We start from the raw sequence: 63,783 nt of genomic DNA, 5'->3' as shown, positions 1-63,783 counted from the left end.
AGTTTTCCATCGTCCGACAAAGTCGAATCTCATCCGTGCCATGCCGTACCCAACTCCCATAAATCGAAGTCGGATAATAGATCACTTGACATTATTACATCATACAAACCTAATTGCTTACAAATTGCAAAAAATGACACAGCAATGTATTTAGGAGACATTTACACGACCAATTAATGGTGAGATAAATTAGTGTTCCAGATTTTATATGAGACAATTAAGTGTTGGGTCTATTTATGCATGCACTTATGCACTCATTTGCATGTTTAGTATCTAGACATGAAATAGCCTATGCAAAATAGGACCACATCTCTTTTTGCAAGCGGATGTGAGTGAATAACGCGATACGCCAGTACCTTAACGTTAAGATTTTTTTTTGTTCGTGGTGCAATAATGGGCATCATTAATGAAGGTGAGTAGGTACCTAATGTTCTTAAAGCCCGCAGAGGGTCTATCGAATAAAACGAAATTTTGTTATCATTTTCTCTCGTTCGCTTGAATGTAAAATAGTGAGAGAAAGGCAGTTAAGAACCTGAGTACGTCCTTAAACTACGCCCAAAAGAGAGGTATGGGTATTGTGAACGTAATCTCGCTTTGTGTGGTAGGGCATAGCACAGCGTCATTACAGATCTAGAGCAGAGCCCAACTGGGGAAGTACTTCCACCTTACAGAAAACCGCAGTCAAATAACACTACACCCTAACTCATAGTGTTGTGTTCCTGTCGGCGAGTAAAGTTGCCAGAGCTCTTGACGAGGGTGCGGAGTGTTAGGGACGGCAACGCGCATGTAACTCCCCTGGTCTTGCAGGCGTATGTACATAGGCTACGGAGACTGCTTACCATCAGGCGGGCCGTATGCTTGTTTGCCACCGACGTAGTTTAAAAAAAAAGAAATTTAGATTTTCGCGGTGGTCCCTCAAAAATCTGTGTTACCTCGGGGCCGAATTCGTGTCATGTTATCATCATATTCCCAGCGTTTATCCCGGCTGTTTGCCAAACCATTCCCAAGCCTAGAGACAACGCTAGGCTACTAAGCGACCCTAATCCCAAGAATAGGCGTAGGCACTAGCACTAGTTGTTCCGAAGAGATTTCCTGATCTCTAATCCAAGGCTCCCAAGGGGAATCAACTATATAGGTACCTATACGAGTAACCTAGCATATTTTCGACTATACCTATACAAGATAAAAAGTTATAATGGACATTTAGCACTTCACTGGTATTGTCATAAAAAGATTTAAGATGTCTCCAGCTGACAAAATCAACGTCGAATTGTGCCCCAGAGTATCCGTCATCCGTTAAAAAGTAGAGCAAGATCGCCTAGTTTTTGTAGTTAAGTCTGTATATTTATGTATTCTCTTATCAGCCATTTATGTGCACAACTTATTATGTTGTGGGTTGCAAGTGCATTATTTGTCCTCGTTTTACAATGTAATTTTTATGAATCTGGTCCATGCACTTACATTTTTATAGGCAAAGAGTTAGGCACTATAGTAGATACCCCTATAATGGAACAGGAGCCGGTAATGGGACATAAAACCATAAATTTTGTAAAATAAGTTACTATATTCTGTTTTTAGGGTTCCGTAGCCAAATGGCAAAAAACGGAACCCTTATAGATTCGTCATGTCCGTCTGTCTGTCCGATTATGTCACAGCCACTTTTTTCCGAAACTATAAGAGCTATACTGTTCAAACTTGGTAAGTAGATGTATTCTTTGAACCGCATTAAGATTTTTACACAAAAATAGAAAAAAAAAACAATACATTTTGGGGGTTTCCCATACTTAGAACTGAAACTCAAAAAATCTTTTTTCATCAAACCCATACGTGTGGGGTATCTTATGGATAGGTCTTTAAAAATGATATTGAGGTTTCTAATATCATTTTTTTTCTAAACTGAATAGTTTGCGCGAGAGACACTTCCAAAGTGAAAAAATGTGTGTCCCCCCCCCCCCCCCACCTTTTACTTCGAAGAAGTTACAGGGGGGGCTGTAACTTCTAAAATAACCGAATGAAAAATCTAAAAAATAAATATATGCTATATATTACCATGCAAACTTCCACCGAAAATTGGTTTGAATGAGATCTAGTAAGTAGTTTGAAAAGGTGAGTACGGTGATGGAACGGAACGAGAGGGTTTGATGAAAAATTTTTTTTTTTAAATTTTATGACATTAAAAAAAACTACTTACTAGATCTCGTTCAAATTAACCAATTTTCGGTGAAAGTTTCCATGACAATGTATATCATATTTTTTTTTAGTTTTTTCATTCTGTTATTTTAGAAGTTACGGGGGGGGGGGGGGGACACACACATTTTACCACTTTGGAAGTTTCTCTCGCGCAAACTATTCATTTTAGAAAAAAATTATATTAGAAACCTCAATATCATTTTTGAAGACCTATCCATAGATATCCCACACGTATGGGTTTGATGAAAAAAGATTTTTTGAGTTTCAGTTCTAAGTATAGGGAACCCCCAAAATTTATTGTTTTTTTTTCTATTTTTGTGTGAACATCTTAATGCGGTTCATAGAATACATCCACTTACCAAGTTTGAACAGTATAGCTCTTATAGTTTCGGAAAAAAGTGGCTGTGACATAATCGGACAGACAGACGGACATGACGAATCTATAAGGGTTCCGTTTTTTGCCATTTGGCTACGGAACCCTAAAAATAATCAATAAGAATTCTCAACAACTCCGCTAAGAGAGGTGAGTACGTATTTTAAATTATAATAATATATTTACTTCGTGTAAATTAGAATGAGTTTTGTTATTGCATTGCAATGCTGGCCGCATTTTTGAGGCAGCAATGCAGTCGGCAGTCATGTCGCGCTGCAATACTGCTGCAGTAATGCTGGTGCAGTCTGAATACGAACGGTACTTTAAGGTCTTGTTTTAATTTGTTGATTATGTGGAAACGAATTGCAGTATCTTTTGTACAATACGCCTGAAACATAAAAGGCGCATAGGACATTCAACTTTTAACGCGCTAAGGAGTAGAATTTTTACATGTATCAGGGAAATGTCACAAATGCTACAAATTTGCTCTTAAATGTCCCATGACTGGTGCCGTTACCCTATGTGTAATTAACTGTGTATCTAATAATATCTATCTTACCAAGAAATATAATTGTATAACAGGATACTGCCACCACACCAGCTTGTAAAGGCTCGCTGTTCAAAATCTGATGAGCAAGTTGCATTTTATCGACAAGAGTGGCAAATCAATTTGATGCTTTTGAGTTTTAAATGATGTTTTGAATGATAAATATTTGATAGAGTCCAACCAAGATAAGTTGGCAGCGATTTTGACAGCCTAGACAATGCAACTGTTATTTTAAACGTCAAACTTCTATGAAATCAGGCTGGGCTAACGAAATCGCTGCCAACTTAGCTTGGTCTGACTCTAATAACGTTCATTTGGATTTCATATGATTTTGTTTGATGTTTTACAGTTAGTATTTTCTTCGCTTTGGTGTGATGAAGTGTTGTGTTTTACTCGGTGGCAAAAATTGTTCAATCCTCGTGCTTTGAAACCCTCACGCCCGTGGTTTAATTTTGGAATTTCGGGTATCAATAGAATAAAAACTTTGCCCCCTGGTAAAACAAATAACTATTGTGTCCACGTTATTCAAGCGTACAAAGTACTCGTAAATTAGTCGTCCGTAACTCGAGGAGCATGTTGAAAATTCATTTCGAATAGGAAATATGTTACATTCTTCTGACACCGGATCTTTTCACAAAAGATCCGGTGTCCATGTCACGAACCCCCATGTCGAACCAACACGTCGAATTAGCCACCTGAATCATGCATTGTATTTTGATTGGCTATTTTGTCTGTCGTCGAACCACGTGTGTAATTGGCACTTTAATCGCACCCGCCTTGTTCTCTGGCGTTATTATTGCATTATTGTTTGAAGCCAGACATATATTATATTACCTAACTACAAGTTGTAGCTGTGCTAGCGGCTCCATGGAATTTGGTGAGTGTCATTCATATATTTTGGACCCACGGTTCAAAATTTAGTTGGTGAAAATTAAATGCGGTCCACATTTTTTTGAACTTCGCAGCGAACAACACATTAATAAAAAAATAGTACTCAAGACGCCTTATTTGTTTTGATAGACCTATCCAACGACACCCCACCCACTTTGATATGTCACACGTCACACTATAAGTTTGTTGACCGGTCTGGCTGGCCTAGTGGGTAGTGACCCTGCCTATGAAGCCGATGGTCCTGGGTTCGAATCCCGGTAAGGGAATTTATTTGTGTGATGAGCACAGTTTTTTTTTCCTAAGTCATGGGTGTTTTCTATGTATTTAAGTATTTGTATATTATATATCGTTGTCTGAGTAGCCACAACACAAGCCATTTTGAGTTTACTGTGGGGCTTTGTCAATTTGTGTAGAAATGTCGTATAATATTTATTCATTTATAGGTTTGCAACACTTTTAATTTCCCTCCACCCTCAAAAAGGTCGCATGTTTTAAGAAACGTAAACAGTAAACGTAAGTATAAATTGGGTGTATTTCATTCGCTAACAAACTGTTTCCCAGTTTGCCGAAGTTTTGTAATAGTTGTGAGTGGTTTTATGTTTATTAGCAATAAAAAAAGAATTAAGTATTCATTTATTAGGTAGGTACCAAATTTCAAGTCCATAAGTCCAGTATTTTTGGAGCAAATTGGCTGCGATAGACGAACGGGCAGACAAACACACGTTTGATCCTATAAATAGTCCTCCTAGTTCGGTAGTCAACTAGGAACCCTTGTAGTTTACCTTGTACCTTGTACTTGTATTATGAAAAAAACCATGCAAGTAAAGCTTAGTTAATACTTTCAATCAAAACTATAGGCTGGTTGAGCCGTTTTTGAGTTTTGCAGCCTATTGTAATAGGCGGGTAACTACGGAACCCTAACACTGAGCATGGCCCGACATGCTTTTGGCTGGTTTTATATCCTTTGGAAGTACGAAGCCCTACAAATTATCCCCACTTTACGTGTAGGTACACTATATCCGTCTATTAAGGTAAATGTCTGTGCTAATATATGTGACCTAAACCCGTCACCCCATTAGACAACACGTATGCCAACTCAGTAAAATGACACGCAGCTGTTGTGTACCTGGTCATATATTCTCATTGCTTACTTGCTCTACATTCTACATTGAGCAGCTATAAGCACTTAATGAGGCTTTCGTTCACTAGACCTTACGCGGTTATCAAATTGTAATTAATATGATTTTGTATATATGTTTTGACAGGTTTTTTCCATGCCCTGGCGTTTGGCCTCCGCTGTGAGCCGGACATGTGTTTGAAAATAAATAATAAAAAATTGATGGGGATCCGCACGCTGCTGCGGTGTGTGAGCGTATCCAGATGAAAACCAGAACCACCTTATTGATGCACCGTGCGACGCGTATATAAAGTATTTATGGTATGATTGTACGCCGAATGCGGCGTGTGGAGAACAAATGGATGGTTACTATAGATGTACCTACTGTTATCAGAAGAAGTACGAGTAGCTAAGCAGGCGAGCTGTTCAAAATTACTAACGCACGCTCTTTCGAGACAGTAATTAAGTTGTGTTCAGTTCATTTGAACACCTCACCCGCTTAGCAGCTTCAGCAGAAGCTGCAAAGCGGGCAGGAGCCTGTACTGTTTTTCATCCGTTCTCGACGCGCCGTATTCGATGCACTGTGTAGTAGTTATACAAGTACATATCTAATACTTATTTCGGGAGCAATCTTGAGAACGTCACATTTCACTAATACCATGCCCTGCGTGGTTGTCACTTTTGGTTCCACTTTCCCCTCCACATACCTGTAGTTACCTAAGCGTTATCCGATTTCCAATGATATAGGGATATCAAGGCCAACTTATGCTGGTTTTTTCTTAACGAGCTCTCGTTGAGCAATGGATATAACTGCCCTGCATGCCCGACGGGCACCTACTTCTGTCTTAACGACTGTGTTAACTACTGACCTTTATTTACCTGTACCTATCCAACATCAGTAACCTGGATTAATTAAGGACGCCAAGTTAAATTAATTAACAAGTGCCCATGTAATTTTATAGCTACTGTACCTACGTGCATGTGTGACGCGTCTTCTGTCCAAAGCCTTAGATCAAATGACTGGTATGACAATATACTATTTGCGGTCAACGGACATGTGGAACGAATTAACGAACCAAAGCGTTTTCTAACCATTTAATTACGCACATTACATCCGCCATGGCTTCCCCGCGGAATCCGTCAAGTGCATCGCAAAGTGCAGTTGGCCTTGCACTCATCCATACGCGTACCTTCTTTCATAAATAGGAAGTGGTATTTCTGACAAGGTTTACCTATGATAAGGATTAGTAGAAATGAGTCAACAAATCAATCGACTAATTATTATTTTCATAATTACAACGATAAATGGAGAAAGATGGTATTCAGCGACGGTATCCGAAAACCGCTCAAACCCAGTCCCAGAAACAGGAAACACATTTAGAAGTAACTACATCCAAGATGCTGAACACCGATATATCCCGTTATCGGTTTATAACAGGACGATAAATGAATGGAAAGGTATTACGAAAATCGGAAACGCTACTGATGGAACTTCGCCTGACTATGCCTATAGAGAAGGCGAAGTTTTGCCCCAAAATTACCAAGATCTGACGATTGACGAACCAAAAAATAAACTGTTACAAACCTACCAATACAACAACACTATACAAAACATAAACTTGTTTAGACTTGCTCAACAAAAGAGAAAAGTGATAAGGAAAAGATGTCCAGCATTGCGGCCAAGACAGAAAAAACAATTGAACAATGAGAAGACGAAGAAGTTTCTAGAAGTGTTTGAAGTGGTGGAGTTCGATCACGTCGCTTGTACGTCGAGCAGTGGGTTGGAGGGAACGTGCCTACATGAGTATGATTGTTTTAACGCTGGAGGATCGGCGATGGGCAGTTGTGCTGATGGCTATGGGTTATGTTGCGTGAGTGAGTATCCATCATCTGACTGGCTTACCGAGTTCGGGATACACTTGAGGACCGTAGGACAGGCACCGAGCTTTATTCTACTCGATTACAGGCACAAGCGAGTCGAAAGCCCAGGTGAACCAGTACGTAGTACGTACTTGTTGAACAGTGCGATTATGCATTTCTAACTTACTTGATAAGGACTCAAAGAAACTGTTTAGCCTGAGCGTTCTCCTCGCCTTCGATTAGAGTTTAGTAACGAGCAAATATATGGTCAGATTTAATTCGTTACCCATACAAGAAATATTCTAGATAATACTCTCCATTTTCAGTTCAGTTCTCTTGCGACGATGCTACCGCCGCGCCTACGGGGTGGTTTGTAAACCCAGGGTTTCCCGATCCAAGTTCTGAGAGATTATCGTGTGCTGGAACAGTCAATAAAACATCAGAAGACATTAAACAGATTCGGTTGGATTTCTTGAATTTTGAGGTAATGAAATGACAATCGTCTGTCTTAATGACAATCTGTAAAAACCGCAGTTAGAAATGAATACAAACTATTTTGTGAATATTCCAGCTGTTACCGCCAACAGCGGGATCATGTGAGCAGGACCAGTTCGTAGTATCCGGACAGAATCTGAACAGCGTGATGCCAATACTGTGCGGCGTTAACACTGGCCTTCACGGTACGTCCAAAGAGCGGGCAAATCCGTTTTCAGACAAGGGGTACCGTCAGCCGGGGTGAATAGGGACAAACACCGGGAATGACCTACACAAATTGTATTATGATAAACTTACTATTATTTTCAATCACATAATATACCTATTACTAGGGGCATACGTAGGTGGACCTTTTTGTTAAAAGCGTCACAAAAAGCGCCAGTATTTATTTCTCATCTGCATTAGCTTTTTATTATGAATGACTAATTATGAGATCATGACCTACATAAGTATTTTATTTTTATTTTAGTATGTTCTAGTTTTTAAAATGACCCCAAAACATCGCATCGTCCAAGCATCACATTTTTGATAAAAATCACGTTTTCAGTTTACGTCGAGGTTGGAGACGTGAGTGGGCCAATCACTTTGTCCATTCAAACGGCGTCAGCGGAAAGCCGATTGTTTGCCATTAAGGTACGAAAAAAGTTACATAACTACAAATTGTTTCGATAGGAAAAGGTAAGCATATAGGCACCTACATATACAAGTATCGAAGCCTGATGGAGTTCATTTTTACGTTTAGACGACCGGTCTGGCCTAGTAGCCGGGTAGGTAGTAGTAGGGTAGCCTTTGTCCAACATTAGACGTATTTGTGTTGATATTTGATACTCGTATGATACATGATGGTGAGTATTAAATGAAGTAATAGTTTAATGTGTGATCACAGTGTCTAATACCGCCAACAACGAAAAATCGAAGCACGTTAACTGCCTTTCTATCGCTCTTGCCTATTCGAGCGAATTTAGTTTTTCGATAGGGCGTCTGAATACTTTGAATATGTCTCGTGAATAGATACTTCCTGTCCTGCATAGTTAAATTGTGGACTGAACTGTCGGCCACAGAATTTCCGGACCGATACGACCGAGCGTACTCTCATAATTGCAATTCCTTGAATTCCTTATTGCAACGGTATAAGGCCTATCATTGTTCAGATAATTATGCAGACAAAATCTACTTGTCCATTTATTGCGACGTTATTTGCCACAGGTTTCGCAGCTATCCGCTAGCGAGGACTTGGCGGCACCTGCTGGATGTCTTCAGTACTTCAAAGGACCGATCGGATACTTGGAATCATTTAACTACCGTGACACATCTGACACATCAATAGCTAAAGTTCCATCTTATTTGGTATGGACTTTACTTGTTACCATAGCTTAATTACAAGACAATCAAAGTACACTCGATGATCATCAAAGTCAGTATTCCGAATATAGAGAAGGCTGGTACGTGATAAGCGATCGCTGTCAAGTATATTAGTTATTAGGCACTTGCGCCTTGGAAGGCCATTGAACGTAGATAGTCAAACACGTCTTGCGGTTAGCCTTCGGATGGTTTATAATCCCTTGACATTAAGTACCTTAATCTGGAAGGTCACACAGTAGCCACTTTCTAAGAAAAGTGTGCTTACTTCCAACACTTGGGAATAAAGAGTAGAGTGGTGCAGTGCAGCATATGGCCCCGTCGTACTTCAATCATATCTAGTTCTAGGTCTAGTCTTCAGTTATAACTGAAGCCAAACTGTATCATTCATGATAGATAGTCAAATAATAGCATTGTGTTTAATTGCAGAACAATCTTAATTATGCAATGTGCATAGAACGGGAGCCTGGGTCTTGCAGCATCACGTACACAAATGCGGGAATTATGCGGATCACCAATTACGATTCAGGTAGGTAATAGGCACCTGAAGTTTCTTATCTTCTAATTTAGTTTGGATCAGTCATAACTTTTATTAAGTCAGGATCAAATCTGGGACTAAGGAGGATAGAGAATCCATGCAAGAATCGTGGAAAGTAGCTCTAGAATCTTCGGTGCCATAACGAGTTTAACTGATGCAGAATTGCTGCTGCTGATGGGTGATATTGCAATCATGGCTAACGTATGCTGCAAGCGGCAAGTGACCTTATAAATATAATATAAAGGTTTTTTCACATTTTACTCGTACATATCTAACACATACATACTTACATACTTTTGGTCATACCATCTTGGGTAGATATTCGATTTGTAATTAGCCCCGACGACGGGCTGAATCTTTTGTCTATTGTTAAGTAAAACCGCACGGCACGTGCTACAACCTGCATAACAAAGGCGCGTTATTGGAGAGCGCATCTACACTGTTTTTTTAGCGTTGGACTAGCCCGCGCTTAATAGCTGTCAATTAGAATTATACGACTCTTTTTGTGCAGGTAGTGGCACGTGCAGTTTTACTTAACAATAGACATACATATTGTTTACAGACGGCTTACCAGTTATCCCTCCGGGTCAAGCTGGGGTGGAGATATTCAACTGCCCGAGCGACTGGTTGCTAATGTCAGCGGCGAGGCTCTGCGGGGACCGACTGAACGACGGTTCAGTTCTACAGGACTTTGCTGTCGATGCGCCTATTACGGGTGAGCTAATATTTACGAATGGCCTACCAGTAATAATTATGGGTCAAGCTGGTGTTGAAGTATTCAACTGCCCCATCAGCGACTGGTAGCTAAGTCAGCGGCGGGGCTCTGCGGAGACCGGCTGAACGACGCTTCGGTTCTATAGGACTTTGCTCGTGATGTACCAATTACAGATCTATAGTTATTTTTATTAACGTTCGTCCAGATCTGCACTGCTCGTGGGCCATTCGCGAACCGTTCCCTCATTGTACGGACAATGCCAAAAGTGAATACTACTGGGAGTTTTTTTGTTGCTCCAATGGACCCAATGTTAAAAAGTGAGAAGAAAGTGTAGGTAAAACTGCTAGCAGCTAGGAATAACGCCGAATCGAGCGTGGATTTAGCGATCCTTTCGCGAATAGCATGTTAGCAGCGCACTTATCAGATTTGAAGGTGCAACTTTATACAAACTGGTCTTCAAACATTGTTTATAGTAAATACGTACTTGTAGTGTAAAATTTCCCTAACGTAACGCAATACGCTCAAATTCGGTTCATATCAAAATAGTTCTGATTCTGCGACGAAGCCATGTTGTGTTTGTTTGGCTAATATGGCAGTTATGTCAACAGCGGTCTCTGACAAGTCAAATAGCCTCCCGCCCACACTGTTAACTGTCCATCGGTGGAACTTATTACAAAAGGCATAAGGTCCATAATGCCTTGATCACACGTACCGAGTAAACGGGCGAGACAGTAAAATGTTTCTCGGCCGAGACAGTGATGTAAGCGAGTAACTGTTCACACATTTTTTGAAATTAGGACAGTCAGTTATATGACGCGCGCGGCGATGTGCCCATGTGACGACCGAGTGGCGAGTCAGTGCGCGTTCAGACCTGCCGAGCGAGCGAGCGAGACAGTGCGGGGAAGCGGGAGGGTGGGCACTCGGCCTAGCAGATAGAACGTCCACCGAGCTACTGACTCGCCGCTTCGATAACACTCGGCGCTATGTTTATACGAACCGAGTACTCGGCCGAGAGCACTGTCTCGCCCATTTACTCGGTACGTGTGATCAAGGCATTATGGACCTTATGCCTTTTGTAATAAGTTCCACCGATGGACAGTTAACAGTGTGGGCGATGGTACCAGTAAATCATTTATATAGGGAGACTGTAGGTAATAAGGGTTACAATTTTATGTTCCAGATAATGGTGCTGGCCCCATCGTTGTGTGGTTCAGGTCAGATGAAGGATATGTGGCTCGCGGTTTTAAATTGCAATATCAACAGAATTCATGTAGCTCTTAGAACACTTTCATAATTAATATGGTGTTGTGTAAAGCACCCATCACCAAGAATCCAAATTAGCAATAAATTTTTGCTTGTGTTCACTGTTGTTGCCTTCGTCCGAATCAAGTTGAATTTATTTATAGGTAATTGAAGGGTTGGTAAAGCTGGTATCCACACAAATGCCACAGGGCCGCTATTGGCTTAACACTCAAATAGCAAGCATGGGCGATCACTTTGATGTTCTAGACTAGATTATAGATTGACCTTTCGGCAGCAGGATCACAAGATCGCAATTGTCGTTCTGTTATAAGTAGATTAACATTACTAAATGTGCATTTGAGGTGATTTCTCAATCAGGTTGTAGCCACTGACTTCATAGCTGTATCTTGTGCAACTGTAGCAGAATGTCGGCCTTTACTGAGGTGAAATGGCGAATATATTCATCTTTTCGCACTGAACCGCACTAGCGAGATCCCGGAATTGCTCCGACTCTTGCTCGCCCGATAACGGCCCTGCGGTAGACGTGCCAGTAGCCGTATTAAGTAAACTCAATATTAAAAAATGCTTATGAAAGTGAAAATTGTTTTATTAAGTATCTCTTCTTAAAAATATTCAATAAAATGTGTACTTAAAAGTTTATTATGACATGACTAATTTTAATATCTAATAACCTCAGTACTTTTGTCAATGCATATCAAATTAATTAATTCAGCCGAGGCGGCGTGCGCGTTTTCCTCGCCCGAGTGCGCCGCCTCTGCCGAGGCACGTCTACACTGGCTGGTTTGTGCGTGAGGAAATTGCCTCGCGCATATGCTCGCTCTGTGTGGATCTGGCTAGTGAATAACAATTTTCCTTTAATGGCCAATTCCTAAAGAACCACTTTCCCTTTCTTCCCCTCATACCCCAAACCCGTCTCCTAACAATACCTAATGTTTAGCCACTCAAAAGTTTGATATGCATCAATAAATTTTATCAAAAATATAAATAAATAGTATTTTGCCATCTAAAAATGCAGCAGATAAGGAATGTCAGGAATACATCTGACTATTGAAAGCATTTCGACTCCACTACATGTACAACTATAAGGGAATCCGCTAGCTGGCGCGGGATCACGGAGCAGGCGCGCGCACATGGATGCGATTGTAAAATCCGTCACACGCGTCCACGCCACTAAGCGTTGGTCATACTATTTTTCGTTAACCTGCTCCGTGCAACCGCACCAGCTAGCGGATGCCCTTATAATGTCTATGTTGTGACTTATCTTATTTATTCTTTGGAGTCTCCTTTTTCTCTTTCAAGCCATCCCAGACTATTTTGTGGAAGGACAACAACACGCCAACCATGATGGTCCGTAGAATCCCCATGCAGGATATTTGCACCAGTATTTGGCTCAAGCCGTCTATGGATCCGCAGAGTAGAAGAGACATTAAATTACCACTGAACCCAAACACTGAATACTTTCTTCCAGTCTGAAAAGAAAAACATGATTTAATAAATATGATAAATTATTTGAAAGGTATCTATTTTCATAATGTACCTAATTCTGTCTTTTGTATTACAGCTTGGAATAAATTGGTCATGCAGAAGTATAGAAGTCTAATTTATATTTTTTCACTTTTCCATGTATTACTTTCAAGTCACCAATATGGGGTATTATTTATTATTATTGGGGTTTGTGGGCCTTTGAGTGCCACGTCGACCAGGTAGTGATCTATTGTGACAGCCCTTTAAAGTTCATTACTGATGCCTGTTGAATCCAGGAAATTCCAGATTCTTTGGGCCGGGTTGCAATACGTGCCGCCCTAAGTGGGTACTTCTTTTTGACATTAGTGGTCCACAGAAACAGAGAATGTGCATTGCAGTCTCCTCTGACTCCTTGCAGAACCTGCATGTCGCATCTTGTTTCTTCCCAATTTGAAACATGTCTTTGTACAACTTACAGTGTCCAGTCAATATTCTGGTCACCGCGCAGGTTTTGTGTCTTTTGAGCTCTAAAAGCTCCTTAGCAAATTTGTTGTTGAACCCTTTGATCAAAGCTTTCCAGTATTCTTGTCCTTTGACGAACTTCCACCAATCGATTGCTCTTGTTTTTTCTAAGTTGCTGAGCTGAGAATATGCATCCCGTTTTGTGATTCCACAGAACGGTTCTGGGTCGACCAGGGTGTGTCTGCGCCCTTTCTAGCAAGTTCGTCCGCTTTTTCGTTTCCGTTAATGTCGGAGTGCCCTGGTACCCATCTAAGTATAACTTTGTTGGAGTTAGCCAGTGCATTTAGGTTTGTTTTACAGTTCTGGACTAGTTTTGAGTTTGACTCAAGGGATTCTAGTGCCAGCAGAGTAGCCTAGCTATCTGAGTTGATGTAGATATGTTGGTGTCTTAGGTTTCTATCCAGGTTAATCTCCGCACATTTGTTGAAAGCGTAGACTTCTGCCTGGAAGATTGAGGCCTGTGTGCCCATGCTGACGCTAGCTCTGAACTTGATCTCTCACCATAGATCCCACATCCTACATCACTGCCTTTCTTGGAACGATCAGTGTACCAAATATGGCTTCTCTCTTCGACGTACATTTGGTTGTTGGTCCATTTGTCTCTAGGAGGAATTTCTACTGTGTATAGTTTAGTAAAATGACATTCAGTGTGCGTGTCATCCGTGGGCATGCTAAGGGTTCTATTTGCAAAAACCCAGGCCTTTAGTTTGGTTAATGCTTGAGAGCGCCATTTTGGCGTGTTTAGCGTGCATATTCTGTAGACGCACTGTTCGGCCTCCTTTTGCATTTGAGTGAGTTTTTCGAGCTTTCGTTTCCTTGTGAATGGTACTATCACAGTCTTGCTCGGATTAATGGAAAAGTCATTTTCTCTACACCATTTGAATACTGTGTTTAGAGCTCCTTGCATTAGGTTGGATATCGTGTGGAGGCAAGGGCCTTTGATAATGACTACAAGATCCTCGGCATATCCTTGTGTGTCATAGTCTTGGCCTGACATAGTCGCAAGAAGTTGGTCCACTGCTAGGGTCCATAATAGAGGGGAAAGAACGCCTCCTTGTGGGCACCCTTTTGTGGTATAAAATTCATGCTCTATAGTATTGAGGGTCAGAGTGGCCTCTCTGTTCGAGGTCGAGTAGGGCAGTGTCCGTAGATTTTCCCTTTTGGTAAGCATGTTGGTTTACACTTCATGGTCTTTCCACCAGGTATTTGGCTCTAATGTGGTGATCGACTATTCTTTCCATCGTTTTTGGAGTATTACTGCAATGTTCTGTCGCCAGAGTGCAGCACTAGCACCATCGTAAACTATAGAGTAACTTATACATACTAGGCCTTAAACTGTTTTTTTACAAGTTTTCACAGATAAGAGTTTAGCGTGATATTCCCTATTAGCAACAATATATTATCTTAATAATCATCTTTGTTCCTTTAAGCTATGTAAAAAAAAAACAGGATCATACCAAAGCATCATGGACCATTTTCTTTCCAACCGTCTCCGCTGACTGCAGCCCACCACTTCCAGATATAAGCATAGTTTCCTTAGGTTTTGTTAAGTTTTCATTCTTCAAGCCAGGGGTGTCTGTATCAGGCGGAAAAGCCAGCGTCAGGCGCACCCCAGTGCCTAGCAGTTCCATGAATAGAGTTTCAGCTAAACCTCGAACTGCCCACTTTCCACCGCTGTAGGCACTGTACCCATAAATACCTGAAATTTAAATATACAAGCAAGTCAGCACACATTTATAACTAATATGGACTATAACGTCAGGAAAATTACTCTAGGGAAAACAATCAAACATGTGAAAGGCGTGAATCTACACAGGAATGGGTAAAATGGTGTGCTCTTGTATTGGAGCCAAAGACTTATTTTGGGGCAATGCGCCAACTAGTACGTATAGACATATTTAGGCTCATCACACAAATACCTACGACCAGTTTGGCCTAGTGGGTAGTGACCCCGCCTACGAAGCCAATTGTCCCGGGTTCAAATCCTGGTAACGGCATTTATTCGTGTGATGAGCATGGATATTTGTTCCTGAGTCATGGGTGTTTTCTATGTATTTAAGTATTTATAAATATTTATATATATCATAGTCTAAGTACCCTCAACACAAGCCTTATTGACCTTAATGTGGGACTTAGTCAATTTGTGTAATAATGTCCTATAATATTTATTTATTTACCTATCACAAAGATATACCAATAATTGTTCAGTATAAATTTTTCATTGTTGTTCTTTTTGATGAACATAATTCATTGATATACAAGTGATTAGGCCTTAGAAGCATTCAACACCACTAGATATGAGTAGGACCACTGACTAACATTACAGTAAGTTTGAATTTAATACTAGTAAATAGATATTAGCTGGTCTCCATAAGAACGAGATAGACAATATTCTCACTACCGAACCTAAAATGTTCCATGACTGCCAAGTAATAAATAATTTAAACTTTAACAGCAACCACAGGATGGTAAGGGCTAAACTTCATTTTACAACTTCCAAGAAAGACAGACCCTTCATATTGAAACCAACTTCCACACTTATAGAAAATAGCCAAAACTTAAAAGAAAATCTTGAAAATTTTACAAGACTCACAGGACATCTAGATAACCAAAATAAATTATTATATAATTATAGGCGAACAGCTATTTAGCTGATGAGCCTATGTCACACAGTGTCCTGTATTATACAGTTCAAAGTTTCTAAAGACGTATCACTTCACTAAGTAACATCAGTCTAACTTATTGTTTAAAAGTCACTTGTCCAATCTGTTTTTAAAAATATGACAAGTTTGAGGAACTCATACACACAAAGGAAAGCAGTAAACCTAAAATTTAAATGACTGATTAAATTAAATGACTAATTAAATTAAATTTACAAAGGATGCACACGAACGAAATGAAAATGGGCTAGTGGGCTCGACGAGAGGAAAACAACGCTGTAAAGAAGGCCCTAGCTATCCCGGATAAAAAGAAAGGTAGAGGGCGACCGTACGCCACGTGGTGGACTACCGTACGCCACGTGGTTGACAATCGATGCTAATGATCTAGAACGAGCTCAACTGGTCAAGCAGACAACCCAAGACCGTGTCTTGGCACAGTAAAACGAGGAGGGCCGACCTCGAACAAAGGGATAAGCAAAGGGAAGAAGAAGAAATTATATTAATTAAAATGCAATGATATGCTACAAAGTGAGACAATCCCCAATCAATGGACTACTTCGACAATCACTATTACACAAAAAAGGTGACAAAAACAACATTAACGACTACCACACTATTAGAGAACAGCAGAATGTATAACAGAATATAATAAAACAACCTGGGCGGTAAATAGTTTTGATAACTTTAAATCGCCGGGAATAGACGGAATTTACCCAGCCCTACTAAAATGGGGTGGACATACATTAATCAAACATCTATCCAATCTACTGTGCAGCTGTATAGCCTTTAGATATATACCACATAAATGGAGGGAAGTGAAAGTGATTTTCCTCCCAAAGCCAGGCAAAACCGATTACTCGGATCCCAAGTCTTTCAGACCAATCAGCCTTACATCCTTCATGCTAAAAACACTAGAAAGACTATGTGACAGAGAACTGAAGGACACGGCCCTAAAAAACATAGAAATCCATCCAAACCAACACGCCTACAGTCAAGGGAAATCAACTGACTCAGCTCTCCATGCTGTAGTAAGCAACATAGAGAATGCGCTAGAAAGGAAGAACTCATGCCTAGGCACCTTCATCGACATAGAAGGAGCCTTTGACAAGACAAACTTTAGCAGCATTCAACAAGCATTACAAAGACATAGAACCAATCCACTCGTAACCGAATGGATAATGAATATGTTAAGACAGAGAATAATAAGACTATCCGAAAACCAAACTCATCAAGCACTAGTCATGAGAGGATGCCCCCAGGGAGGAGTACTCTCACCACTGCTTTGGAACCTGGTGGTGAACGAATTGATAACAAAATTAAACAACAAACACTTTATGACTATAGGGTACGCAGATGACTTAGTAATACTAATCAGCGGCCTAGTAATAAACACACTATGTGATCTCACACAGACAGCACTGAAAATAGTAGAGAAATGGTGCAAGGAGAATGACCTATCGGTAAACCCAAAAAAGACCGACACAATTCTCTTCACACACAAACGAAAACTGGGTACATACGAACTGCCAACCCTTTTTGGCACAAGATTGACACTTTCAAAGGATGTAAAATACCTAGGCATAATCCTGGATGATAGAATGAACTGGAACAAACACCTGGACAATAAATTAAACAAAGCAACAGTAGCCTTTTGGCAATGCCGGAGGATGGTGGGCAAGAGATGGGGACTTGCTCCTCACATCATACTGTGGCTATACAAAATGGTAATAATGCCAATGATCAGCTATGGCTCGGTCGTATGGTGGCCCCGCACCCAGCTAACCACGGTAATAGACAAACTAAGCAAAACACAAAGACTAGCATGTGTGGCTGCGACGGGCTGTATGAGAACTACTCCGACTGCGGCGCTAGAAATAATGCTAGGACTCCTACCATTACATATATATATACAAAAAGAAGCGGCTGCCACGGCTCTTCGGTTGAAAAAGCTAAACCTATGGACATCCCTCAGCTCATCGCACAAGAAGATCTATGAAAATATGATCTCAAAACTACCCATGCTGGAGGCGCCCATCGACAAAACACCAAAAACTATGATCTTCTGGAAAGAATACGCCATATCATTAACAGAAGATCCAAAAGAAGGACTAGACCAAACAAACCTAAGAATATTCACAGATGGCTCAAAAACATTTGAAGGGACAGGATGTGGTGTCTTCTCGGAGGACCTAAACATACACATCTCAAAACCCCTAGGGGAACATAACACGGTATTCCAAGCTGAATGTGTGGGAATAATAGAAGCTTGCAATGCCATAACAAGACGACAGGTGAAACACGAAAATATACTAATACTATCAGACAGTAAATCAGTACTACAAGCCAGCGACAAACTTAATTCAGAGCTCATACTCGAATGTCATCGAAGCCTCACGGAAGTGAGCAAAGAAGGCAACAAAGTAACAATTCAATGGATAAAGGGGCATAGTGGATCAAGAGGAAACGATGCAGCGGACGAACTGGCCAGGAAAGGCTCAGAAACGCCGGCATATGGACCCGAGCCCATCATACCCCTACCAATATCCTATATACACAACCAGCTAGACCTACATCACAGACAACTGCACAATAAATACTGGAATGAAATGGACACATGCAGGCAGACTAAGGATTTTCTACCGGAACTGAACCACAAACTCACCAAAATACTACTTAAAACACCTCGACACCAACTACGTAAAATAGTAGGATTAATTACAGGACATAACACACTTAACAAACACCTACACAATATGGGTAAAACGGACAGCCCCATGTGCAGAGCGTGCATGGAAGAAGAAGAAACAACAAAACATATTCTCCTAGACTGCAAACAGGTAGAAGTATACAGGAACAAATACCTAGGGACTCCGTGCACACTAGGAGAGGCAATTAGCAACCTGAAAACTTTGCTAGGCTTCGTGGAGGAGCTGGGGTGGTTAGAGTAGCGCTACCTCGTTTCACGCAAAATAGGCACAATGGTTGTCGATTTGCGGAAAATGCCCAGAAGCACTAACTAACTAACTACCACACTATTAGCCTGATGTCAAATATATACAAAATCTTTGCCAAAATTATCCTCAATAGAAGATCCTAAACGAAAGTCAACCAAGGGAACAAGCAGGATTCAGGAGTGGATATTCAACCCTGGACCATATATATATGTAAGTTAAACAACTCTTTGAAAAAGCAAAGGAATTCAATATCACCCTTTACTGCTGTTTTGTGGATTATAGCAAAGCCTTTGACTCACTTGAACATGACAAAATCTGGCAAGCTCTAATAAACCAAGGAGTTGAAATAAAGTACACCAGAATCCTAAAAAATGTCTATGAAATCAGCAAGGCCAAAATTAAGTTTGATAGAGAGGGTGAAGAAATTAAAATAGGAAGAGGAGTCTGTCAAGGCGATCCAGTGTCACCAAAACTCTCCACGGCTGTCTTATAAGAGGTATTCCATAAATTAAATTGGGTTGAATGCGGATTATCAATCAATGGCAAAAACCTCTCACATTTAAGATTTGCAGATGATCTAATAATAATCTCACCATCCAAAGACAGAAAGACACAGAAAACCGAAAAGTAGGGTTGTGTATGAACACTCTGAAGACCAAAGCTATGCCCAATAGAAAACAAGAACCCATGTACGTCAACAACAACATGATCGAATATGTAAATTAATACTTATACCTAGGTCAAATTATATCCTCACACGACTCAACTACGAAAGAACTAGACAGACGTATTGGAAACAGGTGGAAGCAATATTGCAACCTAAAAGAAGTTATGAAAAATAAGGAAATGAGTATGGCAGGCCAACAAGAAGATGGGATGACGAGATTAAGAGAACAGCAGGAGGTTGCTGGACTACAATAGCAAAGGATATGGATAAATGGAAAGAGTTAGGGGAGGCCCTTGCCTACAAAAGGCATACAGATGGAATATATATATATGTGTTGACAACAAAATGAAATGTATATACAAAATACTTGTCTGAAATAAAGGCTATTATATAAAATAGCAATTGACACTTACCAAGTAATGCAGCCTCTGATGCTACAAATACGACAATCCCTTCGCGCCTCTGCTTCATTCCAGGTAAAACATACCTTGTAGGGTATGCCGTGCCAAAGTAGTTCAAATCAATCATTTGTTTAACATCTTCAACCTTCATTTTATCGAATTCTCCACAAATGCACATTCCGGCAGAATTTATAAGCATAAAAATAGGACCCACAGAAGTTTCTAAATCAGATAAACATTTTGATATCGCGTTGTAATCTGATGTTACATCTAAGGCCGCGTATTGTATCATTTGGTCTTTGTCCGTACATTTCGCGACTATCTCAGTAACTGCAGAGGTCAGTTTGCTAACATCTCGACCAATAATTGTGACGTGGGCTCCCAACCTGGCTGCTTCTGCTGCTGCAGCTTTGCCAATGCCACTGGATCCTCCGGTCACAACTACATGTTTACCTTTCAAATCGGTGTAAACAGTTTGCTTCTCTGAAGAATAATATACGGCAAAGGCTAAACCAATTATAACAGCTAATATTAAGAGACCTATTATAATATACATGATCTAAATACTTTTTGTAATGTTAAGTTAAATTAAACTCAATGTAGAATGGTATAATTCTGGAATAGGTTAGATTTGCGTTGGGCGGCTTTTTATTGTCAAATTTGACAGTTATTGTTTTTTTTTTTTATTTGTTGGTATGGGATGGACCAAGGACCAAGTATAGACTCAATGCCAAAGTTACCCACAGCCAAAATTCTATATTTGAAATTCTCTTCAGTTCCTTCATACCCGACTTTTGCTTTTAGATACGTAATATTTCATTATTTTGAGCAGTCAATCAAAGAGTTAAGTAAGTATAGTATTTGGTAAGTGTTGTTAATAGTTGTAATAACCGACGACATCCTCAAATATTCTGTGTCAAACAAAATGTAACGTAGTCTATGGTCGATCCTCTAGGTACATGCTAGGTACGGACTATGGTAAGTATGGTAGTATGTAGTATAGTATAGAACGTAGTGATTATATGCTCTTTGGTATAGTATGGGAAATGTCAAACATTACTTTAGTCTTTCGTCATTCAGTGCTTAAGTTTTAGTTTTATTGTATTGAAATCTAATAAATGTTGACTTTTCAACATTGCTGTAATGTGATTATACGTTTATAAACAGCACAACCGAACATAAATCAAATCAATTTGATGAATAAGTTATTTTAATGAATAAATTATAAACAGTGCAAGCAGTGCTATCTAGAGTTAGTGCGAAGTTTTTGTTTTATATTAGAAAAAATGAATTTAGAGATTAATAGGTTAAATACTTTTTCTAACTGGCCTATGGGAGCCCCGGTAGATCCGATACGAATAGCGAAGGGAGGCTTTTTTTATACTGGGCAAGGTACAGAGGTGGAGTGTTTTAGTTGTGGTGGAAAAATTTCGCAATGGAATTACGGTGATCAAGTGATGATGCGACATCGGCGGATGGACCCCAACTGTCCATTCGTGGTGAACCCGCAGATGGCGGGGAACGAGCCACTCGTTTTGGATCGCGCGTTCACCGCCGAATTAGCTGCAGTTCCTGCTTCTCCTCCAGTCCCTGATGAGCTTGTGACAAGCTCGCAAGACGCTGGACCTACTGAAGAGGACGAACTGTATAAAAGTGATGCTCTTAGGCTGCTATCTTTTATCAATTGGCAGGTATGATGACTGTTTTGGTTATGGTTTGTTATTTATAAACAATACTAAATTTGTTTATTTTTATTGTGAAGGTAAACAGTAACCTGGAAAATGTTTTTGAGTTGCTTTATTAGTTACCATTGTAATGTTGGAAATTTCAAGCATGCAATATGAACTTTTAGCTACTTACTATAAATAACTGTGTGATGACATTGGCATGGCATTCCATGTCAGCTTTAAAACAATAGAGTGGTCTCCCGCTATCAATCCCACGTGATTAGCCATTCAATACTGAGAATTCATGAGCAGACTTCCTGTTACACATAACTTTGTTTTACTTCATTTTATATTGCTGATAGAATGGTACATAAGTGTTGGTCACTACTAAACAATAGAATTTGCTGGTATCAACTTGAATAACAAAGATATAGTTATAAATAATTTGCTTGTGATGAAATTTAATTAGTGATCAGGAACCGATTTTTCTAATTTAGTCATTGATGGCAAGAGTCTTAGACGCTTAGGCTTAAAATAGGCGTGATAATATGACGTCGAGTTGCAGAAATCAAGCCCTCGAATACCTATACATATAACTATGGGACCAACTCCGAAATTACGAAAATTGACTCTCATTAGGCAGGGCCACACAGAGCGAGCATATGTGTAAGGCAATTTCCTCGCGCACAAAACGGCCAGTGTAGATGTGCCTCGACAGAGGCGGCGCGCGCGTTTTCGTCACCTGAGCATGTGGAGCTGCTAATTTTTTTATGTGATTTTGGGGTTGTTCCCGTAGTTAAACATGATCAACATTGATGACTGAATCAGAAAATTTGGCTCCTGATCATCAATTACATTTCAGAGTGTATTATTGAATGCCACTGCTGTGACCTAGGTGGGCACTTACTTAACCAAGTTCAATAGTTGACACACAGTGCCAAACAAACATGCATAATGTCTATATTGCCAATTGCTTTTTTTGTATCAGTTTGCAGTTACTAAGTAGATGTTTCATAAATACCATTACCATATAAGATAAATATTACCAATACTTGCATAAGAAATTCCACTCCTCTTTGAAAGGAGGATCTCTGTCATAAAAACTAGCCTTATTAGGTGGGCTCACACAGAGAGATCATATGCGCAAGGTAATTCCCAGGACTCAAACTATTTCCATAACTTTCATCTAAATTGGTTAAGCGGTTTAAGCATGAAGCGATATAGATTACAGACAGAAAGAGTTATTTTAGTTTGTGTTATATTAGTAAAGATATATTTAGTGACATTTATCTAGTTCCATTCCTTATCATGAAAGAATGTTAATTGCAATCTTGTATGATCTTTTAATTATCTTTGAATGACAATTGATGCAAACGCTGTTATCTACATTTCCTTGCTGTATGTGTAATATTAAAACCTTGACTTCTTACAAACTGTCTTGGGAGCAATTAATTATTTATATGAAAAACACTAAGTAATTTTTAGGGTTCTAGCCAAATGGCAAAAAACGGAACCCTTATAGATTTATAGATTCGTTATTTGATTTTTGTTTGTCACATTTCAAGGTCAATATTGTTTATTGAATCATGGCCAATCAGCTTACTAGCACAGGAATTTGTAGGGCTGATGACCTCGCTTGTAAAAAATTACCATTCTAATAAATAGGTTTCCTTGATAAACTCCATGACTCACAATCAGTCTATAATACACCATGTTTTTTTTCTTTAATTTCAGGGTATGGTTTCTTTAATTTATGGGTACATTTAAGTACAATATGTTTTTTGTACTGTTAAATGTACCCATAAATTAAAGAAACCATATTTCTTTAATTTATGGGTACATTTAAGTACAATATGTTTTTTTTTTTCATAATAAGTAATTAAATGCTGCATATAGTGTTCTTGTAATACGGGCATTATGTTTAACTCAACCAAACAATTGAAAACAATGACATATCAATATCATTTCTAACACAGATTGTCCAAAACATTGCCTGCATTTAGTAGCAAATGCATAAACTCATACTTAATACTAATCAATATATTAACGGGGCCTAAGGCAAGTGTACACCCTCCCTCGTAGGGCCTTATTGGATAAAAATTATTGATTATCTCCAAAATGGAGTCAACTAGAATACCAGTTGTTAGGAAAGTAACTTAATTTAAGCTTGAATTGCTCCTTTAAATTAAAGGAGTTTAAAAAAGCAGGTTTGTAAAAAAAAAGCAGCACCTATTAAATGTGTGGGTATATTCATTATTTAAAAACCTAGAATGACCCAGGCTAGGCAACATTTTAAAATGTTGACCAGCTATTCTCAGACGTATCTTATGGATTTGAGACCTATACATTAAAAACTTTATTACTCCTCTAACACAGCTCACACATGATCCTGACCTCTGAATTCTGAAAAAATAACCATTGTGTATCCATCTGGCAAATTATTACTTTGTACATCTTACTTTTGGGACAAGAGAGTGTTTGACGTCTGTGTAAGTCTTGATAATGGTTGTGAGTATGGTTTCGTTCCCAGCTACTTGGGACAGGAATTCCCTAAAATTTGAGACATTCACTACCTGGCATAAATTTTAAAAATTCATCCCATCATTAGAATTCTTCTTTTTCATTAAAATCCAGGAACGGAAAAAATCTGGGGATTACAGAGAAGAGATTTGATGCTTGGTGCCCATGCAGGATCTTACCTACCACCATCCATTGTGGTAATGAGCAAAGTTAGATTTGATACTTTGAATCCAGTGCAATTTTGCATAAGATTTACTTGATTAAACATCCTTATGTTAAATTATTAAATAAAAGTCTATTAAAATGTTATGATTCTTCCAGGACGACTCGATATCCAGAGAAGCACTGGTCAGTGCAGGGTTCTACCACGCTGGGGAGGGGCGGTTGCGCTGCGCTTGGTGTGGGGGAGAGTTAGCCCCTTTCAGAAACCTTGGCTCTTTAGGAGCACCTGTAGATATACATCGGAGGTAAGTGGTTTCTAAGATAAATCAATATACAGAGCTGATCAGTGCAGGTTGTGCTGTGAGGTAGAGTGCGCTGGTGTGAGGTAGAGTTCGGTCCGTTTATAAATCTTGGCTCTTTGAGAGCACCTGTACCTGTCTTTGAGAGATACATTGGAGGTAAGTGGTTCTATCTTAAAGCAGTGTACAAAAGTAATGCTGGTTTTTGACCGATAGTGTATTATAATTTAGCATAATATGTAAGCATAGCACCATGTAAGAAAATTAGCTTGAAACTATGCCAAGTAGCGAAGGAAATATGAATGGAATTCCCTGTTGGCGATAAGGGGAATTATACAAGTTTATTAGGAATTGGAGTTCATAAGAGGTATGACGCATGCGTGCAAATTGAAATCACTGGCCTTTATTGCCTTTGTGGGTGCTAAATGAACGTTTACTTATGTAGCTTACTCAGTAGAGCGTCCAAAAATATTTACGATCAAAAAATGATTGGCGCGCAATAATTTCATTTATTTTCAAGTGTAACTTTATGTGGAGAGGATAACTAACTTAATGTTATTATAAGGAATTACATTTTTGGTATTAGTGACAACTACACTTACATAATAAACTGTTTTAGGTGACCCTTTTTAGTGTTCCTTATTAAAATAGCAAATAAAAAAAACAATAACGTAATTAGGTTATATATACCTACCTACATCAATTTTGTTAAAACCAATTTTTTACCTTTAACTTTAAAGTTAAAATTTCCTTGACCCGGTTGTGACGGGAAGTACCACATGAAATGACTCAACATCACCGTATCGACGGGCGCCACTGTTTTCTAGTGCATCTCAATGCACCATTGAAAAATATAAGGAAATAGTTAATCGTGCCAGCGGAATTCTATATCGAGACGCGAACCGTCGAAACATATCAAACATACAACACATCTGTATCAAGGTTTACGCATGCATGGTCACTTGCCTATCTACCTATGTCATTCATCGTATTTTACTTTTTACAGGTACTTCCCGCGGTGCGATTACGCCCTTCGGTTAGATAATGCGTATCGCGCGTCCAACATATCGCCGCCATTCTCGCCACCACACACCCCCCAGGTGGAGTCTCCACGGAACTCTGTGATGTCGTAAGTGTTTTTGATAATGTGAAAAAAAATCTAATGCAAATAATTTGGACATGTTGGAACCTAACCTTTCATTGATTTTGTCTATTTTTTTTTTATACCACGACGGTGGCAAACAAGCATACGGCCCGCCTGATGGTAAGCAGTCACCGCAGCCTATGGACGCCTGCAACTCCAGAGGTGTTACATGCGCGTTGCCGACCCTTTAAAAACCTGTAGACCCTCGGGAAAACCTCGGAAGGGAGCTCATTCCACAGCCGGAGCGTCCGCGGGAGGAAATTCCTCTTGAACCGCACAGTACGCGACCATTTAGGTTCTAAGGTGTGAGGGTGAACTCCCTGCCGACGGCGAGCGGTGCGGTGATAGAAAGTGGCCGTTGGCATCATGTCAAACAATTCCTCAGAGCACAGCCCATTGTACAAGCGGTAGAACACACACAAGGAGGCAAAGTCTCTCCTTAGACTTAAAGGTCTATGCGGGTTTTAATACCTTTTCCAATTAAGTTGTAAATATTCTAGCCCGCCGCTTACGAGTTAATTTTGAGACCTGTCATTTCAACACAACACGTCTAAATCTCTAAAGTAACAAACGTGCTAAGCACCCAAAGTCTAAGTATAAAACCGCGTAAATATTCTAAATCATATGGAAAACTTGCATATAAATAATGGGCCACTGCAAAAAAACCATACTCCATAAGAGTGTCTCATTAAATTTTCATGACGTCACATCATCATCTTGTAATACAGTGGAGGCGCACTTCACAACTCGCGTCCCCTAGCGCAGTGGACAGAAAAAGAGTCACATTCCAAATCTCTTCAAGTGGTATATGTCGTTTTTGAGTTGTTGGAATTTTGATTTTATTTCAATTAGGTAATCAAATTTGAAATTTATATGACATGATCGGTCGGGAGTCCACGGCCTGCCACCCCAAGGGTTAAGTGTGCGTTACCTATAGGTAAAGCAAGAACGCTAAGCACGAAGAATTTCGTACATTGACCCACCAATCCCACCACTAGGTACCTCTATCGCACGCGCGTATATATACCGCTTTCCAGCCCAAATGCCGGCGGTCAATGCAACTGTGCAAGCGGGACAACAATATAATTAAGAAAATTAAATTACAGATAGGAAATGGCGAGTCAATGTACGAAATTCTTCGTGCTTAGAGTCGTCGCTTTGGCCTAAATCTACAAGTTTTCAAAACACTTATCGTTTCATTTACTAACCGCGACTAAAATCATAATATTGTATTACAGCGAAGGCGCTCTCCACAACTCGCGTCTCCTAGCGCGAAACGGGCAGAACTGCACCCAACTGGGCGTAGTGGGCGTGTCGGGGCGGGGCGTGCAGCACCCCGCGCTGGCCAGCCTGGCCGCGCGCCGCGCCACGTTCGCGGAGTGGCCGCGCGGCCGCCCGCAGGCGCCCGACACGCTGGCCGAGGCCGGCTTCTTCTACACCGGCCAGGACGACCAAGTAACACGTGCACATTTTTAAATTGTTGTTCGTGAATCTTCAGTTAATGTTCTAATGGAAATCGAAGTCGGAACATCACAGTGTCCGGCGACAAACATTGCAGATTGGTCTTTGGAGATAGACAATTAGCTAATCACTCTTCTTCTTCTGCCGTGCCTTATCCCTTTATTTGGGGTCGGCCCTCTTCGTTTTACGGCGCCAAGACAGTCGGTCTTGGGTTGTCTGCTTGACCAGTTGAGCTCGTTCTAGATCATTAGCAAAGGTTGTCCACCACGTGGCGTACGGTCGCCCTCTACCTTTCTTTTTATCCGGGATAGCTAGGGCCTTCTTTACAGCGTTGTTTTCGTCTCGTCGCATTACATGACCGTACCATCCCATACGACTTTCCACCATCTTATCCACGATGGGAGCAACTTTAAAAGAACCTCGGATATATTCGTTTCGCGCTTTGTCCAATATCGTTACTCCGGCTGCCCACCTTTTCATTTTAACTTTTGACGGTCCAGCACTCAGTACCGTACATCGTGGCTGCAGGGATCGGAAACCGGTATTTTTTTGTATGGGAACGAAAACGGTATTTTTTCGTTCTTTGTTTATTATTTCATTCCTAATCGGGCAATCTAATAATATGAAGTCGTTATCTAAAAACACAACTGAGTCCTACATTTTGAGTATAAAATAAACCGAAATATATGGTTATTTCGATGTTTTTGCAAAAAACCGGTTCCGATCCCTGCATGGCTGATCTTTCTGCCGTTTTGTAGACTTTACCCTTCCGCCGAATCGGCTTTTTGGCATCACATAATACACCTGTAAGAGTTCTCCATTTTAGCCAGGCTGCATTGGTTATATGGGTAGCGTCCGCATCGATGTTGGCATTATGCCGAAACGTATGACACGGAAGATTTTGATCCCATAGTAAGCTTTGTTCACTATAATATAACCTATATATTCACCCCTCAGAATATGGTCAAATATAACAAATTAAAGCAAGAAATATTACTTTGCTAATCCGCGAAAAAATAACGTGCTAGTCAATCAGTGCTAACCCGTTATACTTAAATGCATATTTTTACATGCAATTAATGTTCCCACCCTCCCACCGCAAAGATAAATACGCAAATAAATATAACAACCCACTACCAAAAGTACAAAACTCGACATGTGCTTCGTCTCTCTACGAGGCATCCTCAGGAGATGTTGACGGTCTGACACCCGACAACCCAACACACATCACCATCATCAACATCATTCATGTTGACGGACAACATTACACGTTATTTTCTCGCGGATTAGCAAAGTAATATTTCTTGCTTTAATTAGCATGGATTTCCGCAAACTAACGCCTGATTCTTTTAAATATAACAAAAACAACCTGTATATAGATCAATATTTGTGAACACATTTTTGTTTGCATATCGATCCAATCCAATACGATAAACATGATACATTTTCTCAATAAAAACATTTCAAGGAAGTTTAATGACACATATGTAGCTGGCCTTATAATTTCCTTATAAAAGTAATCAGATGGGACTACATATTTACAATTCGATATTGAATGTTCGATGATCAACCATTGAAAGGAACATGTTTATCAATAATGGACATTGGCACGCATATAATTTACGAACATGATCTTGTATTTATGGCTTTTTGTAATTAATCGCTTGATTAATTGAATATTTATTTATAAACAAAGGTAATTCATCAGTTTCATCACCATACAAAGATATCGCAAGATTTATACTGAACTGTCTAAATTCTTATTAAATCCGCGCTAGCTTTTATAAAATAATCTACTTATACTCTTAGGGAAATCCCTTCAAATAAATAATGTGTTTGAACAGCTATGGTGGAGCCATAAGCCACGTAGCACTGGATTTTATCGACAAATCGCCAACCACCTATTTTTAAACTGCACCCCTTTGAAGTTTTATCGCAGCAAACACGATTTTTTTTACAAAAAATGCGTTTTTATAATCTTATAATGTTACATAACATTTAAACACATTTAAAACCGGGTCTATCGCAGAGAATTGTGTAACTACCCGACGAAAATCAATCGATCTCTGTTTTGACATTTTGCTGGGGCATCAGTTATCCGCCACCACGACCAGTGAAACCTGTGTCGAAGCGTCAGAAATAAAGGTACCTCGCGTTAGACTCGGTTTTAAAATTGTATGATGTTGCCGCCAGGTTTGCTGTTTCTACTGCGACGGCGGGCTAGGCAAGTGGGAGGCAAGCGACGAGCCGTGGGCGGAGCACGCCCGCTGGTTCCCGGGCTGCGGCTTCGTGCAGCTCGTCAAGGGCGCGGACTTCGTGGCCCAACACCGCGCCAGCCAGCTGCCACCGCGGTCGGTAGGTATATGGCTGCGATGCTCGTCAAATTGTTTACCTTATATTATATAATAGTACATTACTATAGAGGCCGGGAAACGTAGGGTTGCAGGCCAAGTAGATATAGGATAGATATACGCGGCCGTCAACCCCGTTTCTATGTAGAATCGTAAAAATGTAGTTAATTTGTTTTGTGGAGTCCTACTCGGCTCGCCACTCTACCAGCGGTGCCCTGCGCGCGTAATAAGTCAGCGCGCCTGCGCGATAAGCGGTCGCCGTTGCTTAGCAACGAATATGCACAACAACGGTGATTTGTTGTGCATATACGTTGCTAAGCAACGGTAGCGTACCTATATTTGTTGGTGGTTGAATGCCAAGATGTTGTGTCACAATTTGACGTTAAAAAACAAAAGAAGGTTGCTTTACAATCCTAGGTGTGTAAGGCAGTATGAAATTCCTTTACATATCATCTTCACTCATCGCACCTGATATATAGTATTTCCGGACCTAATTTGACGTAAGTCATGTCATCATTTCATAGCAAGTTTGAGAAAATATATTTTACTATGTCAATTCACTTATACTCTGTTCTTTCTGTACTCGGTATGAGATCCAATATATTGAAGGAAGGTTCCGCGCGGCGCAATGTTTACCACCATCCCGCTTCCTCAAAATTCAAAAATGGATCCGGCATCAAGGGCTCTTTTACAAGTAAATAAATAAAACATTGCCTTCTAATATAAAAAAAAATACATCGCAACATTTATATGATTGTATTGTCCGAGAGATCTTAAGTTCACACATTTGACAGTTGTCTATTGAAGTTTGTAGTGATGAGGCTAAGATGAATCGTTTGTCAATAATAAACGAATTAGTCGAATCGATTTTACAGCCGATTCTTGCATGTTTGTATTATTCATTATCGTTTTTTTCGCATCGTAATTCATTTTATTGTCATTTTGTTTTAAATGTATCGTTTGTATACTTAATCGATTTTTATTAAATTACGGAAATGTCATATTAATCGAAATGCCAGACTCGACCACAAGACTGTTTTTAAATAAAAATAGACATAATAGGTACCTAACTGTTTGCGTGATAAATTATTATCGTAAATTATTCAATACCTAAGATTAAAAAAAAAATATGTTTCAGAAAAGCGAATAATTGTTAAATAAATAAAATAAAAATGTTTTTAAGTACTTACAAACCCTACTATTGTTTCAATGGGTCATGCGCGTTTACGTTGCCATGTGTCAAATGTGTGAACCTAGATCTCTCGGACAATACAACACCCAGTACCTGGGTAAACATTTTTTTTATGTAACATTATAAAAATAAATCAACAACAACAATACCTACAACAACGATACAGTGAAGTCATAATACCTTAAATTTGAGATGTAAAGGTCCTCAACTCAAATAGACGGATACTTCTATATATCCTGGAAAAAAGAATCAGTTGTTCCATAGAAAACATGATTCACCAAGATGTATGAGACGGTAGATTTATATTCGCAATTTCGGGGTTAGCCCCATAGTGAAAGTTGTTCAGTATGACCCGCATATCCACCTCTCAGCGTATGGTCAAACAACAATTTCAGCCTGTATATAAAATAACGTCACTTTATGGCTAAGTATCCATCATGCAATAGGTATGTTATGATGAAGGATCTGGTACATGTATCGTAACAGAGTGTGGAAGTGCAATTATAAACGTCAATTCGTATGAAATATTGACAGTTGGTGCAGAGTAAACTAAGACAGATTCTATTTGTTTCTTGCAGACGTCCGACGACAGATCAGTTAATACTAGGCAACGAAATCCATCAGTCAATTTTCCAGTTAATGAGAGTCAGGTAAATATTGCTTAATCCCGAGCAATGTTATTAAAGTAACCAACTTATTTTCACTTTTTTCCACAAAAGACCCTCCTCAGACCCTCGATCCTACTCGTAGCACTCATTATTTCAATTCAATTTAAAGCATTTACAACGGAACAGAATTGCATTTAATTTTTTTCATTCAGATTATAAAACCAATGAAGTTCAACAATGTGTAAAATAGTATCAATTCAAATTAAAGTGACAATTTTTCTTGTTATTTTCATGTCTAAGGCCCATGAACGTTTTAGGGCCACATGCACCATCCCACTAACCCGGGGTTAACCGTTAACCCAGTGTTAAATTGTACTGGTAAACATGGTAACTCCAGGTTTAACCGGTTAACCCCGGTATAGGTAAAAAACTTAAGTAAGTCACCTGTTGTATGTACTTGTGACGTGTTCGAATAGACAAAACATGTTTAAAAGGCACACACAAACAAAACAAATGTCTATTCGAACACGTCGCAACTACATACAACAGGTGACTTACTTAAGTTTTTTACCCATAGTGCAAGAGGCCATCAGAAGGTTAATGCCAAAGGCCCTCTAAACCTTGACCCGTGGGGTGCCTTAAGTCAGCAACAATTCGTATAAACAAAATAACCTCAATGTATCAGGTGGAGGAACAGATGGACTCGCAACAGGCGCTGGTCGCGCTGGGAGCGGGCTTGGACGCGGCGCGGGTGCGGCGCGCCATCCGACGGCGGCTGCAGGCCACGGGTGTGCCTCAATAGTATATTATTGCAGAGGCCGGGAAAGGGCAATTCGTGGATGAGTTTCGATTTTGACGGACGACGCGAAGCGGAGTCCGATAAAGAAGACGAATCCACGAATTGCTGTTCCTGCCGGGGCAAAATTAGTGCTTTTCTCCAAACATGCGAAGAAATCGGCTACAATAATCATAATTTAAACATGAACCAGCACTCAAATCGAACTTTCACATCAAAAACGTCAAAAACTATTTCCCTCTTTAATTATTTTTTAAAAGTGAAAGGCACTACTATTCTGCCATTCAGTACCATTCAATATTCGCTCATTCAATATAATTGTGCAATATAAGCTGTATTTGCACGCATGAGATCCTTAGAAAAATATAAAAGTTATATAGTCTTTGATTTTATTAAGCAGTATTCGCACGATCATACACGTCGGTCTTACACGACTATCCTATTGCTTGAAATGATACTGACCTGGTCGTGTAGACGTAGCCCACAGCTATATTATTTGGCTGTATGCGTTTTCCTTAGTACCAAATGTAAAAAAAAAAACAATACAGTAATAACTCCCGTCCGCTAAAACACGACAATAATGGTTTGAATTTATTCAATTTGTGATTGACCATAATGAAGAACTTCCCGTACTATTTTTGCTACAATAAGGTGAACATTTCCGAGTATATTGGAGAAAATAATTATACCGTGACGTATGCCACGAGACTAGGAGGCCTAACTTGCCAGGGCTAGCATGCCGCATAGGCGAGAAAATATTCTGTAATCTATTTGTAAACGTGTAGAAAACAGAAGAGACTCCTCCTCTTCTGTTTTCTACTTGAATATCTATAGAAAATGGCGTTATTCCTCGTAGATAAATAAGTTCGATCACCAATTACCCGATTTTCTATGAGGACAAAAAATGTTTGATAACCGGAACCGTAGTTACGAAGGAAAAAAACGAATAACCAAATAATTTACCCGGTATTCTATGAAAAAAAAAAATCTTGCTTGACGACCGGGCGATGGAGAATATTTTTTCCTAGTTATAAAACTTGATTATCAATCAGGAACTCGCATTCAGCTCGCGCACACAATATCGCCTCGTGTGTAATGACCAACGTAGCACTGTTGTATCACAATATACTATTACCGAGAATTTGTAGTAACAGTGAGAAATAAATTGCATTCACCATAAATAGTCTCCATTACAGGTTTGTTTGAAGATTTTGCTTGATTCAAGCGCTGTACAAGGCGGTACTATTTCGTTAACCTTTTTGAGAAATATCTGCTTAGGGCCCAGGGAATCCAGGATATGAGGAGATCACTGAAACACGTCCGTTCGGTATTGCATTTAATCGATCGACTAGAAAGGTGCGAAATCTACCCTCTATTGTGGTAGCATAAGTCTACCCACATACATTACACCTCCACCCTTAATTACTAATACATGTTTTGCTTATACCTACTTACTAGTAATGCGAGTGACAACAAAACTAGGATACATAACACATAATAATTTAATCAAACTCGAAGCCATATCTTTGCACGGCCTTACGAATGCGCTTGGGTCGGCCCAAAGGGGACTCATTACATTCCGTGTGACTGGGTCCTGTGTTCAGGGATCCAGTCTCTACAGATAGCTGGGGTGGTTCCTTAAGATCGGGTTGAACCACAGGTTCCGACGCGCGCGAACCCTGAGTCGCCTCAGTGTCATTAACCGCGGATTCCTCGCCTGCCGCCGTCTCCGACACATCCGACAGGGTCACTGTATAACTGCTACGCCGTCTTTTAATCTGATCTAAATGTCTTTTTAGTTGTGGACCACTTTCCCTAGCTATAATAAAATTCCGGGAACCTACTTTCTCCTTAACCTGACCACTTAACCAGCTTCCCCCGGCGTGATCTCGCGCCCACACTGAATCGCCCACGTTAAGTTCTCTAGGTTTCCCTCCCGCGTTCAACACTTGTTTATCTTGAGCTTGCTGTACCCTAGACTCGACCTGCCGAGTACCCCTTAACAAGTCTAGCCTCGATCGTAGTCGTCTACGTTGTAACAGCATCGCTGGGGCTGACCCTGTAGAACTATGCTCAACGTTCCTGTACATCATGAGATATGCTTGAAGAGCTTCATCCACATCACAACCATCTCGAAGTGCTTTTTTAATAGCTCGCTTACATAACTTAACCGCATTCTCCGCAGCGCCATTGGAGGCTGGGTGGTAAGCTGGCGTAAATGTCATTTTGATGCCGTTAATTTTCATAAACTGTGCGTACTCCTTAGACGTGAACGGAGGACCGTTGTCCGAAACTACTTCTAAAGGCAGCCCAAAACGAGCAAACGTTTCCCGTAGCGATTTAATAACTCCCCTCGCAGTAGTTTTAGCCATTTTGAATATTTCTAACCATTTCGTTGCTGAATCTATGATGACTAAAAAGGTTTCGCCATGGAAAGGTCCTAGGAAGTCAATATGTAATCGCGACCAGGGCTCTGGGTTATACGGCCACGGCTGCGGCGGCGCTCGCGGTGGCGCAGCGCCCTCTAGGGCACACGTCGTGCACTGCTTACCTAACTCCTCGATCTCACTATCTATTCCAGGCCACCACATCACACTTCGGGCGAGACTCTTCATTTTCACTATACCTAAATGACCGACATGTAACTCTTTGAGTAAGTTATCTCTCAAAGCCTCTGGAACCACTAGCCGATAGCCCCAAATTCAGTGCCGGATTAACCATTAAGCAAAATAAGCACTTGCTTAGGGCACCACGTCTAGGGGGGCACCAAAATCGTTGGCAAAAAAAAACGGGTAGTTTGTACATGAACCTGCGTGCGTCGTGTACAGGGTACGTAAGCGCGTCTCCAACGCAGGCCTTTGCCCCTACTAGGATTCCCAACCCATCAGGCTTGCAATATGCTGATTTTTTTCTCATACTTTACCCATTGGTTCGTGGTTGATTTTTGATTTCCAGCAATCAGCAAATCTGTCAGCATTACCTGTCTATCTGTCAACGTAGAGCTCAGTTTTAGAAAGCTATTTGTATTCAACCCCTCGTGGAGCTTGTTCTTCTGCCTTCTCAGTGTCGAATTTGATAGTAGATCTACATTTTTGTCTTAATTTATAATTATGTTGTGTCCGAATTTCGCTCTCTTGCAACTCGGCTTTCGGCTTCGCACCGAAGTCTTAACAGATTTTCGAGGATCGGAATTTGTCACTCATACTGCCCGAGCTCTTGCACGCCAGATTGGTTTGCGACGTATTGCACACGGCCAAGCTGCAGAGCCGCGATCGTGCGAACTAATTGTCAAAGTTTTATGATAAAAAAACTGATGACGGAATCAAAGGCTAAAGTGCAGGTTCGGGGCCCCACGAAGGTCGAAAACCAAAAGCATACGGTTTTATTTGAACCAAAAGTTTCCTTTAGCAGAATTAATCTTTGTTTTCCTAAGATGTAATTAAAAGTGATTCCACCCAGATTTTTGATTTAGGTTTATTTCAGCTTCGGCGAAGTCGGTCAGTCGGAGGTCAATAACTGTTTAAGTTTAGGTTCTAAGTTACGTTTCGTATCATTTTCGACAAAATCTAAAATGTAGATCATACCAAATTTCATTTAAATAGGTGCAGCGGTTATTGATTCCCCACATAAACTTCCACCCTCCTTTACACATCCTTAGCGATGATTTTTTAGATTAAAACTCTCCTATGTCCTTTCTGGGGACTAAACTAATTATCTCTATACCAAATTTCAACTAAATTGGTTCAGCGGTTGAAGCGGGAAGAAGAATATTAAAAAAAAAATGAAAATTTTACGTTTCTACTTCGGAATGGTGTCAATGTGATACTACACTCGTAAATGTTTTTGGCATTCCCGATTTATACGAAAACGATACCAAACATAGCCTACTAGCTTAACTGATGTAGATATCAAAGATCCTCCTCTAAAAATGTACAGTCAAGTGCAAAAATATGTATCGAAAGAATCGTCTCATAAATATGGTACTACGCTCTTATTACACTGGAATAAGATGCTATAGGACATATTTTTGAGTAAGATGTGTACACCCATATTTTTACATTTGACTGTACACTACAAAACTTGGTGGCTTCATTTCTTAACTAAATCAACCCTTGGGTCTTAACTCCTAGGGGCCAATCCTGCCAAAGGAAATCTTCGGTTCGAAACGCCTATTTAATCAGCTGCAACTAACTCTAATCAAGTGCCCTTCTGAGCGAGGCCAAATGCCGAGCAGCAGGAGAACCATGATCACATTGGTTCGATTTCGTTAGGTCTTATTCATACTCGGCTTTTTACTTTATGCAAAAGTTGCTCTTAAGCTTCACATAAACTTGGCCAATTGTCCAAATCCAGGCTTTCGTTTCTCGCGGCTGGGCATTATGCCTTGTTTACAATTCGCCATTGATTTTTTTTATAGCGCGCCGCCATCAGACCCTCCGGGCGTCTAAACTTATGAGGACCTCAGCCTTCGGCCTCATTCACACAATTTGTCAATTCCAAGTTCTGCTTTCTTGCAGCGTGGCCTTTGGCCTCATACGTGCCGATCCGACCGCGCTTTCAGCCTTATGAAGAGCTCAGCTTTCGACTTAGTTTTTTAAGACACTTGGCCATAGATTCTTGCCAGAGCTCGGCCCTGCTGAAGCTCGACCTTTGGCCTCACATGAATGCGCTTCTCAGAAAAGCACTCTTTTCAACCCTGTGTGGAGCTCGGCCTTAGTCCTCGCTTAAACTGGATATTTTTTTCAGTCAGTTACAAAACCCAGCTCTCTCGCAACTCCGCCTTTAGGTCTTGCTCGGAAGCGCCAAGTGGGCACTCCGGATCTTCAACCTTATAAAGAGCATGGCCGTTGGATTCGTTTTTTGACTATTACCACCATTGGTTTAATTCCAAGCACTGCTATCCTGCAGTTCGGCCTTCGGCCTCGCACGATTGCCCGCCACGGTAGAAACAACTGAGGGTCAACCGCGAACCACGTTCGACGTGTTGTCTCCCTGTCGCACGTACGAATTTACAATTGCCTCTGGGCCTCAGTCCTTATGTAACTTTCGGATTACTACTTCTAGGGTTTATTTGTGAAGTGAACCAAAGCAGGTTTTAACCACATAGTTAGCCGGAAAGGCAAATACACAATCATAGTTATAGGTAATTTCAGTCATTTAGTTCACGCATGCTTTGATAAAGGTGACATTAGGATGGCGACTGCACCAGCATTACTGTTGCAACCTTACTGCTGCAGCACTGTCAATTTCCTTGATAAAATAAGTAATGGATTGAAAATACAAATTGCAGCAGTAATGCGACCATGAACGTCACTTAGTTTACCAAAAAAAATCAATGTTGTCAATGTAATCTGGATGAGCCTCGGCAGAGGGGGCACCAAGATCTAGAAATGCTTAGGGCATCAAAATTTCTTAATCCGGCACTGCCCAAATTATACAACCCCGGTCTATATATAATTCATTGCGCCGCAGGTAATACGGCTTAAGGGCGTTATCGTTACAACTGGTAGGCCAGCCGGACAGTAAAAACAGGAATATTTTCTTTAGTACTTCATCCTTACTAACGTGATCTTGTACCATTTTCCTCGTAATCGGTAGGAAGTTTTGGATAAAATTTAAATATGTGACTTCTTTCCGCTCGCTCTTCTCCTTACCCACCGGCAAGCGAGATAAAGCATCGGCCGCGTTCCCGTCACTCCGCACATACTCGATGGTATAATCGTAACCAGCTAAAATAACCGCCCACCTCTGCATACGACTTGCAGCCATTACGGGTACCCCTACTTTATCGCCGAAAATTGTCACCAAGGGCTTATGGTCCGTTCTTAGAATAAATTTTCTACCATATAAGTATTGGTGAAATTTTCGGACTCCATAAATTATCGAAAGTGCCTCTCGTTCAATTTGTGAATACGACTTCTCTGCGGCGTTGAGCACACGCGATGCGTACGCTATTGGTCGCTCGGTGGCGCTAGTGTCGCCGGCGCCGGGCACAAGGTGCGATATGACAGCACCCACCCCCACACTACTCGCGTCAGTGGTCAGAATTAGGGGCAGATCTGGCGAATAATGTGCTAATATATCGCCAGAAATCAACATTTGTTTTACCTCACTAAACGCGCGCATGCAAGCTTCACTCCACTCATACTTCACATCTTTCCGCAAAAGTCCATACAGAGGCGCTAGTATAGTGCTTATGTTCGGCACGAACTTAGCATAATACATCACTAACCCTAGGAATGACCGTAACTCCGCTACATTATTTGGAACCGGTACCTGCTTGATCGCTTCAATCTTTTCAGGGCATGTATGCACGCCGTCCTTACTAATTACGAATCCGAGATATGTTACCGAGTCAGCAAAAAACGTACATTTATCCTTTTTAACTCTTAAACCATATCTCCTTAACCTTTCAAACACTTCGTTAAGCGTGTCTATGTGCGAGCGGTCATCGACCCCTGTTATAATCAAATCGTCCAGAAAGACACCGACCCGAGGCATATCCGCAAACAATTGCTCGAGTTTCCTCTGGAAAATACCGGGACTAGAGGCTAGCCCATATATCAGTCTATTGTACATAAATAAACCCCTGTGGGTGTTAATTACCGTATATTTCTTAGACTCATCATCCAATTCAAACTGGGCGTAAGCTTGCGACAGGTCTAATTTAGTGAACTTACTTCCCCCGTGCAATTTAGTTAGCAAATCTTCTACTTTCGGTAAAGGATAGTGGTCCACTTCTAAACTTTTATTTAGCGTTAACTTAAAATCAGCACATACCCGTATGGTGCCATCTTTTTTAACTACCGGCACTATCGGCGTGGCCCAGTCGGAGGTGGCGACAGGCGTGATGATGCCGTCGCGCACCATCTGCTCGAGCGCGCGCTCCACCGGCTCGCGCAGCGCGTACGCCAGGGGGCGCGCGCGCAGGAACACCGGCCGCGCGTGCGGCCGCAGGTGGAACCCGACCGTGCCCCCGGTGAACCGGCCCAAGCCCTCCGCAAACACCTCACAGTATCTGGAACTGAATTCAGTCTCATCAAACAACTTGTTCACATTAGCAATTTGTTTACATACCAATTTTGACCTATCTATGATATTAAATGTCCTTATCCAACGCCTACCTAAAAGGCTAGTTTTGCCATTTTCAATGACGTATAAGTCTAATTCTTTACAAAAACCATTGCACTGCACTTTAGGTGTTATTTTACCTACAGGTTTTACCTTTATATCTGTATAATAATTCAGCACTAAATTACTTCTTTGTATTTTGCAATGAGTAAACAATTTTTTATAGCATTCTAAACTTATGCACGAAATCGCACTACCTGTGTCTATTTCCATATTTAACCACTTCCCCGCAATGTTAACATCTATGGTGTATGGCTCACACACAAACGATTCGCTGCTATTTAGTGAAAAATTGTTTACCTCGTCGCTTTCGCTGCTGTCCGAATGGTCCAAATACACAACCTTCTCTTCCGTCACGTTGTATAGGGACGAACTTCCGCGCAGCCTAGGACACACCCTTTTTAAGTGTCCTTCTTGGTTACATACTCGACAGACATACTTCCTGAATTTGCATCTGTCGGCTTCATGCTTTGATCCGCACACCTTACACGTTCCATCTAAATCCATATTATTATTTTGACCGAAGCCCCGCATCTTTCCGCTGCCCGCTCCGTTCATGGCGCTTGGACCGCCGCCGACCGTTATCTTCCCGCGGCCCGCTGTTCCCGCCGCTCGACCGCCGTCCGCCGCCGCCCGGCCCCGGCTCGCCCGACCCAAATGATGCACGGCTGTCGTCGCGCCCGCCGCTGGTATACTGTCGCTGGTTCGATTCCGAGCACAGTCTTCTACTAGCGCCGCGTTGACCTCGGCCGCCTCCATGGACACGGCGAGCTTGTACGCCCGGTCGAACGTGATCGTGTCGTCCTCCGTGAACAGCTTCTGTCTGATGTCGTCGTTTAATAGGCCGCACACGAACTGATCCCTCAAGTTCTCCTTCAAGCTATCCCCTGCGAAACTGCAGTCCTTACTTAATTTTTTAAGATCCGTTACAAAGTTCGCAATACTTTCATCACGCTTTTGCACACGTTGACGGAATTTAAAACGTTCTGCGAGCAAACTCGGCTTTGGATTTAGATGACCTTTCATCAGCGCGACCAGCTGGTCATATGTTTTGCTCGCCGGTTTCGCGGGTGTGCACAAATTCACCATAAGTTCATACGCATTTCCGCCCATCACTGTTATTAGTGTAGCCACTTTCACTTCGTTTTTAACATCGTTTGCAACGAAATATTGTTCTAAACGGTCAACATACAGCTCCCAATTGTCATTGACAAGGTCAAACGGTCCGACTTTTCCCACAGGCATGTCGTACACTGTTTATCACGAACTTTACACTTTTAAAATGCACTAGTGTCCAATTGTTCTCGTCGCCACTGAGAAATATCTGCTTAGGGCCCAGGGAATCCAGGATATGAGGAGATCACTGAAACACGTCCGTTCGGTATTGCATTTAATCGATCGACTAGAAAGGTGCGAAATCTACCCTCTATTGTGGTAGCATAAGTCTACCCACATACATTACACTTTTGACCGCCAAAGACGTCATATGAATATGACGCGCGCGGCTACAGCCCAATATCAACCTTCATGCGTACCGACAAGGTTCACGATTACGCGCCGCGTACGATAGGCGTGGCGTTCAAAAGGTTAATAAATCTCTACACATACTATATCCTTATCTAATACACGTATACGTGTATATCTTCAGGTTTGCCGTTTACGTCATCGGAGGCGCTGATCGACGCCGTACTGGACGAGCAGCTAAACGAAGAAAGCTGGGGCGTGACCACCAACCAGCGGTTCGCTAGAGATATCCTTGCCGAAGCGCTGAGGGAGTTCGCTCCTGCTGCCGGGTAAATTATTATATAACCCAAACGGTTTTCTTTTTATTCATACTGTCCGAGAAACATGCTGAATGCGTAACTTAATATAGTGTGTCTATTTAGGTAGTTAAATAAATATAAACGATGTGTTTCTACATTTCCATTAACCAACCAAATAGAAAACTGCCTGGATCTGTACCTCATCGTTCTGGCCTTAACCTATTTCATTTGATCGTGTAATGTTTCCATCCACCCTCAAATGGCTAAAAGTTCTGTCTCGTTTTAGGTTCTTTACTTGGGCGAAGTAACAGCAAATATTACAAAACTAAATTAGTATTATTTAATCAAAACATCCCAATATATTCCTATTAGAAAAATAGCACGATTATTGAATTGAATTGAAATATTTATTTCGAACTTGATTATAACAGCTCCATTGTTACGTTGAGTAAATTATATATCTTAATAAAACTTCTGTAAGTTTTGTCACATACAATTAAATTAATTGTTTTGAAAATATTCTTGCCCATTAAAATACCTTAATTTGGTTTCGTTTCATTTTGTTAAATACCTAAAGAAATAGACTACATGTGAGAGTCACGAGGTCGTTTTATGAAAGCCTACCTGTTGTACAAGTGGAAGTCTCTTTCCAACTCCATTTATTTGAAAGAGACTCGTTCCTCAACAAACTACATAAAAGTGTGTATTGAAGTTTCTGTCAAGAATCGATTCAAAATAATAGTGATATAACAAGGAACCAAATTCATTGTAATATCTATACAGATAACCCGAATTAATTATCGAGACCCCCCCCCCCCCCCCTCCTGCGTAGAAATCCGTTTGCGATCATGCATTAATTACGGCACACGAATTTCTAGGTTTTTTGACCCTTCGCCCCTCCTTGTCACACTTTGCAAGGCCCCCCCCCCCCCCTGGTGTGACGTCATTTTAGATTACGCGAATAAAAACGATTTTTGTTCCAAAAACTAATTATTTAACTGAACAGCGAATAAAAAATATATAAATAAATTGTCAGTTACAGATGTAGTTAAAATGACTTCACAAAGTTTGTGACTCCCACCTCCCCCTTATCACAACAAGTCACATTTTCTTGACCCCTCCCACCCCCTTAACATGTGACGTAATTAATAGATGACCCATTTGCAGTGGGGTCAACTATATCTGCAGTAGACTGTATGACCATTACAATTCCAGATTAATACCATCACCAGACTGCGACCAAACATCTCAATCAGAAAGTTCCTCGCGATCTCGGACGCCCAACGAACCTCAACCCAGCCAAGAAGTTATAGTAGCACATGCTGATACTAGCCAAACTGCCAGCAGAGACCCTGTCAGCCTAAACAGCAGCAGACTCAGCAATGACAGAGTCAGTAGTGATAGTACTGACAGAGTGGAAAGTAAGAAGGAAAACAGTCCAGTGAGGAAGAAATTGTCTTTGGAGGAGGAGAATAGGCAGCTAAAAGAAGCGAGGATGTGCAAAGTGTGTATGGATAGTGAGGTGAGTGGTATTTTTTTTTAATATGCGACGAAATCCCACCTTACAAAAACCGCAGCCAAATAACACTAGCTAGATCCTACTCATAGTGTTGTGTTCCTGCCGGTGAGTAAGTTTGCCAGAGTTCAACGAGGGTAAGGTCAGCAATGCACATGTAACTCCTCTGGAGTTGCAGGCGTACATAGGCTACGGAGACGGCTTACCATCAGGCGGGCCGTATGTTTGTTTGCCACCGACGTAGTATAAAAAAATAGTTTTTAGGTATAGATTTTTATGAAATTATCGCATTTTTATTTGTGACGAGTCGCGGGCTGGAGTTGTCTGTCCAACACGTGTAGTGGAAAAAGTGTAAACGAAAAGGTTGGATCAGTCGTAGATATTTATGTTTCGCGCCCATTTTTAGGGTTCCGTAGCCAAATGGCAAAAAACGGAACCCTTATAGATTCGTCATGTCCGTCTGTCTGTCCGATTCTGTCACAGCCACTTTTTTCCGAAACTATAAGAGCTGTACTGTTCAAACTTAGTAAGTGGATGTATTCTATGAACCGCATTAAGATTTTCACACAAAAATATAAAAAAAACAATAAATTTTGGGGGTTCCCCATACTTAGAACTGAAACTCAAAAAATCTTTTTTCATCAAACCCATACGTGTGGGGTATCTATGGATAGGTCTTCAAAAATGATATTGAGGTTTCTAATATCATTTTTTTCTAAAATGAATAGTTTGCGCGAGAGACACTTCCAAAGTGGTAAAATGTGTGTCCCCCCCCCCGTAACTTCTAAAATAACAGAATGAAAAATCTAAAAAAAATATATGATATACATTGCCATGTAAACTTCCACCGAAAATTGGTTTGAACGAGATCTAGTAAGTAGTTTTTTTTTAATACGTCATGAAATTAAAAAAAATTTTTTTTTTTTCAACATACCCATACATGTGGGGTATCTATGGATAGGTCTTCAAAAATGATATTAAGGTTTCTAATATCATTTTTTTCTAAACTGAATAGTTTGCGCGAGAGAACCTCCCAAAGTGAAAAAAAGTGTGTCCCCCCCCCCTGTAACTTCTAAAATAACAGAATGAAAAATCTAAAAAAAATATATGATATACATTGCCATGTAAACTTCCACCGAAAATTGGTTTGAACGAGATCTAGTAAGTAGTTTTTTTTTAATACGTCATGAAATTAAAAAATTTTTTTTTTTTCAACATACCCATACATGTGGGGTATCTATGGATAGGTCTTCAAAAATGATATTAAGGTTTCTAATATCATTTTTTTCTAAACTGAATAGTTTGCGCGAGAGAACCTCCCAAAGTGAAAAAAAGTGTGTCCCCCCCCCTGTAACTTCTAAAATAACAGAATGAAAAATCTAAAAAAAATATATGATATACATTACGATGCAAACTTCTAACGAAAATTGGTTTGAACGAGATCGAGTGAGTAGTTTTTTTTAATACGTCATAAAATTAAAAAAAAATTTTTTTTCGTCAAACCCGTACGTGTGGGGTAGCTATGGATAGGTCTTCAAAAATGATATTTAGGTTCCTAATATAATTTTTTTCTAAAGTGAATAGTTTGCGCGAGAGACACTACCAAAGTGGTAAAATGTGTGTCCAAAGTGGTAAAATGTTGAACGAGATCTAGTAGTTTAAGTTTTTTTTTTTAATACGTCATAAAGGAACCCTTCTTGGGCGAGTCCGACTCGCACTTGGCCGCTTTTTACTGACACCAATAGTGGTCACACTATCAACATTGTACGGCGACGTATGTTCACAGTCCTGTAATAATGTCAGAAAAATTACTGGAAAAATTATTTTCGTGTTGATGAAGTCACTATACAAATCTCGAGCGAGATAGAATGCCTGCCTCGTATGACTAGACAACACTTTAATTTTATATTATACCTTGCTGGGAAACCCTTATTTCCCAGTTTTTTTAATTAGTTGTAATATATGAGTACATCTGGGGTATATATATATATATATATATATATATATATTTTTTACTACGTCGGTGGCAAACAAGCATACGGCCCGCCTGATGGTAAGCAGTCTCCATAGCCTATGTACGCCTGCAACTCCAGGGGAGTTACATGCGCGTTGCCGACCCTAAAAACCACCCCCCCCCCCCCCCCCCCTGGTTGAGCACTATATATATATTTCCATATTATGTATATTTTACCTTATAAGGAAATAAATAATGTTGGAATATTATATCTATCTTGGGCATTACTGACGTCATTTATTGATTAGGATACAATATTTAGTTTAATATATGGTATAATAAATGCAATAATATAAATTATCTAACAATTTTTTTCATCGTAGTCACCACAGGCCTATTGTTTTATGTCTGCGGTCCGTAAACAAATGAACAAGTCATAGGTTACATGACTCAGAATAATATATAATTTATTTACGTGGTTTAGTAGTCATGTCCTCAGTTTACCTATTACTTTCTCCTTTCATCATACTCTCAATTCACCACGTTATCTTTTACGTTGTTAATTTCTCATTTGTTGCCATTTGGCAGATCGCGCTAAGCCGGTTGCGATATTTGCAGTCTAATTTGATATGATATATGATATGATATTTATTTATTTCATAATATTACATTACATTATAAATTATTGTCAATATATAAGAATTAATATTATGATCGTCAAGAGTACGGTATAAAATACAAGATAACAAACAATACAACACAGTTCAAGGTTTCAGGAATTTGTCCATACAATATATAGCCTTAAGGTTGACTGGTAGAGAATGCCTCGTGGCATTAAGTCCGCCTTTTGTACTATAAGATTGTTTTTCTTTTGTGCAATAAAGATTAAATAAATAAATATTATTTTCTAGCAGTATTTGCTTTAGTTGGGACTGAAATTCCGACACACTGGCTATGTCTTTCACACCTTTAGGTAACTTTTCATAAAGGGATGGTCCCATCACTCTGGGATCCTTTGTACACAGGGCCAGCCTTTTACGAATGTATTATTTTGTATCAGAAAGCTCCCGGTACTGGTTCTCGTATATTTGTATATAGTAGGGTCATTTTCTGAAATAGGTCTGCGATTGCGTCTTATCGCCACGACTCTTTTCATACATTTTGTATGGGTGGCGGCAATTAGACCACAGACATACTCGTAGTTTTTGAGAATTACCGAGTACCGTAACCGGGAATTCCCGGTTCTCGCCATACCAACTCACTACTCGGTATCGGAGAACGTTCGTCTTAAATCGCCACAATTGGCTTCGTCACAGTGCAGGGAGATGCGAGCGCGGCGTGAAAGACGCAATGAAAGCTCGGAGGCAATGCGGCGCGGCGCGCGCATCACGCTCTGGCGTACGCGAGGGACGGCGGAGCGAGGCCGCACGGGGCGCCGGTGGGGGCACACGGCGCGTGTGTCGCTCCGCGTTTGCGACACGCTTTCAACGCCGCGCTCGCACCCCGCTGCACTCTAGTGCTTCTAAGGTCGGAGCTTCCGGGTTACTTCCTCTTCTCGAGTTACACTCCTCCTTCAATATTGTGTATGTGTCAGGTGAGCGTGGTGTTCCTGCCGTGCGGGCACCTGGTGTCGTGCGCGCGCTGCGGCGCGGCGCTGGCGTCGTGCCCGCTGTGCCGCTCGCCCGTGCGCGCGCTCGTGCGCGCCTACCTCGCGTGACGCCCGGTGAGTCCCACACCTGACCTCCAAGTAACCACCTCCGGCCTAGGAACCCTTGCGGTCTGACCCGCAAAAAGGACGCGGGAGAACCGAATCATTACACCAAAAGCCAAATGTTACCATGTTTTACAGCCTAACTCCGATCGACGAACACCGTTCGAGGAGGTCGCAAAGCTGAAACATTTATCAACTTTTCATTGTGCGCTCGCTACCGCTTAAGTCGCGTGACGAATATGCGCAGGATCCAATTTAAACATAATGCCGTCGATTTATTTAATAATCTAATAAATCTGCAATTATGACACAGTTAAATTTGTCCCACACGGCATGTAAGTGTAATATACATTGTGTAACAAGAATGAGCCATTCTACATTTTGATATTTTTTAAGCCTTACCTAATTGTTTAAAAGTAAACAATTGACTAATGAATAAAGCATTACTAATCCGACAGCTATGACCAAAATCATACAGCGCCTATATATCGGGCTCGTTTAATTAATTCAATTAAAAACTAACATAAATACGTTCATTTGATCATGTTGAGTCAGTAGTAAGTCAGTTCTTCTTGATTACAGATGAAAGTCACTGCTTGCCTACAAAAACAAAAACACCCACGAAGCATCACAAGTATGATATCTAAAAGATATTGCTCAAGGCGAATATTTGCAGCGATTTAGGCACGATTTACGTATTATTTGATATAATTATTATTTTAATTTTATTCTTAAAGATCGGTTACCGTTACTCTGACTTTACCAAAAATGTATCTGTACAATCTGTAGTTACCAAGAAATCACGTTTCCAATTTAATATTTGCCTAAATTTCTGGTCTATCAGAGAGTAAATTGATTGGTGTCGGGCTAAAACTCGATTTGCCCTAATATGTCTGACAATAATTAGTAGAAATTTATTGAGGGCGCCACTGAGCGTACACAGGAAACAGGTAACATAATATGCTGCATTCGCATGATGGTTGCAAACAGCAAACATTTAGGCAGTTTCACGCAGCGCAGGGCAGACCAGATTTTGTAAAGTATGGAACGTCCTTTAGCTACACACGTTGCGGCTCAAGGACGTTCTATACTTGACAAAATATGCAGTAAAACATGCCAATAAAAACATATATTTAGTGACACATTTAAAATCAAATTTTGATGTAGTTAAATAAATATAATAAAACTTTGCAGAATTTTGGTAACTACAACAATGGTACTAGCGACGTTACTTTATTGCTACTACATTGCATCTATATCGCTGCAAAGAATCGCTAGGAGTCATCCATTATTTACACTTACGTTTAGGGGGAGGGAGGGTGTCAAGAAAATGTGACATGTTGTGACATGGGAGAGGGGGAAGTCACAAATTTTGTGACGTCTCTTAACTTCATCAGTAACTGAAAATTGTTTTGATTTTGTTAATTCGCTGTACAGTTAAGGAACTAGTTTTTCAACAAATTCCAATTGCCGATTCCGCTAAAAACATAATTGCCAAAAATGTGACGTCACACAAGGGGGGAGGGGTTGCTACATGGGACAAGAGGGGGTTGCTACATGGGACAAAATTCATTTGACGTAATTTATGGATGACCAACTATGAGCGAAGTTTAGCATTAAATAACAGTTCCATAGTTGTAACTTGTATTGTCTATTTAGCTTGTTATATTTATGTTACAACACGTATTGGTCGTAAGACTGAAGGTCGATTAACATATGTAAGATTACTAGTACTCTGCCGTGTTAACGCTATTCTTTAGCCACAGCCAATCAGCCGTGTAAGAAGCATTGTATAGCAAATATTTGTCAAAGAGAGAGCGTAAGGATTCGGTTATGCTGACACGGATCCGCGGTGTGAGCGAGACATCGATATGAACATTTATATAGCGATGTCCCGTTTGCACACCACCCCGGGGCGCGGATCCGCGTCCCTGTGACCGAACCCATAGCTGCCGTTGGAACTTTATAAGCGTCATTGTAGGAGGCGCTTTTAACAGTAATAAGAACTTGTCGTATGAGAATAATATTTGTGTGAGTTTTTCGAATAAATCTTTAAATATTTATATTTGTAGTAGAGAACATCTAAGTAATAATATTTCATTATTTAAGGTGATATTTACTACTTTCATGGAATGGAAAAGAAATAGAAGAGAAATGAAATAAAAACGAGATGGGTAAATTTTTCTCAATTCCGAATTCTGTATGTAATTTTCAGCATTATACCTGAAATATGGTCAGGTCACCCTGTTTACATATGATTCATAAGTCAGTCATTCATAAACCGTAATGGTGACATGTCTAATAATACATTAGGACACGCAATTTGTTCGGTTATTCACTGACACGGCTGAAAGGCGTGACTAAATGTATCATCATAAATATCTTTAAATAATATTTAAAAAGCATGTGCAAATTCCATCAAATCCACCGAAGGTTTGTCACTGTCAGTGGCGTGATTGACTGATAATGATTAAATTGTTACCAGTCCAATTAATGTATATCGGCCAGAAACAGTTCTACTGAGCTATTGAATAATTTTGACATTATTCAATAACATTTCATCTAGTTTTTTCAGAACGTATCTTAAAAATTACTAATAAATTATAGTTAAATACCATAAACATAAAGGCAATATGTTGACAGATTTGATGGAATTTAATTAGAAGTATAGATTATCTTTTGACCTCTGTTTTCTTGCCAATTATACATTATAAACTTATACAGTATACTATTGTGAAATGTATCTATTCTATTATGTTTGATTATTTATTCTCATCAACTAAATTTTAAATCGACATTAATTAAATTATATAAATATCCATATTATACGTGAATTTTCTTCACTGCTAATCGTACGTAAGACTATCTCATTATCTATATATTATAAAAGTCTACTTAAAAATACCAAATTAAAAAAACGTTGAACCTTAAAAAAGGAATATATTGACAACTCGAATTTTGTCTATTTCAAATATTATGATCCGATCAGTTGGATCATTTCTAAATTAAAGTATCTGTTTATACTTACTGATACTAACAATCTATGTAAGTATACTGTTATTACTTATGCAGTCATAATTGATACAATTTTTTTCACGTTTTGTAACATTGGATTTCTATAGACTATATTTGTTTACACTGTTTTTATTTACACCTAACAACAATAATAATTATGTAGTTATAAATAAAGCTAATTATATAGCAGACCTACTAAAACGATAACTTTTTCCTGAGCTACATTAATATTATTTATAGTTCGTTTTATCCACGATGACGCGCAGATTTGTCAAATCTAGCCTTTAATAACATGACAATAAGAGTGAAGGCACGCGTCGTTGTGAATGACACGATCATAAACGCTCTGAACAATGAATTGCAAACTTGTTTTAAAAATTAATTATATTAGTGATTCTGTAGCCAAAGATACGTGTTTACGCTTTGTATCAAATATAATAGGCCACTTACAAGATAATATTACTTAATCGAAGTAAGTTTGATCTATATCATTAATAAGGATATTATGTATTATTTCAGAAATTGGTGTTGTATTAAGCCAGGTAGCTCAATTATTTTACTATTTAAGCCTATTACAGTTGCACTATTGTCCGAGAGATCTAAGTTCACACATTTGACAGTTGTCTATTGAAGTTTGTAGTCATGGGGCTAAGAGGTATCGCTTGTCAAATCTAGCGATTATACACGAATTAGTCGAATTGGTTTTGCAGCCGATTTTTGCATGTTTGTATTGTTTCATTTGTATTATTAATTAACGTTTTTTTCACATCGTAATTGATTTTATTGTCATTTTGTTTTTCTTTAAATGTATCGTTTATTATTATATGTATATAGTAAACAGCCCTATAATAGAACAGGCACCAGTAATGGGATGGTATAGACAAATCTTGTAAAACAAGTATTTACCATCAGTTTTTAATCGCTAGAAACATTTTACCATAAACAAGAGCCAAAAAGCTGCGCAATATAATAGGGAGTTCCCTATTCCATCATAAATTATTATTGTAAAATATTCAATAACTAAGATCTAAAAAATGAAACGTGTTTTAGAAAAGCGAAATATTGTTTTTAGTATTTTACAAACCCTAATATTATTACGGAATTTTATTTATAATTTCCATGCACGTTTATGTTCCGCGGGCGTTGTCATATGTCAAAATTTAGATCTCTCGCACAATGAAGCTTGTTCACAAAATAAAATAAGTCTACATGTGACAGTCCATATCAAAAGGGACCTTATGGCGGTCGGCGCTTACGTCGTGTATAGTATTAGAATTGGCGCGCCGCTAATAACGGCGTAAGCGCCGACCGCCATAAGGTCCATTTTGATGTGGACGGTCACATATTGTGAGCCGTAAGTTTCATATAGTTCAAACAATCATACCGATACCCTAGTTTACAATCATACTAATTACGCGGATTTTTTTTTGTAATTAGTACTGTAGTGCACAAATATGAAGTCTAAATTACAAGCAAAATTTCCGCGTAATTAGTACGATGGTGAACTAGGGTATCGATACTATGTACTGAATTCATGCTGCTGGATGTTGATTTTTTTTATCTGTAAAAGCTACAATCAACAGCTTTCATTTTGAATTCCTGAACTATACACTGTGGCCACTTTTTTCATATTATTTAATTGCATTATTAAAAAGGTAGGGCAATCGTTTTAAAAAAGATTAGGTCTTATATTCGTCATATTGTTATTTAAATCATGCATACTTTAATATTTATCTACATACATATATAATATGTTAAGACCTAAGTATCTAAATTTTATTATTTTAAATAAATAAATACGTATTGGTTGGAATGAACTCTTACAAGCTTACGGTTGGAATAAAACCGTAGGTATTATTTTAGTTGACAAAACTATTTTTTGAAAAGACAATCAAATATTATCTGCAGAAATGCGAACAGTAAGTTTTGTATGGTTATTACGTTACAACTCCTATACTTAGTAGCATTATGTGTGCAATAGTGTTGGTAGCGTATGTGTAGGTATGTATGTACGTGATATTGTGGTAGAGAATACATTCGAGCTAGAGAGGAAATAACGTTAAATGCACATTTTTTTAAAGAAATGCTCATTCAATACGTTCAAAATGATCTGAAACGCAATATTTTAGTCTTCATTAACATTATATTTGTAACAATACTAGATAAGTGTTGAATCATCACCTATGTATGATTTGAAATGATTTTAATTTCGAACTTAGGTTTTTGTTTTCATTCTTTCAGTCGAACAAATTACACGATTGCCAAATATTTCTCAACAGTTTTAGGACTTTGTTTCACTAATATGATTTTACAAGACACTTCTCATTGTATTTCCGATAGTGTATATGTAAAGTAAACGTAGTCGCTCTGAGGATCCATACACCTAGCTGTGGTCATGATCTCATGATACATGTTGCATACGGTCATGGTTCAACACAAAACCACATTCAGACAATATGGACGCACCATAAGAACCGAGCCTCTTGTCTACTTAACATACACAATTGTATCCATATAAATATAGCATTGCATGTACAGTAACATAAAGTTCTCTTTATCTTTATAATATATGTGACTGCGGCCGGCAAAACGTCCCATTTTGTCGCTTGCCATAAGGACGAGATTTGCTTGTATCTTTATACAAATAACCTGACAAGACGTCCTTATAAGCGACATTTTACCGGCCGAGGATATGTAGCTGTAGCTATGTAGCCGGCATAACCATAAGTTTAGTTGTAACCGAGTTAAAAGCTGTGAAGTTATATATAAAGCTTTGTTATATTAGTCGTAGGCGATGAATGAACTAAATCCGATCTGTTTGAATAGGCACTAGAATGTAGAATTATATTGGTTTTAAACCTAAGGTTTTTATATTCGGTGGTTTTATTTAGAGTCCCCTAGTTTGTTAAACCATTGTGCATTTATTTCAAACGTAGCTTACGAATCAGCTGATAAGTTTCGCTATGTTTTCTTGATGGCTGTGCGTATACACAATAAGTTAAACTTGCACTGAAGTGCCGAATTGCTATACCTAAGTGATGCCGTACGCTTTGCGCTTTATTATATTCGCCAACGCGACTAAACAATAAACGTAGCTTTATATCCCATGAACTGAATAAATACACATGCCAAATATCTACAACAATAATTCTTAACATCGAAGTCTAGGCTATCTAATGGGGCCACTATTTTCGTTTTATTTTAGTTGTCTATTACAGTTATCTGCGCTTAGCTAATAATGCTTATACGCTTAAAATCACAAATTACCGTAAATGCTTGTACAAACTGGACTAATCGTGAATAATATATGCTTAGCTTAGTTAATGCCTATCCGCTATATACTGGGGTCAAATGCAGCTGTGTTTATAATTAAATGTTTACTACAATTTCTGTCCTACGGTTTTCGATACCATGGCGATAATGTACTCAGTTATTTTTTTTACAACACAATTTGACAATCTTCCTTAGTGCTGCTTAGGCGCAAGCGAAGCGACTTCGAAGTGGTTTATACCTACTTTTAACAAGAGTATCCAGCAGTATTTTGTAGTCAGTAGCTAACTATTTTATTTTTATGACAATAAGAGCTCGAGCAGATCATTTTAACACCTTGCCCCTTGCTGCTGACCGTACAATCCGAGCCGTGACATCGGTTTCGCAGTTACACGCGTTTACAAGCGCTCAGCCGCTCTTACGCTGATTATATTGATGTGAGATCAAACAGAGTTTTTTTAGTACAAAGGTGAAGTGCTCAGAATTTGCTATGCCGGCGGCGCCGTCTGGCCTGAATTAGACGTTCGGAAATAGCGCAGACGCAGACGGCTGCGGACACCGGCTTACCAGACACGCAGTAGGGATGTTATGGAATTGCAATAAACATGGCGTTAAGGGGAGCCACAATGTAGCTGATTGGATTATTCCGATTATAGCACATATATGAACCATAAAGAAATACATCCTACCAGTAAGGTTGCTGGAAATGTTCTGTATTATTACCATAGAGTTACTGATTGTAATAGAGAGGTAAAATCTAAGAAAAAAACGTGCGCCATCGTTTAAGAGCCGCAATAGATGGCACTGTACTGCGTCATATATTTTGTGTCAGTGAATAGTCAAATGTCAACATTAGACAAACTCGTATACAGAGTCTTACAGCGGCATCTCGTTTAGCCGTCAAAACTCGAAGCACCAATCAATGACTTTTTGTTATGACTGTAATTTTTCTTCCTCTAGCGCTTCTTCAGTTCAGGTCAGTTCTTAGATTCCAAATTAGATAAGAGCTCATACTCTTGGCCTGTCCCGTCTTTCAGGGTCCTCGTCCTGTTGACACGGTCAAGCACCTCAAGCGGACCAAATATGCAATCTTTCTGGCTATTAAATGTTTGAGCCACTTAGAGTTACACTCAGACATGCGACTGCGGACAATATTAATTTCCCATCCTCATTTTACTCTACTGGAGAAATTTACACTTATGCTGTGTCAGTTAGATATTAATATAATAGGAAAGTTGTGTCGCCGGTCGCCGGCGAAATCCTGAACGACTAGTCGAGTCAGATGAATCATTTAGAAATTGTCGTGAAGCTCTGAATGGGATATTTATGCTGACATTGATGTTTTATATGATGTGGTGGAGAAATATATTTAGATATTTTAATTAAAACAAAATAAATGTTTTTCGTTGGACCTATTATTGGACTTTCTGTGCTAGGAATTGGGGCGAAATCCACTGCGGCGCATATAATAGAATAGAATAATTTATTCGCAAGAATATGTATGTACAATGGTGTCCTTATAAATAGTGAGTAACAATATTCAGCCATTTGGCATGCTAATTTTGGGAATAAGTATCGACAGCCGATTGTAAGATTTGTAAGATTGTCAAATACCACGTACAAATGCAAGTAACTTTGTTTAAAACGCTCAGAGGGTCGACTCGCATCTACATAAACCTGACTAATATCATCATCGTACAGCTATATGATGATATTTATATAGATAGGTCTATGTCCAAGTGTGGGCGTTATTTGGCTGATATATTATGATGATTATTATTATTATAAAAACTCGTAAATATGTGACGTTCCACGGATAAAGGTACCTTATGGCGGTCGGCGCTTTGTGGCGTAGCACCGCATTAGTTGTTATTATTTATTATTATTATTTATTTATTATTAACATAAAATCATACATCTCAAACAGGTACGGAGTCCCACAAAACAGTTTACACGGTTTGACTGTGGGATCGTGCAGTCTCTACTCTCTTATATTTATATTTATATTACAATGAGATTCGTTTCTATATGCTCAATAATTATTTTATGCAGTTTACAAGGTAAGTACGCAGCTTTTTACCAAACTTAACTTTATTGGCTTCCTGTCTGATGTCTGAGGGCAGGCTGTTAAATATATAGGGTAGGCGTTTATGGAGGCACCTATCGCCGTAATAATTAGAGACCCTCGGTACGACAAACTTGCCCGCAGACACCGACCTGGTTCCACAAACATCGTTACGGTGTAACTGGGTGTGCTCTCGACTGCCATGATTATTAAACACTATTAAATATTTATGCTTAAGGCTTACCGGAAGAATGTTACAAATTTTGAACAAATTTCTATAATCTTTTTTATTTTTATCTTTAGTTTTATTACTAACTAACAGTTTTAGGAATCTTACTTGCATACTTTCTAATTTGTTTAAGTTAGTTTTAGTTGTCAATCCGTAACAGTCAAGAGCATAACCAATTATAGATTCAACTAATGATACATATAAATACTTTAGGATATGCAAAGGAACTTTAAATCTTAGATAATAAAATTTTCCTAATAAAACTCTGAGTTTGTTATAAATAAAATCTACATGGTGCGTCCAAGAAAAGTGTTCGTCTACTTTGAGACCTAAATACGTTACACAGTTAACACGTGAGATGGGGTTACAGTGGCAGTCTAATAAGTTATTATGCATACAAGAAAAATCATGGGTTGTAATAGGATTTGACGGGTTAGGCATTTTTAAGTAGGGAGATCGAATTAATAATAGCTTGGTTTTCTCAGCATTAAGCACAATACCATTATCATGCGACCAACGAACTACAGCATTGACGTCTTGTTGTACCAAGCGGCAGGTGTCGGGCAGCTCGCTCGCATTGCCTGCGCGCAATATGCATAGGTCGTCGGCGAACATGTGCGCTGAGCAGTGCCGCAGTACGCCGCACAGGCTATTCACGTGCATCAGATAACTCACGGGTCCAGTACAGGAGCCCTGCGGCACGCCACACGACACCTGTCGCTCGTCGCTGAGCGCCGAGCCCACCTGCACACGATACGAGCGTCCGGTAAGGTAGTCGCGGAACCATTGATTCAGCGGCTCTCTCACCCCACACTCACTCATGGCCTGTAATAGCGTGCTGGTCTCTAAGGTATCAAACGCTTTACTAAAATCGAAAAACACTGCCACGACTACTTTTTTATTAGCCAAGTAGGTGTTAACTTCGTCAGTGAAACTCGCTAAGAGTGTGTCAGTACTTTTACCCTTCTGGAATCCGTGCTGGCACTTATTTATTATTACGTTTTTACTAAGGTAATTACTAAGTTGCTGTACAATACATTTCTCTATAACTATATCCACACTAGAGAGAATGGCTATTGGTCTATAATTAGAAAAAAGTTTTGGAGATCCCTTTTTATAGATTGGACGGATTAGGGCCTGCTTAAGACCATCGGGAAACTTCCCAGAACATACAGACATATTAATAAGCTTAGCCAATACAGGACTGATTTTGTCAGGAATTGTTTTTATATCTATCATGCGTATGAGATCGCAACCTGGGGCCTTTTTAGAACAAATTTTATTAATTATACTCATAACCTCTTTAGCTGTCACAGGTTGCCATCTCATACTCACGTCAGAGTTACTTACATACTCGTCTCGGCATTACCATTTATCATTACATGCATGCTTAATATTACTTATTTCATTAGAAAAATTATTAGCGAATTTGTTACATACAGTAGACAGTTAATAGACCGCCATAAGGTACCCTTAGGCCGGTTGTAGATCGGCCGGTGTTTTCGCCGGAAACCGGACCGTGTTACGCGACTACGTCCGGTTTTGTACATGGCTACCGACAGCTACACCCAAGAAAACCAGACATCGTCGCCGAACCTGGACAATTGTCCGGCGAAAACACCGGCCATCTACAACCGGCCTTATCCGATATGATAATAATAATCATCGTAATATATCAGCATCACATATAGAATCAAGTCTCCTTGCTAGCTTGTTAGATTATTTAGTAGATATACTAGGGTACTTGTGTTTAGTGAAACTACTTGGGTTGGGTGGTGTTTATAGTTATATTTATTACATGCCATTATGTCAGTAGGTAGGATGAGTTCTTAAGTAACACTTGGACACCTTAATAAAAACAACTAAAGGCAACTTTTCAGTTAATTTTGTTCTATAGTAAAGTGAATTTCGAACTCTTTCTTTTGAACTCGTTGGAAGTCCCTAAGTGGTTAACCAACATGACCTAAATGACCTTTGGCCATGAATATCGCTATTATACAATGCGTTAAACGTTGTGGTAACTGATTGCCACAGAAAATATTAAATTAATTATCAAATAGAGATCCCGCACAATGTTGCTATGGGCAGCAGGAATGATATTATCGAGCGCTGTTTATTTTTAGGTTCATGATATGTACTAACAGTCATGTAGTTAGCCGTACTACACATATACCCTGGTATACCATATTTTCAGTAAGAAAGGGTGCAAGTAAAAATTTTTGTATGCAAGATCGAGCCATCGCACCAATTTTACATTTTTCTTGCGAGCCGATTTTGACGTGCGTCACATAGATTGTGCCAGTAAAGGCAATTATACGATATCAATTATAGAACACATTGAGAAAAAAATGTGTAGTAATATACCCTGGTATACCATATTTACAGTAAGAAAGGGTGCAAGTAAACATTTTTGTATGCAAGATCGAGCCATCGCACCTATTTTTTTTTTCAATGTGTCCTATAATTGAGAAACTATACTATCGCTAGAAAAAAATATTGAAAAAAGATCATATTTCGTTTTTTTTTTACCAAAATCTATAACATTTGAGGGGGGGGGAGGCTGCTATTTTGCATACTTGCTACCAATATAGTCATATTATCAAATAAAATTAAAAGCCAAAACTCGCTGGGGGCAGATTCACTTAGCTTATCCAGGCATGGCCTTTGTCGCTTTTTTCTACTGGCTGACTGGTTTGCTTCACTATAAATAAACACAATGAATGAATCCTGGAAGTCGGTTCAAAATGTTGTTAGTTTTGTTTTTTGTATATAAGTATAAGGGAGAAGATAGGTCTCAGAATCAATCACCAGAAAACAGAATATCTCCAAATGAAAAGGTACAAGGACACCAGAGTTGATAGAGAAGACCTAGTAGTCGGAACAACCACCTACAAAGGTGTGGATCATTTTAGGTATCTTGGTTGCACAGTAACTGACACCAACTGAAGGGAGGAAGAGATAGATCTACGAATTGTCCAAGCTGATCAGTAGACCAACCAAGATTCGTGTCTACAAGACTGTAATTTGGCCAATTTTGATGTATGGGTGTGAAGCTTGGACTCTGACTCAGAAAGAAGAGAGCAAGCTCTTAGTGGAGGAGAGGAAAATCTGGCGGAAGATTCTGGGACCTATCAGAGATGAAGATGGAACTTGGAGGCGTAGGAAGAATAGGGAGCTAGAGGAGCTGGTTGCGCTGCCCAATATAATTGGCGAGATCAAAGCCACACGACTCCGCTGGCTCGGTCACCTAGAGAGGATGGGAGCTAGCTGTGAGAAGAGCGTATGTGGGGCACCCGGGTGGAAAACGTCCGTCTGGGCGTCCCAGATACCGCTGGAGTGACGAAGCCCTAAAAGACCTGTCCGCCCTCGGAATACCTAACTGGCACGAAGTGGCGCAGGATAGGGCAGAGTGGTGTTCTCTTGTGTCAGAGGCCAAGATCCTGTTTGGGTCACTGAGCCAGTGAAGTAGTAGTAGTTGTTGTTGTATATAAATATGCTGAGTGTGCTGAAGTGTTTTATTATGTTTAACCAAAGTAGTAAATCTAAAAATAAAAAGATTCCAAAAGTATGCTGATATTCATATAAAATAAGCCTACATTGTATGAGGCTGGCTTATTAATTCCGGTCGCTTGCACAATAAAATGGCTTTGACATGCAATTTAATTTTACTGCTTATAGGTATGTTTATGTTGCTGTTTTATGTTATTTCTATTAATAGTGAGAGCTACGATGCCACAGACAAACATTGGCGTCAAACGTGTAATACCCTCTTTTTACATAGTGGTTTAAAATAATATCTTGTGATGTGATTGTCTATGTCTACTCCTAGAAATTTCATTCTCTATTCTCATTAGTTCATAGAGGAAGTTCCTGATAAGCTGTACCTCAGCCAATTGGGGCAGCGTCCATAAAACATGGCGACTCTTTCAACCAATAACAAAGGAGTATTGAGGAAAATCGTTAAGAACTTCCTTGTTTTTCGTTTTGTAGCAACGAATTAGTTGTTTATGATTGCAGCCAGATTAATAACTACTTCATTAAGTATGTTGATGACTTTAATTAACAAGTCACATAGGTACCTACTTATATGCCTTGATTTTAGTTCATAAATTCGAGCAGATTTTAAATAGGGGCTTAACGTGAAATTGTAGTTTTATATTTAAATTTTGCATGCTTTAGGCATGAAATGATTCACACGGAAACAAGACTGTATTTGCAAGAGCAGACTACCAAGAGTAAGGTTGCCTCGATAGAAAAAAACATTTATTATCAGTTGTATATCGTTACCTTACCTTGCATACCATTGCAGTCAAAGTATAGCTAGTGATATAGCTCATCTGACGAGCAAAATTTGAAACACAACTACTACTCTTTTTATTAACTACTTTTTATTTTTGATACTCATTGTTTTTCTTTTCCGTTAAAAATACACCATCTAAACGAACCACTCGTATTTTAATCATAATATTTGGTCCTTCGAACCGGATTTCTATATCTAGTGTTCATAAGTCACGTCGGAATTCCAACTGTCTGGTTCATTTATTTATTTAGTAGGTAAGTAGCGGTCACTCGTCGCCATTGAAAACCATTTCATACAACACTTCGCTAAGGGAATACTCAAGTGCCCCGGCTGAGTGCAAAGCGACTGACAAGCACTTGGAACTTGCCACAGCTGTTTTATTTAACGATATGACTCAATCCTTCTTAGAACTCCATTGATGACACGAATGTTAAATTTTCCTTATGACTCTGCAATAGTCTAAGAATTCGTTTCATAAGTATTGCGATAAGCAGTAACCCATCTCTCTCATTTCTTTAATTTTATTTTCGCTTTATATTCGATAGATGTCGCTAGCCTATCTAAATATTTGATTTATCAAAGTGCACATACTGTACAATGTGATAGCGACCTACAAGCATTCGTGTAAGATATAAATTTGGTTGACGAGTTATTTTTTACTTCCGTATTTAACTTTTCGAACCAAAGAGTAGAAAACGACTGATACCCGTAAAAAATACAACTGTTTCAATCAAGCAACAACGATCTAAAAGTGACCCCTTTTTATAAAACTTTTGCCGTTCAAATATAGCTCTCATCGCATCGACTTAAGGTCTCCACGATTAATCATCCAGTATTTAACAAGGTATAATCGTTTGAGCGGTGAGTCAGCCCGAAGGTGGAATTTAATTAACGACCGCATAGACGCCACGGCCTTGCAAGGCTGCGCTTGCGTCGACTGAAGCTAAATGCAGTCGTTAAGGACCACTTGACTGATAGGTCAACTTAGTAAATTTTTACCCGGCAGCATTGATACCTATTAATGTTTTTGTTTCATTGTTTGTACTTTAGGTTTCTTTACAGGCAACAGCAGACAAGGTTGTTTAATACAAAGGCTGATAATCTTTAATCTCACTTGTGCTGCTGACCTATCTTGTGACTGAGAAACGAAATATTTCCGGTCTTTACAGGGCTGCATAGATTTATCATAACTTCTAAATAGATTTTAATGATCGCGGTTTAGCGATTTGTAGAAGCTAGGTTTTGATTCTGTAAAATACAAAATGGCGGCCGTAAATCTGAAAATTTTCACTCCGCATTGTGCAATGCATGACTGGCGCATGCATAATTGCATAGACCGAATACATATGGATTCCAGAGACAATAAATATGTGACCGTTAAAGTAGGTGGTAAAAACTATCTTTATTCTTCAAAAACGGACGAGAAAGTTGCATTTTATCAACAAGAGTGGGAAAGTAATTATATGCAAATTGTATTTGGAACATATTGCCCTGATTATACAGTTGGCCAATTTTATGTTATGTCCTCAAGTTGGCTGGTGGAATTGACTTAAGTGATGATTTTGAATGAATAAATACCTATTAATATCGTTTAATTTGTGTTTCACTGGGTAGCAAAGTTTGTTTAATCCTCGTGCCTTGCAACGCTCAAGATTTCACTTTCCGAACTACTAACTTATTGGAATAATTTGTTTGCTCGGATATTCAATATTAGCACGAGGAGTTTAACCACAACTTTGCTCCCTTGTAAAACAAATAACTAATATAACATTGGAGAGATGTCATAGTCATATTAGTCATGCTAGGATGATTAATATTTTTCCCACCAGAAACAATGCACATAGCAATTGCATATTTACCTTATTTAGGTAACCCCGGATTTCATCATGAACTAAACTCATTTTCTGTCCGTTTATTAAGATTTAGAGGGTAGGTATTCAAACCACGTTGGGCGTAACGAGTGACACATCCCACCCATAATTACAAAATGTATATTATATCTTCATAACTTAGATTTATTGATATGACTCTATTACTTTAGCATTGATTAGGTCATCGAGGAAAACTTGAAGGTGATCTTACATGTCATTTATTTATGCAGAGGTGGGTGTTAATTATAGTGCTTACATACCCACCTACATGTTTTTGTTTATTTTCTTGTTCGTATAACTACTTGCAGATTAATTTCATAGAGCATAAACTAGTGACAGATTTGTACGAATATCCCTCAATACTTGATTACAATAGATATGAAATAGCATAAGAAATAACATATCAGAATAGTTATTTTCATTTATAGGCAATTCCTTAAAGCTTACATTTAATTGGTCAAATTGAAAGATGCGAGATAATTCCTTATTAGGTATAGGCCTAAAAGCTATAAAAAGCCTAGAATTCTAGCAATTTCACGAGCGGCCGACGTTCACAGACTATTTATGAAGAAATCCTTGGAAACTGGTTTCTCTTGGCAAATACTAGGGATACCTTACTTGAGTACATAATGTGAATGCCAATCGGTTGGATTTGACCGGGGGTTTCGATACTTAAGCATAAATAATAACAGTTGCACATATTTGGCAAAAATATTTCTTTAAAAACTAGACCTGTAGGGCTACGATGGTCGGCTCTTTACCATTTGTCACCATGCCTGTCACGTTCGAACAAGTTCGTGAAAGTGACGGGCAAAGTGACAAGTGACAAAAATGGAACCATGCTGCCACCACTGGCTCATCATTGAGAACCCCTGAGGTTGACATGATAAAACCAAAACCGATTGATTGAGTTTAAACCCGATTTATTTTATTTATAGTTTCTATATAGCATCTATCATTCACACAACTAACATCAATCTAACGATACTTACCTCATACGCTTAAAAATTGTCTCGCCGTTTGGGCGTATGGATGGGAAAGAATTCCACAAAATTAATCCACCTCATTTACGTGTAGGTAAGAGTAAATTATTATCGGGTAATAATTTGCAAACTAAAGTACCTATCATTTCTTGTCCATCCTTCTTACATTTGTGAATGAAGCGCAATAGCTCAACTTCCTGTGAATAACGATGTACACGTGCAATTAAAATATCAATGGAAACCTGAGCAAGTGCGAAGTTAATTATTCACGTGGCAGCCCTAAGATTAAGCAAATTTGCGCGCTTAGCCGGTGACTCACGCTTAAGTACACACCGCGAACAACGCTGGTACAGAGGATATTACTTTGAAATTGGTTGGATACGGCACTTACTGAGCTACAGAAATGTAGGTGGTTATATCCTAGTCCTTAATCTTTATTGATGGCGCAGTTTCGATAAAGAAATTCCTAGTTGCTATACCGTTTCCATTTTAGCTAAATGGCGTCTAAAAAAATGATGTGGCGATGGCGTGGGACAAAAACGAATAATTTTGGCTGTTCCTTTAATCTTGGTGAGATCATGCGTACCATTTTTAACGGGCTTTTACAAGCTGCATTTTCAGTTGTTGTCACTCGAAATCCTTAAGTCTAAGAGTTCGCAAAAATTAACAAGTTATTAGGCAAAGGAAATATTGACACAAATTTCTTCTTCGTCTTTCCATCCCTTATTAATTAATTAATTATCATAAAAGGCAACGAACACCCTTGAAAGGATGTTCTTCCCAAAGCCTCATAAGGGCATCAGTATCGTGGTAGGTCTGATTTTAAAGTTACTTAAAAGATAATCTCCGACGAAGGGCGGCCGTCCACCCACTCGCTCGCGGCACGGCAATTACAGACTTGGAATTCTCAGTTGCGTAGCGAGACGACGTTCGTTCGGACCAGTATAAAAAGACCACCGCGACATAAAAATTCAGAGCTAGATTGTTTATTTGCTCAGGTAGCTAAGTATGATATCCATGTTCACTGAAATCTGGGCTATAACCGTGAAATCACTTCGTTGATTTATTTGATACAAGCAATATAGCGGCAGATACCTAGCGAAGGTTTTAAATGTACCAAGTAGGGTAGGTAGCAGATAGAGGGAACGACGAGCTTTCCTTGACCATAAATAACTATATCTGAATTTACGTTACAATTTAATTTTTTTCTGTTTTACCCCTAAGAGCGTTTTCTGATTAGGTATAGGTTGATTCACCAATGCTGGCGCGGATCGTAATAACAGTAATAGTTCACCGCCAGCTTATGAATCTACACCTATACCTACACATTGTTATAGATCTCATGGTTAAAGTTATACTGGTATGTTGAACGTTTGATTTGCTCCCGCTGGGTAAGCATTATGAATAAAAGTGCATGCGAGTGGGCGCGAAACGAATCCGCGGCGCCGACGCTACCATATCCGTCTTGACTTGAGAATAGCCTGCCTACTCCATTCACAAAGCAGTTTGTCCTTAGTATAACTTGAACTAGCCCTGAAAATTATCGGTCCTTTCCCTCATTTGCTGATTTAACAACCCTTTAATAACCATAATTTAACAACCATTTAAAATACCTATCTGAAAAAATCGTAAATTAACATCTTTTTCCGACTAGGAATCCGTAACTTCAACCACTATGAAATGAATGTGAATTAATTTTGGAAACCACGCATTTGCTGGTTCGTGTTATTAGGTGATGCTTTTGACAGTCACCCTGGAT

At 39.5% G+C, this 63,783-nt stretch overlaps 4 protein-coding genes across 4 annotated transcripts; 2 read left to right on the top strand and 2 right to left on the bottom strand.

Annotated features, from left to right (window-relative positions):
• Positions 1 to 4,526: 4,526 nt before the first annotated feature.
• Positions 4,527 to 11,987, top strand: LOC133522941 (uncharacterized). The gene is made up of 8 exons (XM_061858438.1): positions 4,527 to 6,993; positions 7,305 to 7,462; positions 7,550 to 7,658; positions 8,021 to 8,106; positions 8,680 to 8,820; positions 9,262 to 9,361; positions 9,933 to 10,085; positions 11,266 to 11,987. The coding sequence occupies exons 1-8, from the start codon at positions 6,372 to 6,374 to the stop codon at positions 11,364 to 11,366; spliced, it is 1,470 nt and encodes a 489-aa protein (XP_061714422.1). The 5' UTR covers positions 4,527 to 6,371; the 3' UTR covers positions 11,367 to 11,987.
• LOC133522945 (3-ketodihydrosphingosine reductase) lies at positions 11,914 to 20,825 on the bottom strand. Its single transcript, XM_061858444.1, has 3 exons — positions 20,029 to 20,825; positions 14,792 to 15,033; positions 11,914 to 12,817 (listed from the first exon to the last, which is right to left on the bottom strand). Exons 1-3 carry the CDS (start codon positions 20,570 to 20,572, stop codon positions 12,611 to 12,613), a joined length of 993 nt encoding a protein of 330 aa, XP_061714428.1. The 5' UTR covers positions 20,573 to 20,825; the 3' UTR covers positions 11,914 to 12,610.
• A 225-nt stretch (positions 20,826 to 21,050) lies between these two features.
• On the top strand, positions 21,051 to 47,987 carry LOC133522939 (baculoviral IAP repeat-containing protein 7-B). Its single transcript, XM_061858436.1, has 11 exons — positions 21,051 to 21,707; positions 24,525 to 24,670; positions 25,671 to 25,793; positions 27,047 to 27,263; positions 29,463 to 29,624; positions 31,391 to 31,462; positions 32,106 to 32,208; positions 40,996 to 41,140; positions 42,326 to 42,632; positions 46,175 to 46,303; positions 46,874 to 47,987. Exons 1-10 carry the CDS (start codon positions 21,303 to 21,305, stop codon positions 46,295 to 46,297), a joined length of 1,803 nt encoding a protein of 600 aa, XP_061714420.1. The 5' UTR covers positions 21,051 to 21,302; the 3' UTR covers positions 46,298 to 46,303; positions 46,874 to 47,987.
• LOC133522946 (uncharacterized) lies at positions 39,083 to 40,805 on the bottom strand. The gene is made up of 2 exons (XM_061858445.1): positions 39,648 to 40,805; positions 39,083 to 39,240 (listed from the first exon to the last, which is right to left on the bottom strand). Exons 1-2 carry the CDS (start codon positions 40,590 to 40,592, stop codon positions 39,226 to 39,228), a joined length of 960 nt encoding a protein of 319 aa, XP_061714429.1. The 5' UTR covers positions 40,593 to 40,805; the 3' UTR covers positions 39,083 to 39,225.
• Positions 47,988 to 63,783: the final 15,796 nt, after the last annotated feature.

The sequence above is a fragment of the Cydia pomonella genome, chromosome 11, assembly GCF_033807575.1.
Source record: "Cydia pomonella isolate Wapato2018A chromosome 11, ilCydPomo1, whole genome shotgun sequence".
NCBI classification, from domain to species: Eukaryota; Metazoa; Arthropoda; class Insecta; order Lepidoptera; family Tortricidae; genus Cydia; species Cydia pomonella.
This window is presented reverse-complemented; position numbering and strand designations above follow the sequence as displayed.

Excerpts from the sequence above, each read along its gene's own strand:
- LOC133522941 (XM_061858438.1), top strand. The coding sequence starts at position 6,372 with ATGAGTCAACAAATCAATCGACTAATTATTATTTTCATAATTACAACG. Across the intron at positions 7,659-8,020 it reads CGTTAACACTGGCCTTCACG|TTTACGTCGAGGTTGGAGAC; the intron begins GTACGTCCAAAG and ends TCACGTTTTCAG. Across the intron at positions 8,821-9,261 it reads CTAAAGTTCCATCTTATTTG|AACAATCTTAATTATGCAAT; the intron begins GTATGGACTTTA and ends GTTTAATTGCAG.
- LOC133522945 (XM_061858444.1), bottom strand. The coding sequence starts at position 20,572 with ATGTATATTATAATAGGTCTCTTAATATTAGCTGTTATAATTGGTTTA. Across the intron at positions 15,034-20,028 it reads ATCAGAGGCTGCATTACTTG|GTATTTATGGGTACAGTGCC; the intron begins GTAAGTGTCAAT and ends TTTAAATTTCAG. Across the intron at positions 12,818-14,791 it reads AAATGGTCCATGATGCTTTG|ACTGGAAGAAAGTATTCAGT; the intron begins GTATGATCCTGT and ends TTTTCTTTTCAG.
- LOC133522939 (XM_061858436.1), top strand. The coding sequence starts at position 21,303 with ATGAATTTAGAGATTAATAGGTTAAATACTTTTTCTAACTGGCCTATG. Across the intron at positions 31,463-32,105 it reads TTCCAGTTAATGAGAGTCAG|GTGGAGGAACAGATGGACTC; the intron begins GTAAATATTGCT and ends TCAATGTATCAG. Across the intron at positions 32,209-40,995 it reads ACGGCGGCTGCAGGCCACGG|GTTTGCCGTTTACGTCATCG; the intron begins GTGTGCCTCAAT and ends GTATATCTTCAG.
- LOC133522946 (XM_061858445.1), bottom strand. The coding sequence starts at position 40,592 with ATGCCTGTGGGAAAAGTCGGACCGTTTGACCTTGTCAATGACAATTGG.